A 72,089-nucleotide genomic window follows, 5' to 3' on the forward strand; every position below is an offset into this window, starting at 1 on the left:
AACTTATTTGAGTAGCAATGACCACTATCTATACGCAGAAACATAGTGAGCTGTTGCATGATAGGAAATAACATAGGTGCAAACCAGGGAAGAGTGTTTCAACATGATTTTTGGATGCACGCTAAGTGTTTGACGAATACCACAAAACAACTGTATAAAAACTGAAGTAAAAATTCCTGTCTGTGCAGTATTTTTTTACAGGACCTCTAATGGACTTAGACATGGATGTTAACCAATTCCTTGAAATCCTGTCAGAGCCCCCAACTTTGCTTGAACCCACAGTAACAATGGCTGAGGGTCAAGGGACACAACATGAAACAGAGGTCCATGAAAAGCCACGGGGTTGGATTTTTCATTCTGGACATCCCAGGTAAAACAAATGCTTCAGAAAATGGAATTTCTAGAAACTGAAAACAACAAGCTCCGTTCAGAAATACACACCCTCTCTGCTAGAGTTTCAGAGGTGGAAGGGGATAATTTATCCCTTAAGAAGATAGTACATGAAAACAAAGAGTAGGGAATTCTACATCCTCCAAATGATACGTTACATGCATAAATTATTGACCTGAAAAATAAGCAGGAAGAAATCTGATCTCAACAGGCCACCTTCAAACAAGAAACTGAGACACATATCAATTCTCGAGCATAGGTGGTTTGGGAAAAGGATAAAACTCCTACCCCTCTTGCAGCAGTTGCGGAGTTGGTACAAGAAAAACTTGTGGAATAATGCACTAGACAGGTAAGAGAATTTAATATCAAAGTGAGAGGTCTCCTCTTACCTCACCCCTCTCTGAATCCTATGGAAGTAGGGGATATGTTCCTTCGGGATACCCTTAGGCTCCCTGACATATCTCTAGATAGATCTTGGTTGGGCTATGACTCCACTCTCTTCCTCAGGTTATGGAATGCATTCGATCGACTCCATGCCCTTAGGGCTAAGTGGAAGTTTTTCCTCTTCCCAATAGGGTTTTCTTGGATGAGGGCCTCACTCAATCACATGTTATGGAACTTAAACAATCCAAAGAACAAGTTATGGCAGGGAAATGGGAAGTTATCAAGAACCTCGGGGCAGTCACTAGGGAATCCTCCCCACTTGGGTGTGAACCCCGAAATAGAGGTTCCAAATGACGAGCCCTCTTGGGGAGACAATAGGGTACAAGCATCTCTATCCGATGTTGGAATGGAAATGGATCTTTCTGGTCATCGCTGAGACTCTTGTATGACGCTCTCGAATCAGCGAACATCCTCTTCGTGACTGAGACTAATGTGATCCCTATTCAACCTCTCCCAGATATTGCAGGGTAATGTTGGTTCTCAGTTTGCAGGCAGGAGATGAGGAGCTTGAGAGGGGTCAGAGGATCAGGTGGAGTTGCTTGTTTGTGTTAAAATTGGCAACCAGGGCAAAAATTCATGTGGGTCATCTTATTCATGGCTGATAATATTTTTATTAGATTCCTCTCGTCGAGGGGTGTAGGATTGATATAAAGATCATCCGTTTCCGATAAGTATTCATGGAGATATGAATTTATTTTGATTATGGAATTATTATCAAGCCGACCTACAACTCATGTAGGCTCAGAAGCCCAACAGTCGCATCTATTCACCCACCAACGTTGTGTATAAATATAAGAGGACTTTTCCTCATTTGGACTCACTCATCTCATCACATCTCTCTCTCTCTACTGCGCAGATATGAGTCTCTTCTCTACTGCACTGAAATGGGTATCTCTCTCTCACACATGTGAAGCCGGAAGCTGTTGAATTTAAAGCTGCAACTGCAGAAGTAAAGATTGACTTGCGTGGTCTAGAAGATCTCCTCTTTGGAACTGCGCTGTAGGTTCATCTGAACCTCCTTTGAAAGCCGCAACTTTTGGTGGTGGAATGAAGTCAATCCGATGAACGGTTTGCAAGATATCGACTGCCCTAGTTTGAAGCCGGAAACTGCTGAAACTGAAGCTGCAACTGCAGAAGTAAAGATTGACTTGTGTGGCCTAGAAGATCTCCTCTTTGGAACTGCACTGTAGGTTCATTTGAACCTCCTTTGAAAGCCGCAACTTTTGGTGGTGGAATGAAGTCAATCCGACGAACGTTTTGTGAGATATGGTCTGCCCTAGTTTGATAATGAAGCCGCTAATGCTGATGCTACTGATCTAGGGTTTGCTACTGCTGATATGAATCAGATTTATTGTACTATTTCTCTCTGCTGAATTATTGAAGATAAAAGAAGATTTGATCAAAGGGTTTCCCCACACATTGTGGGGTTTGTCCCTGGCTAGCCGCCACATCTTATGTCTCTTGTCTTGGCTTGTTTTCTGTCGATCGTTTAATGTTCTATCTGCACTTTACTTTATGTACATGTGATTTCTAATCGGTGGAATATAATAAGAAAAAGAAGTAAATTGTTATAAGCATAGAACATACCATAACTTAACATGGTATCAGAGCTGAGGTGAAGACAAAGCCCGAGCAAGAGCAAGAGCAATCATTGAAGAGAAGATTGACAAGGCTATCCTAAAAGAACTATGGGGTCCTCAACACTCTTTCCTGCCGAAGACAAGCTCCGTGAGAAAGCTAACTATCACGGATGGAAGATGTCTATCGATCTAACCCTTGAAGATCAAGGAGTGCTGGACCATGTAAGAGGCAATATTGTTGAGCCTTCATCAAATGCATCCGCTGCTGCCTGGAACAAATGGAAAAATGGTGAAGTCAAAACAAAGAAGATCATCTGGGACTCTATCGACAAGCGCTTGGTGGCCTTCATCTCTGATCTAGACACCTCCAAGGAAATCTACGACAGACTGGTGAGTTTATTTAAAGTTAATGATGCAAATCAAGTTTTGTTTCTTAAAAATAAGTTGAGGGAAATCAAGAAGGGTAAAGATGAAAGTATGCAAGCATACTTCTTAAGAATCACTGAGATCAAGAACGATCTCCTATCTGTTGGGGAAACCATTACTGACAGAGAAATGGCACTCACAACTCTTGAAGGATTACCATTTGAATGGTATGTGTTCAGGACTACTCTTTTGAACTATAATGTAATTCCTGGTTTCGAGGAATTAATGGCTAGATGCATTCAAGAAGAAACAAGGGAAGAAGTGCAAGAAATGCCCATGCCTAAAGGTCCTCTTGCTGCCTTTTCTTCTCATGCAAAGAAAAGAAATAATTCCGGGACTAAATCAAAAGGAAAGGCTGGACCTAAGGCTAGAAGAAAATGACGATGTTACATTTGCGATAAAGCAAGTCACTATGTATGAGATCATGAGCATCATGATGAATGAGATCATGGACATAAAGGGCAACATGAGATCATGGACATATAGGATACAATGATGATGATGCACACTAGTTTGAGCAGCATTATGATGGATAAAATCATGGACATGGGCAGCATGATGATAATCATGATTAGAGAAGCATGGTACAATATACAGTGGTGCAACTCGAAATCCCTCTGATGGCAATCAAAGGAATGACAAATTCAACAACAAAGGTAAGAGAAGAGTTGGGAATCAAGGAAGAGGGCAAGCATTCAAGAAGGCTAGAAATTCTAGGATGTATTAAATGCACCTGACCTCAAAAGGGACCTAGTGTCCATCTTGGCAATGGAAGACAGAGGCTACAAGGTAACCTTCAGTAATGGCAAGGTATGTATATGGAAAAATAATGTTAAATATGCCTTTACTCTTGGGTTTAGTGTTGATTCATTATATCAGGTCGATGGAAGTCCGCTAGGTGTCATGTCTTGTGACACAACTCTTTAGTCCGAACTTTGGCATCGGAGGTTTGCCCACCTTCATTACAAAGCTCTACCCGATGTAAGACAGATGGTAATAGGGATGCCCGAATTCCAAGTAGAGAAAGAAGGTGTATGTCCGGGATGTGCCAAAGGAAAGCTCAAAAGGGGACCATTCCCCTCAAGCCAAAGCAAGACCTCCGATATATTACAATTGGTTTACTCAGGCATACCTGAGGTTGGCATTAAGAGGGAGACTACTACACCACATACTCCTGAGCAAAATGGTGTGGTGGGAAGGAAGAACCACACGATGATGGAAGCTGTCTGGGCCATGCTACATGATCAAAGACTTCCAAAGTTTCTATGGGCTGAAACTACAATCACCGCCGTATATGTACAAAATCGATGCCCTCATCAAGCATTGGGTTCCTAAACTCCTAAAGAAATGTTCACCACCAGTCAAAGGGAAGTCGTGATTAGTCATGATGTCACCTTTGACAAAGATATGGCTCTCAGCAAGGTGGACAATCTACTGACTTTGAGGAGCTCTCAAGAAGCCGACACCAGGGAACCGAAAGAAAAGGATGATGAATCAATGCCTGATGTAGAAGAACCCATGGATCCGATTGATCCTCCTCCATATGAGCCTTCCTTTTCTAGGAAGAGGCCTTCATGGCTTAAGGGGTTACTTGATGATGCTGAAGGACATGCTGCACCCCGAGGAACCTTTCGTGAAAGTAAGAAACCTAATAGGTATCAAGGATACCTGACCATCATGAGCACGATCATACAAAATGAGCCTTCGTCATTCTCAGATGCCGTCGAGCATCAAGTATGGAAGGATGCTATGACCGAAGAATATGAGTCTATCATAAAGAATGATGTTTGGGAAGTAGTTCCCAGACTCCAGGACAAGACTGTTGTTACTTCCAAATGGATTTACAAGATAAAGCATGCAGCAGATGGAAGCACGGAAAAGTATAAGGCTCGTTTTGTTGCTCGAGGTTTCTCCCAAACGGAAGGTATAGACTATGATGAGATATTTTCACCTGTTGCCAGATATACGACCATCGGCTCGATCATAGCCCTTGCTGCTTCGCAAGGATGGAACCTACATCAGATGGATGTCAAGACTGCGTTCTTGCATGGCTCGATCAAATAAGAGGTCTACGTGGAGCAACCTGAAGGATTTGAGATTTATGATCGAAAATCTCATGTATGCAGGTTGAAGAAAGCTCTCTATGGGCTGAAGCAAGCACCCCGATCATGGTATGAGAGGATCAATAGCTACTTGATGAAGCTGAGATTCACTAGGAGTGAAGCTGATCCTAACCTTTACTTTAAGGTTGAAGATGACAAGCCTCTCATACTGGTGTTGTATGTGGATGACCTCTTTCTAACAGGTGCAAACCCTCTCATTCACAAATGTAAGAGGGAGATGGCTTCTAAATTTGAAATGAAGGATCAAGGACTTGAAGTGTGGCAGAAGCCAAGGGAAATTTTCCTATCTCAAGGAAAATATGTGATAAATATATTGGAAAGATTCGGTATGATGGACTGCAAGCCTATGACTACCTCGAGGATCTTAACTTTTAGAAGTTATATGGTAGTGATGTCGGACCAGACTTGGGAAATGCCTCTGAGTTTCAAAAACTCATTCGCATTGATGTTCTTGGTGAACCTTCGTCCGAACATATGTTTTGCAGTTAGCATTGTGAGCTCATATTTGGTTGAGCCTCACTGGATTGATGCCAGGAATCTTCTGAGATGTCTTCAGGACACAATCTCTCTTGGATTAAGATACATTGCCGGAGATGTGAGACTACTTGGATATACTGATGTTGATTGGGCAGGCAGTGTGGTGGACCGTAAGAGCACTTCCGGGTACTGTTTCACCTTAGGATCTGCTTCGATATCCTGGATGAGCAGGAAGCAGAAGTCGGTGGCTTTGAGCACCGTCGAAGCAGGATATATTGTTGCTAGCATAACCTCATGTGAGGCAGTCTGGTTGCGAAAGCTCTTCAGTGAGCTGTTTGGATTTACATTGGATACCACTGTGATTCTCTGTAACAACCAGAGGTGGGATTCGATTATTGAGGAATCTCGTATTCATCAATTGCTCCAGCAGATAGACATCATTTGGGATATGGTAAGTTGATGAGCAAGGAAGCTCCATCACATTAAGATGAGGTACAGGTTGATACACCTTGTCAAAGCCCCGAGGAAAGATCTAATCTGTGATTTTCCCAAACGACTTGGAGTCGGCAAGAAACCCTTGTACAAGGGTCCTGCATGTTGCATACATTGCGCTCTGGGAGCTCTGAGGGCTTGCGGTTCCTACTAGAGCAACATATGACCACAGGGTGACTCACCCTCCCCTAGTGGTGCACGCTGGAATAAGATGATTCGCTCTCTTGTGGGACAAGATGATTCGCTCTCTTGTGGAACAGGATGATTCACTCTCCTGTGTAGCAGGATTGATGTGTTCTCCTGTGAGGCCTGGATTGATGTGTTCTCCATGGCAATTGTAGCAGGATTGATGTGTTCTCCTGTGAGGCCTGGATTGATGTGTTCTCCATGGTAATTGTAGCAGGATTGATGTGTTCTCCTGTGAGGCCTGGATTGATGTGTTCTCCATGGCAATTTTAGCAGGATTGATGTGTTCTCCTGTGAGGACAGGATTGATTAGTTTTCTTGTGGAGGAATCCTACCCATGCAGTCTGGGACTCATGGGAAGTACCTCTCATCTGATCAATGAGCAGGGAAATGAAGTTAGGGACCATAGTAGTACCGATGGATGGATCGTTGTAACTACCGTACTCCCTACGCTAGGATGACCTCCATTGATCTGAGATCAATGATACTGGTCTGGGACCAGTGGTAGGAGTTGTACCATACTATGACGCTGACTTCGGGTCGGTTGAGACTGGTTTGGGATCAGTGGTACATACTTTGAGACTGACTTTGAGTCAGTGGAGGATGATATTGGTCTGGGACCATTGGAGTTGTACTCACTGTGACGCTGACTTTGGGTTGGTTGAGACTGGTCTGGGACCAGTGGTACATACACTGAGATTGACTTTGAGTCAGTATGATACATCCTCGATCATTTCATCTTCTTCATAATTCAGACAAAAGCAGAGTAGAACAGAACAATGTAAGAGCAGAGCAGAACAGAACAAAACAGTACAGATTAGTGCAGGGCAGAACAAGACAAAGCAGAACAGGCAAAATAGAGCAGAGCAGGGCAAGGGTCAGGCTGTACAGGGCAGTGCATTTGATGGATGAATAGTAACGACTGATAGACAGATTGGAGATGAAGTTCTCCATGGTTGAGAGGGAGTGTTAAAATTGGCAACTAGGGCAAAACTTCATGTGGGTCATCTTATTCATAGCTGATAATATTTTTATTAGATTCCTCTCGTCAAGGGGTGTAGGATTGATATAAAGATCATCCGATTCTGATAAGTATTCATGGAGATATGAATTTATTTTGATTATGGAATTATTATCAAGCCGACCTACAACTCATGTAGGCTCAGAAGCCCAACAGTCGCATCTATTCACCCACCAACGTTGTGTATAAATATAAGAGGACTTTTCCTCGTTTGTACTCACTCATCTCATCACATCTCTCTCTCTCTACTGCGCAGATATGATTCTCTTCTCTACTGCACTGAAATGGGTCTCTCTCTCTCACACATGTGAAGCCGGAAGCTGTTGAATTTGAAGCTGCAACTGCAGAAGTAAAGATTGACTTGCATGGCCTAGAATATCTCCTCGTTGGAACTGCACTGTAGGTTCATCTGAACCTCCTTTGAAAGCTGCAACTTTTGGTAGTGGAATGAAGTCAATCCGACGAACGGTTTGCAAGATATCGACTGCCCTAGTTTGAAGCCGGAAACTGCTGAAATTGAAGCTGCAACTGCAGAAGTAAAGATTGACTTGCGTGGCCTAGAAGATCTCCTCTTTGGAACTGCACTGTAGGTTCATCTGAACCTCCTTTGAAAGCCGCAACTTTTGGTGGTGGAATGAAGTCAATCCGACGAACGGTTTGTGAGATATGGTCTGCCCTAGTTTGATAATGAAGCCGCTAATGCTGATGCTACTGATCTAGGGTTTGCTACTGCTGATATGAATCAGATTTATTGCACTATTTCGCTCTACTGAATTATTGAAGATAAAAGAATATTTGATCAAAGGGTTTCCCCACACATTGTGGGGTTTGTCCCTGGCTAGCCGCCACATCTTGTGTCTCTTGTCTTGGCTTGTTTTCTGTCGATCGTTTAATGTTCTATCTGCACTTTACTTTGATGTACATGTGATTGCGAATCGGTGGAATATAATAATAAAAAGAAGTAAACTGTTATAAGCATAGAACATACTATAACTTAACAGTTTGGCTAGTGACTCACTCCGGAATAGGGTATCTTTTGTAGCGGAAGATGAGTTTGCTAGGTTTATGTGGATTTAGATTAGTGTCGAGGTCTCTCCTCTAAGGGACATCTACATTGCAGTCTGTTACTTTCCCCCAGCCTCTTCACCATTTTCCATCCATAATGGTTCAAATGGGGACCCCTTTATAGACTTGTACACTAGCATCACCTAGTTCTATGCTGATGGGGAAGTCATCCTCCTAGGTGACTGTTGAGACCTGAACTTGCATCTTTCCTATACACCTTCATAAGACTTTTTCCATTTACCTGGATCTCCTAAGCTATCAACATCATTGCATATTCATCATAAAAGAGCACTTAAAGTGGTTTTTAACTATGTTTTGTGTCCGCTATTTGAATTAGATTTTTGCTCATTGAGTTGCGGAATCCTGTCACTTTTCGCAGCTGCTTCAACTTTCTGCAGCCATTTTTGTTAAAGTCCATATTGCAGGTATCTTCAGGCAAATCGAGCCACATGGGCAAGTTGAAAATGACGTGGACATGGACTGAGTCCTATTGGCTCAGTCGGATTCATCAGAGGAGGCCATGGTCAACGGTGGTCAAACATAAGAGTCCTACGGCAACAGGACTCTGTTTCCTAGCACGTGAAAGGTTTTCGTGGCCGGTTCTAGATTTCTGGAGGTACGCTGACACCTGTAGGCTGCCCACGATGTAAATCCAACAAGCCGCTTTCAATAGATTGCATCATCTCGGCATCCATGATGCTAGATCCCTGGGCATTGTCGTTCACGTGTCCTATGTCTGCGCAGTTTTTAGGAAATCAGTTATGTAGCCTTCTGTTATAAATAATGCATTTCCATACGCATAATAGTTAGTCTTTTGAATGTGTTGTTGACTGTTAAAGAGCCCACTGTGCCGTGACATTGTTTCGTTGTTATGATTGAGTTTTGAATATATGAGAAGACTCTGTTTCTGAGCATAATTCTTGGTTGATAGTTGTTGCCCGAGGTTGTGCAGAGGGCCTCTGCACACGCCGAGGTTTTGTTTCATATTGCTGTACAATTTCATGCTGTGTTTCTTTATGTTTATTATGCCATAGTTATTCACTTATGTATATTGCATTTCTTATGGTACTAACGTTTCATTTTTTTTCATAATTTACATGATTTACATTTCTGTAAACGCTGATCAGTGTGTATGTTCCAGATTACAGTAGGCAGCCCGGGCATTTGCATATAGTTTTCACAATGACTAATGACATGGAATCAATTTTTCTGCTGAGTTACTTTTCTTAGCCTTTAATTTTAGTTCAGTTTTGTTCATTGGCTTTATTAGTTAGCTTAGATATTAAATTTCTCATATCATTGTCAGTTACCTTCGAAAGCCATAGCGAGACTAATGGTGAGGGATTGAAGTATGAGTGTGTAATTTGATATTAGTTTTATTTTTCTGCAAATTGGATATTAGATTTCTCAAGTTGTTGATGATTACCTCCGAAAGTCATAGCGAGACTCATTGGCGAGGGGTCAGACTATGAATTGATGTGATTTGACTTTAAGTTTACTTTTCTGCAATTAGATATCAGATTGCTCAAGTTGTTGATGATTACCTTCGAAAGCCATAGCGAGACCAACTGGCGAGGGGTCAGACTATGAATTGATGTGATTTCATTTTAAGTTTACTTTTTTGCAATTAGATATCAGATTGCTCAAATTGTTGATGATTACCTCCGAAAGCCATAGCGAGACTAACTGGCAAGGGGTCAGAATATGAATTGGTGTAATTTGATTTTAGCTTTACTTTACTTGCAATTTTTTGGATTTCTTTGAGTACAGTAGTCTAATTCATTTCTTTTGTATTAAGACAACAGTAGGGATAATGGTTTCATGATCAATAGTTCACTATTTGTTTGATTAGAATAATGACACAATTTCATTTTCTTTTAGGAATTAATTTCATCATTGCATGTTCTAAGACCTTCTGAAGTTTGAAGTTTTGGAAATCATTTTAAAGGACATAATCGCCTTGAATATTTATATCCATACTTGTCTTTCAGAATTTCCATTTCTCATTAGGAGATAATGAAGATGAAAACCCCCAAAACAAATAAAAAAATCAAAAACGACAAAAAGTAAGAAATAGGTTATCTTGCACATATATTGCGCCACACTTGAACAGTTTACGACTCCCGGATTGAAAATTAATATATCAATTTAGGACACTCTAAATTGACCAAACATTTTGGTGCCGTTGCCAGGGAAGTGTAACTAGGTAGCCAATTTCTTAAAAAAAATATATTCAAAGAAGGGAAAAATTGATAACTTCTCAAAGTATGCTCTCCTCTTGCACCTAGTGTGATCTGGAGGATCAGAAAAGAGAGTTATTGGTTCAATAATTTCTTGAGTATGCTCTCTTCTTTCACCTAGTGTGATATGGAAGATCAGAAAGAGAATTATTAGCCCGACTTGAAGATTAAAAAAAAATGACATGCATAAAGAAAGAGATTCTAGGGGAAGGTTTATAGCTAGGGCCAAGAGTTCGATTTTTACAACTCCATCTACTTCAAGGCATAGACAAGATACATCTCCATCATCTCCAACTCACACTCCCAGCCTTAGGATTCCTGGAATTCAAGGAGCAGCAGCTGAATTAGGAGACTCTCCCACACTATCCATCAAATCTGACCAAGGGAAAGAACCTTTCTTTACTTCTACAGGGGAACATATTGTAATCAAAGAAGTAGAATCACCGGAAGAAGAAGAGGGAGAAATTCCTCCTCGTTCGCCATTAATAGAAGAACCAGAGGACTCTGAAAACTCTGAGGAAACTATCATGACAGAGGAAGTAGTAAATGGATTTGGAGGAGGAGGTAGAGGTAGAGGTAGAGGAGGAGGAAACAATGGAGGAGGTAGAGGTAACAATGGGGAAAATAGGGATGGAGATAACTCATTTGGATTTCCTATAGTTGATGAGGAATCTCAAACAACAATGAAAAACATCTCACCATCTGTCCTTCCAAACTTTTATGGGATGCGAGGTGAGGATCCTGAAACATTTCTATCGGAGTTTGAAGTCGTGTGCCGAACTTATGACTATATGCAAGATTCTCAAAAACTCAAATTGTTTCCTTCAACATTGAAGGGAGCTGCTTTGAAATGGTTCATGGGATTAGTCATTCAATCTATTAGGACTTGGAATGATATGAAACAAACATTTCTGGATAGATACCTGGACTATTGCATGCCCACCAACCATAAGGATGAGGTATTCAAAATGGTGCAAAAAGAAGATGAAAACTTGGAGGATTTACTTGAAAGATTTCAATACAACTGAAAAAGAGCAAAAATGAGTAACTTAGATGAGGAGACCTTGAAATCCCTTCTATTAAAATCCATTAGAGATGAATGGATAGATATTTTAAACATGATGGTGTTGAAGCCCCGAAAATCGGGTCGACAACAAGGGGGATACCCGCCCGGTCCGGACCTTGGTTGGCAACTCCTTATCCGTTTGGTATAGCGGGTCCGACTGGGGATAATGGGACCAGTTTCCCAATCTGTGGGTGTGTGTGTAGAATTGGATGTTGCTGATCTAACAATAACTATCTAAGCTATTCTAATTTAAACTTTAATCTAATTCTATGCTATGGTAATCTAATAAAAACAACACATCTAATCTATGCTAACCCGAGATGTAACTCTTCTATTATGCGATCTAAAGAGATTTCATATAACAACTGGTAATAAAGATCATTCAGCGATTATAAGAAAGGGAATCAATTAAGATGAACTATTTCGCATAAAAAGTTAGGCAAAACAGTTGTGAACAACATATCGCATAATAAGCCATTCATACATTAAACATAAATAAATAGTTCCATCGTACAAAAGTGCCAAATGGTAACTCAAGCATTCATGCAATAACATATAAACAACTAAAAACTGTATATCACTTTAACATATAAGCAGAAATGGTCAAGAGATAAAAGTACCATTTATGACTGGTCCTACTCATAAGATTCAAGCAATAATGATTTATTTTTCTTTGCTCTAACATCTACTAAGAGTACAGAAGTGCAACATCAGTAGCAGATATTAAATGAAAACATCAACAAATCTTGATCCATTCATTCACCAAAACCTCCTCTGAGGGTGCAAAAGTGCATGTTCTAAGGACAAGTTTTTGGTAAATTTCTAGACCTTCTCTAAATGCATGAGAAGGGTTTAAATACTACTAACTAAATAACTTAATTACACATATTCAAGATACGGTTTAAATGACCGCCCTTTTTCTAAGAAAAATTATTTCTAAAAATTAAATCTAATATCTAACTATTTCTGCATTTTCTCCTTAATATTGCGAGCATTCAATATTTGCCTGGGTAGAGTCGGCTGACTGTATTTCGCTTTTGGTTGAGCTAAGCAAACAGAAATGGCAAGTGTTGGCACCATTTTTTCCAGCAAAATAGCAGATATGCTTTAGAATCATCTTGTGGATTTACTGTATATGCTCAGTAATAACCCAAATTCCACTTGGTTAACCCTCAAATTGCCTCTGCCTTTGCTTTCTTGCGTTTCCGGGCTTACGAGTGACTAAGCAGTTAAGGACTTTGCTTTTTGAGCAATTTTCTCAGCGATGCGCGATTAGTTCTAGGCACTAATAATGCATCGAAAACTGCCTCCGTTCTTTGATCCAGGCCTTTCTGGTGCGTTTTTCGCCTTTAGCACCTTTCCTTCACCAGGTATAAGCTTTTTAAAATTTTACAAAAATACTGCTTTTGTGAACTTCTACCCTTGAGTGTTAAATCGCCTGTTGATATCAGTGTTGTTCAACCATTCATTGAACCATGGATCTGACTGATAGATCTGTAATGGATAGCTCAACAGCGCTCTGGAATTCGTGGCTTTGTTGCATGCGGTATCAGTTCATGAGGGCATTTCTTCTCTGCTTCCGAGCTTTGGAGCTTTATCATTTTTCCTTAATTGCTCCCTGCACATTGCTTCATATTGTTTTTGTTTTTTATTCCTGCAGTTCACACATAAGGAGAGAGTAATGATAATACAAATTGACAAGAAAGCTTTGAACTCTACGGATGTACAAAAACATGCCACTTGACGTGAACTAACTCTTTGAAGAACACAAAAATGTCTTTCATTAACACTTGGCGTACATTCATTAATTTTCATTAACGCGCGTATTCAATTTTTCTTGAATGTTGAGCCGGGGAAAATCTGCGATGGCCGATTTCTACGATTCGCATCGCAGCATCGCATCATCGCGTTATCGCATTTTATCAATATGTGTTATCGCAGGGTTAGCCGATCATGCCGATCACAGGATTGTAGGTTACTGTTTCATGCGATCGCAAGATCGCCGATCGCAAGATCGCAATTCGTTACAATTTGTTAAATAGTTATGTGCTGTTTTTTGCGATGTTGCGATATGCGATGTCGCATATCGGCCGTCGGCGATTTCTTAAAATTTTCGTTTATGAGCGTTTCTTAATGCATGCGATGCGATGGATTTCGCGTCGCATTCTTGCAATTTATCATTCTACTCACAAGGAAATGTCCTATCTTCTTCGCGCGATGCGATATTTTCTTAAGGAGTATAATACATGAGTTTTAATTAAATTTTTTGAATTTTTTACTAAGGGTCCCCACTTATCTAGTGTTATTTCTAATACTAAATAAGGAGGGGGGTTGTTGGTGGCCACAACAATTGGCGATTCACTTGGAAGAACCAGTTATCTCTGTTTTCTTATTGAATTTTTCAAACTTCCAAAACGGAATTTTTTTCAGAAAATTAAACTTTGTTATGGACAGATAGAGTGCATTATGCTTTAAACTGTCAATGATATTTTGTTTCCACCTCTTTTCATTCTAATTATTTGCTTCCTTAGGCTAGTCCTTGTATTTACATCAGTCATTACTTGGTCTTGTAAAGATAAAATAAAGTCTCCTCTGTAAACCAGTTTTTAAATATGCTCATTTGTCGTAGGTAGAGCCTCTGCTGCCAGTAGGAGTTTATAGTCTCGACAGGGTTACCTGTTACCCAACAATGATCCTGTATCCTACTTAAGGTGACCTATAACTTTCAAAGAAAAATCCATATTTACACTTATTGTTTTGACTTTCTTTTTATTTTTAAAGAATAATGTCTTGGTTTGGTAGCCAAATTATGACACAGTCACTCACTTGATTCATAACTTTGCCGAATAAGCTGGCTCATGATGAGACCCCTTGTCTTTTGATTGCAACAATATTGAGTCATTGCCCTGTTGTGGTAGACAGTATTGGCAAAGTCAGCAAGTTATGATATCTGTGATCATGATAAGCCGGCTAGTGATGAGACCTCTTATTCTTCAAGATATAGTGTATTCTTGGATTATCCCTCTGAAAGCTGCGATTTTCCTTAGTAGGGAGGAAGTCATTGTTTCCTTAAGATGGCTCTGGACGACAATAATAGAGTTTTTGGAAACAACTGTTCTACAGAGAATCTTCATTTTGTTATTGATACCTTTGATTGTGCTGATATAAAACAATTTCTTCACTAAAGGTTGCTTTCATCAAATTACTCGAAGTTGAAACTCATATCATATCTAAGCTAAAGTTTTTAACTGTATCTGTCAATAATAAAGATCAATTTTTCAAAAGATTTGCTATTTATACAAGCGAAAAGCTCAAAATCTGAAAGAGAATTGGTGTCTTTTTCGTAAATACCTAATGTAACCACTCACAACTAGTTTTATTATGAAAAGAAAAACTATTCTACAAAAAATAGAAGAGTAATCTTCTATGGAAAATATTTCTTGAGAATTTGTCCATTAACAGGCAAAGGATCCCTCCTTCCTGCTAAATCCTGTAACACAAATGTTGATGGACCTATGACTTCAAAAATCTGAAAAGGACCAAGCCACATCCTTTGAAATTTTGTGTGTTTACCCTTTTATTCATGAGCCTTATCCCACTTTAAAACTAAATCTCCCATCTGAAAATATTTTCTGGTCATTATGTTTGAATCAAAAGAAGATTTTACAAGTGCTTGATGATGAGCATGCGTTTTCTTAGCTTGTTCTCGTTGTTCTTCTAATTTAATTATTTCCATTTGTCTCAACTGTAAGGAGGAATTTGGTACTTCATCAATGTATTGTACTAAAGACAAAGATGGAATGGCTAAGTGAGTTGGAAGAACCACTTCTTTCCCATAAACTAAATTAAAGGGAGAAGTGCCGATTGAAGCTTTTTGCATTATCCAATCTGCCCATAAATCATATACCAAAGCTTTGTGCCAATTCTTTTGATTCTGGTCAACTGTTCTTTTAATAATCCTAATTAGGTTTTTATTTGTTGACTCAGCTAACCCATTACCTTGCAGATAGTAATTGGTCGAATATTTAAGTTTGAATCCTCTTTTAAGTGCAAAATCAGTCATTGCATTTCCAGAAAAATATGATGCATTGTCAAACATTAAAGCAAATGGCAATCCAAACCTAGTGATTATAAATTGATCTATGAATTCAATAATATTTTCAGAATTAGCTGTCTTGAGCGGAACTGCTTCTACCCATTTTGTGAAATAATCTGTTGCTGTGAGGATGTACCTATGCTGCTTAGAAGAGTGAGGAACGATCTCACCTATTATGTCCAAGCCCCACTGACTGAAAGGTTGCTCGATGTTTACCGGATATAGTGGCAGGGACGACTTCTTTTGTCTCCCAGCAGTAGTTTGGCAGACTTGACATCTTCTCACGTAACTGTGCGAGTCTTTGAACAACGTGGGCCAGTAATATCCTGCGCGTAAGATTTTATGTGCAGTAGCATCTCCAGCATAGTGTCCGCCTGCTGGCCCATCATGGAGTTCCTGCAAAATTTTTTCAGCTTCAGTTTTTTCAAGACACCTAAGAAGAACAGAATCATAATTTTTTCAGAAAAGAATATCATTTATGAGCTGATATTGTTTAGCTTTCATTCTTAGAGCTTTTTTTTTAGTATGATCAAGGTGTGAAGGAGCATACCCGTTCTTAAGATAATAAATGATATCAGCATAGAATGATTCTGCTTCGTTTAGGCTTACCTTACCCATTTGTACCTCTTCAGATGGAGTTTCAGAAATTTGCAATGCTCCGGCCAACATTTTGCAGAAGCCTTGACCTCTTACGATGTTTGCTGGTTTTATCTCAAGGTCGTATTCCTGTAAAGCAGTAACCCAATTGGCCCTTTTCTCACCCACATCCTTCTGCACTAGAAGATTCCTTACCACTGGAAATGGTACTATGATCTTAGTATGGGTTTTAAGTAAGAAAGGTCTGAAGTATTTAACCGCTTTGAAAACAGCATAAGCCTATTTCTCCACATCAGAATAATTGAGTTCAGCACCTTGTAAATTTGAACTAAAAAACGCAATTGGAGCTTCCGCTTTTTCTTGATTCGCTTGAGTTAGTATCGCGGCATATGACTTATCTGAGGCAAATGTGTATAGATAAAAGATTCTGAAAAATTCGGGGTTGCTAAAGATGGAGCATTAATAATAGCTTGCTTAATCAGGTTGAATGCTTCATGTTCATCTTGACTCCATTTAAAATTTGAATTCTTTTTAATCATGGTCTGCAAAGGAGACACGATTAGCGAAAAATCTGGAACGAATCTCTTTACAAAATTGATTTGACCAAGGAAAGATTGCATGGCTTTTTTGTTATGAGGTAGGGATATTTCAGAAATTTCTTTGATTCTATCGGGATCAATGTGAATACCGGACTTTGACACTATGAATCGTAGAAGTTTCCCTTCACTTAATGCGAAAAAAGATTTCTTTGGGTTAAGTGAAATTCCATACCTTAAACACCGTTGAAAGATTTGTTTCAAGTCTTTGAGATGGTCGCTTCGCTTCTTGGAGTACACTGTTATATCATCCAAATAAATTACTACAGATTTATTGACTAAACCTTTGAATGCATTGTCCATGGCTCTTTGAAATGTAGCACCAACATTAATCAAACCAAATGGCATCTTCCGATATGCATATGTGCCCCATTTGGTTCTGAATGTGGTTTTCAACTGATCATCAAGATGTACCAACACTTGATTGTACCCTGAAAATCCATCCAAGAAAGACATTAGTTCTGAGCCCGCCACTGCCTGCAGTATTTGCTCCATAGGTGGAAGAGGAAAGTTGTATTTTAGACAGGCTTTGTTAAGATTCCGAAAGTCAATGCAAATCCTAATGTCTCTGTTTTTCTTCTTAACGGGTACCATATTGGAGACCCATTTGGAATGTCTGACGGGGAAGATTATCCTGGCTTTCAGTAACTTGTTGAGATCGGTTTTATCTGATTTTCTAAATTGGGGTGGATTTTTCTTAGTTTTTGTTGGACAGTTTTTTCGTTATCAATCATAGGAATAGTATGCTGGATGATAGAAGTGTCATATGTTTTCAGCTCATTGTAATTCCAGGCAAAAACATCTTTATATTGTCTCAAAAGACGAATATACGCTAGTTTCTCTTCAGGGGCTAGGTCGAGGCCTAGATTAATGTTTTGTGGTTTAGCATCGGTCCCTAGGTTTACTAATTCATAGTTCAAAATTGAACTGTAGAGTTTTGAATTGGTAGACCTCTTAACCAATATTTCAAATCGTATAAGTCTTCTAACTTAACCACCGACTTTGGTATAGCATTATTAGTGCTATTTTGTTGCAATTGTCGATCGTGTTGGTCTTCGTCGATTATTTGATTGGAGTAGGATCCTTCAGATGTGAGGAAATTTACAATATCTGGATCATCATTGAATACTCTCCAATTTGTGATGTTGTCAGGAATGGACGGTCTAAAGATTAATTCTATTGAGAATCTATCTAGACTAAAATCTTCGGAGGGAATAAGCTTAGAAGCTACGTTAGCCAAAAGGTCCGCACTTGCATTTTGGAGTCTTGGGATTGAAGAAATATTAAACGCTATGAAATGCTCAGTTAGATCTTGTACTAAAGATTGATAGTGTTTTAAGTGACCTGATAGGCAATGCATAGTGTTACGTACTTGCTTAACCATAATCTCAGAGTCTCCAAAGACTTGAAGATACTTGACATCTAACCCGATTGCCTTGTACAGGCCTTGAACCAAAGCCTCGTATTCTGCTGTATTGTTTGTGCAATCAAATTCGAGTCTACATGTAAGCATGATCTTTTCTCCTTCTGGACTAATCAGAACGCATCCTGCTCCTGCTCCTTCGTTAGATCTAGAGCCATTAAAAATAATTTCCAAAACAAAGATGTATTTACAGGTTTATCTAAAGAATTAATACACTGTTTAGTAATCTTCGGCAAAATCACATAATCAATCTTTTGTCGACGCGTTTCGAACCAACCAGTGTGGTTCATCGTCAGGACAAATTAATACATTTCGAACTATCAGTTCGAGAAAAATTCTCAACTTGGGACAAAACAAAATTTTCTAAATAAGGTGACGCATGAGCATTGAAATTATCGAGGAAGGAATCTACCGAGTAATTGCCAATGATACTGCTGTTATACGCTACTGGTTCATTTTCTCCCTCTAACTCCGTTACTATGTACTTCTGGTGTAGCTCTCATTCAACTTTTATTTGATTCGGTTTATCGTTGTAGGGCAGCCACATGTGCAACGAATCCGTTGCGAAGTATCCATGGAGTTTCTCTGACCAATCTCTGCTAAGGATTAAGCCATAGAATTCTGGGATGTCAGCAACTAGAATGTCAATAACCTGACATACCTTCGGGTTGGATGACAATCTTATGGTTACTTGATTTAGTTCGCCGATGACTTCGACTTGAGATCGATCGAGCTGAACTATGCGCACTGCGGATTTCTGTGGTTGAACATTTAATTTGGCACATATAAATTTGGGTAAAATATTCGATGAAGCACCGGAATCTACTAAACAATTGTGCACATTTTTATTGAAGATTTCATAAGTAAGGAGAAATGGGGGAGTGTGAGATCTTGATCTTCCTCCAATCAAGGCGATGTCATTTGGGTCAATCTTAGTGATCGCCTTTGTTGGAGGCCTTCCCATGTTGTGGGAAGCTTGAGAAAGTACAATGACAGGCAAAGGTGCAACTGGCACGACATGTAATTCTTTCATCATTATATTCTGTTGATGTTTCAATTTGCTCAGTTCGTAAAGGGTGATATTAGCCCTAGTGTTTTTCATGTCATCAATAATATTGTACTCCATTTCATCCGACACTATCAATGTTTTTGATGGAGTTGTTTCATCTGCTTGGACTGGGCTAGTTTGAGTCGCTTTGGATGTTGTTTTCTTTGTTGCGACTTTATCTTTTGTTGGAGAGCTTGCGCTCTTTTGTTTAGGGGTAGTTTGGGGAGGATCAAGCTGATTTTTACTTCGTGTGCTAACTGGAAATACTTCTTGATCTTCCTCTTGTGGGAGGATGAAGTCCCACATTCCTTGTAATTCCACAACTTCTTCGTCATCGGTCTACCCTTCAGTGGCAATTTCCTCTTTCTCTTCCTCAGATTCAGCATTTGAAATGGCATTGGGTGGCTTTGCATCCGTTGAAGGACCTCTTTTAAAAGCTCTGTAGGGCTTTTTCGAAGAAGTTTCCGCTACTTGTTTTTTTATGTCGACCATCTCATTGGACATGGTCTTTAGAACGTTCTGCAATCTTTCTAAGTCAAACGGATCTTTTGGTTGTTTCTTCTTGGAGTCTTCCTTGAAGGTGACTTTTTTAGACTTACGTTCCTCTATCGCGGATCTCTTTTCCAGGGCTATTATTCGTTTTTCTACTGCTATCGCCTCTTTCATGTTTTCAGTTAAGGTCGTTTTATTTGCCCTGTCCACGAAGATGACTATGTTCGATGGCAGAGCGGTAATATACCATTCGCATCATACTTCTTCGCTGGGCTGAGAAGCAGTAGGAATTTTGTTGAAACGTAAATTGAAATCCTTAATAGGCTCTCTATCTTCGGCTTTAAGATTAGATAGGTCATTGATTAATGTTGCCGTTGATCTGTCATCACCAAACTTGGTTAGGAATTGGTCCTGGAAGATATCCCAACTTGTAATGGATCCGGAGGGTAAGGAAAAATACCATGATTCGGCTGTCCCTTGTAGTGTATAGGGAAAAAGCCGAACAACAACATCTTCATTAGTAACCCCATTGAGATTAATGGAAAGCATGAAGTTATTTATGTGCCCTTCTGCTAGCATACTTGCCTCGGGATTGAATTTGGGCAGCCATTTCTCAGGATGAGCGGTATTTGACTCAAGGGTGCAGGAATTAAGACTGCCCCAGGGTTGTTCCATGGAGACTGGGCCATTGTTGAACTGCTAACAGAGGAAAGTGCGGAAGATGATGCCTGTGGCTGGGAGGATGAGGATACTATGATCATAGATGATTGAAGAGGGGTTGTGGGAGTTCCAGTGGACGGATGGACAATGATCTGGAGTGGAGGTGTGGATGGCTGACTTTGCGGTGAAGTAGTCGAGATGGATGATGCGGACGAAAGAGTCTCACTGTCAGACTCTTGTGGTGATTCCTAGCTCTCAAACTTTTCACTCTTTAACCTGGTCAGGGGATGAGTAGGGTTGTACTGTGAAGTCACGCTGCCTTGAGATTTATCAGACCTCTGAGGGGAGATTGAGAATTGCTGAAGTTTGTGAATCAGGGATTCGACTTCAGGAGGTTCAATGGTAGATTGGTCTGAAATATCAGGGTGTGTAGCAGCAGTTGATACTTGAGCTACTTCTGACTCTGGATTTAAATGTAATGGGGAAGTCAGGGGAGATGATGAGGGTGATTTACTCTCAGAATGGTATTCAGATTTGGATTTACTTGCCATTCATAGTTCATGCCCTCCTTCTAGCGCCAAATATGTTGAAGCCCCGAAAATCGGGTCGACAACAAGGGGGATACCGCTCGGTCTGGACCTTGGTTGGTAGCTCCTTATCCATTTAGTATAGCGGGTCTGACTGGGGATAATGGGACCAGTTTCCCAATCTGTGGGTGTGTGTGTGTAGAATTGGATGTTGCTGATCTAACAATAACTATCTAAGCTATTATAATTTAAACTTTAATCTAATTCTGTGCTATGGTAATCTAGTAAAAACAACACATCTAATCTATGCTAACCCGGGATGTAACTCTTCTATTATGCGATCTAAAGAGATTTCATATAATAACTAATAATAAAGATCATTCAGCGATTATAAGAAAGGGAATCAATTAAGATGAACTATTTCGCATAAAGGGAGATATTTCTCAACTTCCACTTCATGACATAGCAGAACTATGTGTCCATCTCTCAAGGGGAAAATCTAAAACGAGAAAAGGGCCTAGAGATCCTTCTCTTGTTAGAGCAAACAAATCTGCAACTAGATCAGTAAGTAGGGCAGAGATTGGCAATATGCTTGATGAGTTCAAAACTGATATTCTAGGGAGCCTTAGTGAACAACTAGACACCCTTAAAATACAAAACAAGCAGAAAGCAGAAGCTGAAGCCTTGGTCATCTTTTGTCCAAAATGTAGGAAGAAACATGCTCTAAGGGAATGACCCTTGGATGCAAAAGTTGTAGAAACATGTATGATTTTCTCGAAAAGCCATGAGACCAAGGATTGTCCTTCGATTCCTGGGCTCAAAGCTGTCTTTCAAGAAGATCCAAATTCAGTAGAATCTCTCTGTTTTGTTTCAAGGAGACCTTGGCAGGGGCAACAAAATCAAGGGTTTAACAACCCCATGAACTTTCAACCCCCGCCAAATTGGAATCCTTGGCAACAACCTTGGTCCCAACCTCAAAATCCATATCAATCATGGGTACATGGTATGCAAAATCCTTATGGGAGATTTTCTCAATTTGCTCAATATCCTCCATCGTTTCAAAATCAACAAGCTCCACAACTTCCAAATCAAAACCCACAACTTTCATTGCCATTTCCACAACAACAACAACCTTCTCAACAAAATCAAAATTTTCAACTCTTGCTTCCATTCCAACAAAAGACAAATCAACTACCAGCCCAGCCATTGCCAAATCCTAATAACAAAAATCCTCAGAATTCTTATATGGTAGAAGGACAACAATTTCCTACCTATATGATTGTTCCTCTTAATGATGTACAACTCAGGTCTGGTAGAGTTTTAGAAAAACCTTCTATAGATGTTTCTGAGGAAGATTCTCTTCAAGTCAATAAAAGGTTTTGAAGCATCTCTTCAAAACCCAAACACTGAAAAAGAAAAAGGAAAAGAGTCAACCCGCACAACTCCTATAGTTGAGCAACCTGCATCTTCATCCACACCTCCTTTCCCTGAAAGAATACAAATTGAAAAAGGGGTGGAAAAACAAATCTTGTTGCCTGACTATGATTTCCTAGATGAATTAAATAATGTCTGTATCAAGATTTCCTTGCTACAAGACATTAGAGAGATTCCTATTCTAGCAAAAACAATAAAGGAGTTGAGTCTCAAAAGACCAGGAAGGAAACCAAGAGATACAAGAAGAATTCACCTGGTAGGAAAAATTGCAGATATCATGATGGGAAAAATTACCATGCAGAAGTATGTAGATCCCGGTAGTCCAATTGTCAAGACACATATAAATGCGGTAGAAATTCTAAATACTTTGATTGACTTAGGGGCTGCTATCAACATTATGAGTAGATAAACTATGGAATAGCTTAAACTTCCTAATCTTGTTTTTACACCTACCTTACTGCAACTTGCAGATAGATCAATAATCAAACCAGATGGTGTATTAGAAGATATTTCAGTCTCCTTAGATTCTTGGAATATCCAGTATATTTCATGATTTTGACTCCCAAGAGTAATTTAGGAGGGCACCCACTTATCTTAGGAAGACCCTGGCTAGCCATAACTGATGCTTTCATTAGTTGTAGATCTGGGGATATGTACATTTCTGATGGTAATTTGACAAAGAAGTTCAATTTTTATCCTCCAGCAAAAGCAATTACAGAAGTAGGAGATAATGAATGGGTCGATGATGAGGACACTATACAACCTGTCTTTACCATTTCTGAAATCAGTGAAGATAGTCAAATTCTGAACACATTAGAAAACTTTGAAACATCTTCAGAATATGACCACACACAATTTCAGTTAGATTCTGACATTGAGTATTTATCATCAAGACAAATGAATCTTTACTCTATGGAAGAGTTCGGTAGTTCCACCATTGAGATTTTTCCAGGTAAAACATTGAATATCAATAAAAATTTGGAAATTTCACAACAGGAAGAGCTAACCAAAATCTTGCAACAAAATTCTACTGCATTTGAATGGGAGTATACTGATATGAAAGGTATTGACCCTAAGACTTGCATTCATCACATCTACATTGAGGAAAATAGTAGACCAATCAAACAACCTCAGAGAAGGATGAATCCAAACCTTAGGGAGATAGTCAAAGAAGAGCTCCAAAAACTACTCAATGTAAACTTCATTTATCCAATTTCAGATAGCCGATGGGTTTCTCCTTTGGTTATAGTACCTAAAAAGAATGGTAAATGGAGGGTATGCATTGATTACAGGGAATTGAATAAATCAACTTTGAAGGATCACTTTCATTTTCCCTTTATAGATCAAGTATTAGATACATTAGCAGGCAAAAAGTACTTTTCATTTCTGGATGGTTTTAGTAGCTATAATCAAATTCAGGTAGCACTTGAAGATCAAGATAAGACCACATTTACCTGTCCATGGGGAACTTTTGCTTATCGAGTGCTTCCTTTTGGATTATGTAATGCACTTGCAACATTCCAAAGAGCAGTACTAGGAATCTTTTCTGATCTAATCCATGATTGTGTAGAGGTTTATATGGATGATTTTACAGTTTATGGTCATTAATTTGAAGAGGCATTAGAGAATTTGGAAAAAGTCCTTATAAGATGTAAAGAAACAAACCTTTCATTAAGTCATGAAAAATGCTTTATGATGTTTATTGAAGGTATTGTTTTGGGACATCACATTTCAGGGGATGGGATTAAAGTTGATAGATCAAAAGTTGAAGTCATCTCCAAGTTGCCTATTCCAAATTGTTAAAAAGATGTTAGAAGTTTTCTGGGATTTACTGGGTACTATAGAATATTTATAGAGAACTTCACTAAAATAGCATCTCCACTCTTCAAATTGCTTACAAAAGACTGTGAATTCAAATGGGATCTTGATTGTCAATCAACGTTTGAAACTTTGTAAATAAGAATATTTGAAGCACCCATCTTGAGAGGGCCAAATTGAAAACTTCCTTTCCATATTTCTACAGATGCTTCAGATACAACTCCAGGGGCTGTGTTGGGTCAAAAGGATTTAGTTCCTTATGCCATTTACTATACCAGTAAAAATTTGAATCCCACCGAGTTGAACTATACCGTAACTGAAAAAGAGTTCTTAGCTATTGTTCATGCAATCAATAAGTTTAGACATTATATAACAGGCTATGAAACTTTTATTCATACTAATCATTCTGCGATTAGATATCTAATGAAAAAACCTGTTACTAATGGCAGAGTTACAAGGTGGCTCTTACTTTTACAAGAATTCAATATTACTGTGTTGGATAGACCAGGGAAACAAAATACAGTAGTTTATTTCTTGTTTAGGATTCAGAATACTAAAGAAGATTCTCCTGTAGAGGACAAGTTTCCTGATGAATACTTATTTGCAGTAACTACTAAGACCCATTGGTATGCAGATATGGCTAACTATTTGGTTACAGGGAAACTGCATCCACATTTATTTCCTGGTGAAAGAAGAAAGATTATTCAAGAGAGTTCAAAATATTCATGGATTTCTAACGAATTGTTTAAAACAGGGCCAGATCTTGTGATCAGAAGATGTGTTAGGGAAGATGAAATGCTTGATATCCTCAAAGCATGTCATGATGAACCATGCGGCGGACACTTTGCTAACAAAAAGACAACCTATAAAATCCTATCTTTAGGATATTATTGGCTATCCCTTTTCAAAGATGCAAAACAGTATGTCAAAAGGTGTGACAGCTGCCAAAGAGTAGGGAAACCTACCCTTTCAAATGTAATGCCATTGCAGCCACATGTACTCATCGAACCCTTTGAAAAATGGGCTTTAGATTTCATTGGACCTATTAACCCACCATCTAAACAAAAAACGTATATATTGGTATGTACTAATTATGTCACTAAATGGGTAGAAGCCAAAGCATTATTTTCTGCTACTGAAAATTCAGTTGTTAATTTTCTTTATGAGGATATTTTTACTCGCTTTGGTGTTCCAAGGGAAATTGTGATAGATCAAGGAAGTCAATTCACATCCAACTTGGTGGAGAAGCTGATGGAAGAATAAAAAATCAAGCACAGAAAATATACTCTTTACCATCCGCAAGCAAATGGCCAAGTGGAGTCTACAAAAAAAGTTATTGAAGGCATCATCACTAGAACTGTTCATCTACACAAAAGATATTGGGCAGAAAGGCTTCCTGAAGCCTTATGGGCCTACAGAACTACATGGAGAAATACAACATGACATTCTCCCTATGAACTAGTTTATGGGAAAGAAGTCCTGTTCCCCATTGAGTTCCAAGTCAAAAATTTCAAGATGGAAGTTCAGTTGTGGATGGATCTATCAGGAGCCTAAAAACACAGAATGGAGCAGTTGAATGAGCTAGATGAGATCAGACAAGAGGCAATTCTAAGAACTGATCTAGTTTAATATCAAAGAGCTAAGTGGCATGACAAATAGATCAAAGAGAAAAAGTTTCAAGAAGGAGATTGGGCATTGCTATTTGATTCCAAGTTTAAAGATTTTAAAGGGAAATTTCAGACTCATTGGCTTGGGCCATATGAGATTGACAAAATCTTTAGCAATGGAGCAGTAAGAATCAAAACCATTGATGAATATCAAACTCTTCTTATTGTGAATGGCCACAGATTAAAGATCTATCATAAGCCACTCTCAAAAGAGGAATTTGTCAAAATGTTTCAAGATAATTCTGCAATAAGGCTGGTGAAGAAGAATCCTTCTTCTCCACCAGCCTAGCCTTTGTTCCTTTCTGAAAAAAAAAAAAAAAAAAAAAAAAAAAAAATAAAAAAAAAATAAAAAAAAAATAAAAATAAATAAATAAATGAATAAATTGTATAAGCCTGAAAACCAATCACTGATTGGCAGTCTTGTACAGAAAATATAGGGTGAAAATCAAGAACTCCTGACGCCCTATATTTTCCAAAAAAAAATTCTCTCTCTATTTCACAGTTTTGTGACACCCCACTTCATTTCATTCCACTTCATTTCATTCCACTCCATTTCATCCATTTCATTTCATTCCGCCAATAAAAGTTTTTTTTCATGACCATTTTCTTTCAGTCAGTTATCATCTATCCATTTCCATTCAGTCAAATGATTTCTGTGTCAGTTTCTGCAGCTCAAATTAGTTTCCGCAGCCAGAAGCAGTTTCCGCAGCGATCACTCTGTTTTTCAAAACTGACAGTCAGATGTTAGTTCAATAATCATGAAATCAATTGCAGGTATGACTGAGGACATATTATGAAGACATGAGGCACTTAAAGCATCAACGAGGAGTAGTTGATCAAAGATTAATGAAAAAAATGGCAAGAATTCCAAGGTATGAGTAGAAATTTATTTCAAATAGCGTCCAAAGCACATTTTTACATAGTTATAAAACCATAAGCTCCATTATATGCAATGATTGACATTGATAACTCCATAACCGTTCCACGATCTCTATACGATTCCCCCACAATCCTTGCATTTATGTTTAAACGGCCTCATGATCAAGCCTCCGGTTTTAACTCATGTTCGGCTGTACTTTGATACTCCACCTGTAATCATGGGACGTGGTTGATTTGATCACGGCTTCTCTCCGCCACACAAATTCCGCAGCCATTTCATAAACGTGTTTACGTCCACTTCGCAGTCATTCAGTTTAAAATTCTGTCGGGTTCACTTTACTTCCCTACTATTTTATTAAAGCCACAATTGCATTTCCACCTTGTTCATATCAGTCTCCGCTCCATTCCGTGAATTCACCTCCGCTACCTGTTCTCTGTTTTCCATTTACAGTCACTGTTTTCTTCTCCATAAACCATGTTCACCACCGTAACCCAGCCCTCTTACCTTCACTAAAACCCTTACTCACGTAGACGAATTTCAAGGACAGAAGGAAGGATGGGTCTGTTGTTGAGGGCAGAACCGGAAGGGCCCAAGTTTTTGGAAGGATACCCGCAAGTGAAAAACATATTGAAAAAGGCATGGTGGCTACGGTTTATTCAAAAATTCAAGGGCCACAACAAGGAGATTACAAAGAATTTTGCAAGGTCTTTTAATGACCTTGACGTGGAAGTGGGAGACCTCAAGTTTACAGTCACCGAGGCATCCATAGCAGCTGCTACAGAACTTCCGTAGGAGGGTGAACGCTGGTTCAAGAACAAGAGCTTTGACAAGAAGGCTTGGAGGGTTATCCTACGAAATCCAGGTATGGACGTAACTGTTTTTAAACGAGGAATCCCTGTCAATGTTTTAGAAGAGAAGTGGGCCAGTCTATTGCTGATTATTCAAAAGTTCATCACATGTGAGGGACGTTTTGGATCAATGTATATGTATCACACTCGGCTGTTGATGAATTTCCTAGAAAACCAAACCCTCAATCTGCCATACTTTTTACTGAACAGTTTGAAAAAGATGTCTGTAACCGTCCAAAAGAATCTAGGGGACGTAGAACCACACTTGTATCACCATGGCCTTGTGAAAATCTTGATAGAAAAACAATTGACAGAAAATAAAGACACATGGGAGCAATTTCTAGTCAGAAATTTCTTTTAAGATCCACAAGAGGCCCTTGAAAGCAGTACATCAAGAAGAAGCAGAAGAAAGAGAAAAAGTGATAAAATTGAAAGTGCTCCTACTAACACAGTTGAAGAAACTAGTAGAGAAGAAAGACTGTCTAAAAGGAGGAAGGAAAAGATTGAGGGTAAAAAGCCAACAAAATCAAAAGAGAAAAGAAGCATTGAGGCTGTGCATCAAACCCCAGAACCTTCCTTAGAAGAAGACCATCAAGTATTGTCTTAAAGAATAGTTCACCTTCAGGGACAATCAGATGTAACCAAAAAGAAAGGAAAAGAAAAACAGAGTAGGGAGGAAAAAGACACTAGTCCACAGCATGTGAGAAGAAGCTCCAGGGTAAAAGGGAAATTAAGGACAGTGCAAACCAAAGGACCCCATTTTATTGACTTGGGAGGGGAAACACCGAAGCAACCTCCAACAACCTCTCCTGACCGCAGCCCACACCATACTTCCATTCCACAGCCAGATTTTGCCATGAGTCCTTCTCGGCCATATTTGGAAATCAGTCATTCTCAACAGGATTTTGGGGTCAGCCCAAGGAAAACTACACCCGAGATAGACCTGAATCAGCAAGAGATGTATGATTATCTAGAATCATTAGAAAAGGTAGCCACAGGCCCAAGCACTTCATCCACTCAACCTCACACAACACAAGAAGCTCTAGTTTAATTGTTGAAACATGAAGTCTTTGAATTGGAGGTTTTAAATAGACATATTAAAAATTAAAATGAAGCATTAAAGGAACAAAGCAGATTGGACAATATCATTCATGACAACACTATGTGACATCTGGGGCTGTGACAGAAAAAGAACAGGAAATTGAAGAAGAAATGTAAGAGGTTGAGTAAAGCACTTATCAACCTCAAGTTTAGATGCTTGATGAGGAAGCCTAGAATGTTAGCAGCACCAAGGAAGAGGAGAAGAGGGCTGGATGTGCTGGTAGAGGTGTCAGAGCATATGGATTGAAGAGATAATGGTCAAAATTTTGGTTGCATGGGGACATGAAACACCTTCACAGTGGGGGTATGTTGAGCTCTGAACTTGCATCTTTCATATACACCTTCCTAAGACTTTTTCCATTTACCTGGACCTCCTAAGCTATCAACATCATTGCATATTCATCATAAAATAGCACTTAAAGTGGTTTTTGACTATGTTTTGTGTCCGCTGTTTGAATTAGATTTTTGCTCATTGAGCTGCGGAATCCTGCCACTTTCCGTAGCTGCTTCAACTTTCCGCAGTCGTTTTTGTTAAAGTCCATATTGCAGGTGCGTTTAAGTAAATCGAACCACATGGGCAAGTTGAAAATGACGTGGACATGGACTGAGTCCTATTGGCTCAGTCGGATTCATCAGAGGAGGCCATGGTCAACGATGGTCAAACAGAAGAGTCCTACGACAATAGGACTTTGTTTCCCAGTACGTGAAAGATTTTCGTGGTCGGTTCTAGATTTCTGGAGGCATGATGACACCTGTAGGCTGCCCACGAAGTAAATCAAACAAGCCGCTTTCAATAGATTGCATCATCTCAGCATCCATGATGTTAGATCCATGGACGTTGTCGTTCACGTGTCCTCTGTCAGCGCAGTTTTTAGGAAATCAGTTATGTAGCCTTCTGTTATAAATAATGCGTTTCCATACGCATAATAGTTAGTCTTTTGAATGTGTTGTTGACTGTTAAAGAGCCCACTGTGCCGTGAGATTGTTTCGTTGTTATGATTGCGTTCTGAATATATGAGAAGACTCTATTTCTGAGCATAATTCTTGGTTGATAGCTGTTGCCCGAGGTTGTGCAGAGGGCCCCTGCACACGCCAAGGTTTTGTTTCATATTGCTGTACAGTTTCATGCTGTGTTTCTTTATGTTTATTATGCCATAGTTATTCACTTATGTATATTGCATTTCTTATGGTACTAACGTTTCATTTTTGTTCATAATTTACATGCTTTACATTTCTGTTAACGCTGATCAGTGTGTATGTTCCAGATTACAATAGGCAGCTCGGGCATTTGCATATAGTTTTCACAATGACTAATGACATGGAATCAATTTTTCTGCTGACTTACTTTTCTTAGCCTTTAATTTCAGTTCTGTTTTGTTTATTTCAGTTTTGTTCATTGGCTTTATTAGTTAGCTTAGATATTAAATTGCTCATATCATTGTCAGTTACCTCTGAAAGCCATAGCGAGACTAATGGTGAGGGATTGAAGTATGAGTGTGTAATTTGATATTAGTTTTATTTTTCTGCAAATTAGATATCAGATTGCTCAAGTTGTTGATGATTACCTCCGAAAGCCATAGCGAGACTAACTGGCGAGGGGTCAGACTATGAATTGATGTGATTTGATTTTAAGTTTACTTTTCTGCAATTAGATATCAGATTGCTCAAGTTGTTAATGATTACCTCCGAAAGCCATAGCGAGACTAACTGGTGAGGGGTCAGACTATGAATTGAAGTTATTTGATTTTAAGTTTACTTTTCTGCAATTAGATATCAAATTTCTCAAATTGTTGATGATTACCTCCGAAATCCATAGCGAGACTAACTGGCGAGGGGTCAGAATATGAATTGATGTAATTTGATTTTAGCTTTACTTTACTTGCAATTTTTTGATTTCTTTGAGTACAATAGTCTAATTCATTTCTTTTGTATTTAGACAGCAGCAGGGATAATGGTTTCATGATCAATAATTCACTGTTTGTTTGATTAGAATAATGGCACATTTTCATTTTCTTTTATGAATTAATTTCATCATTGCATGTTCTAAGACCTTCTGAAGTTTGAAGTTTTGGAAATCATTTTAAAGGACATAATCGCCTTGAATATTTATATCCATACTTGTCTTTCAGAATTTCCATTTCTCATTAGGAGATAATGAAGATAAAAACCCCCAAAACAAATAAAAAATAAAAAACGACAAAAAGTAAGAAATAGGTTATCTTGCACATATAGTGCGTCACACTTCAACAGTTTATGACTCCCGGATTGACAATTAATATAGCAATTTAGGACACTCTAAATTGACCAAACAGCGACTTCAATGCTCATACTAGAGATCTCGAGATCCTTCCCCACGATCCAATAAGGATGTGTTTTGTACCCAAGGAATAGCTCTAGATTTAGTAGGGCTTCATCGGATGTCAGATGATGCTTCGGGACCCACCACAGTTTATGGTATGCATTTATTACAGTTTGGGGAATCAAAATAGTTGTTGATTTTAATTGGTCTTGATTTTTTCCTAGACACTTGCCTTTTCACATGCCAACCATATGGTAGGGGTACAAGTGTAGTTAATTACGTCCTCACTAGCCAGAAATTTCTCCCATTTATTCGCCATCTCTTGGTCTCCCCCATCCCCCTTGTTGATCATGCACTTATTTCCTTCTCTCTCTAGTTTGACCATCCCCTTCCACCCCATCCTTCCCCTTGGGGCCCACCCCAAACCACCTTTTGATTTACGAAGGTGACCCTCACATCTTCTCCTCTACCCTACATATGATGCTCCCATTAGAGACCCAATTCTCCTTTCTTGTTTTTTCTTCCACTAAATACACTTTTCTTTCATTTGTCATTTGGGAAGCAACACTTAAATCCTTCCCCCACTCCATTCATTCCACTTCCAGCTCCCCAAAACATGGATCTTGCCTCATGAACAAATGTTACAATAAAGAATGCAAGACTCTACATCAAGAACTTTGATATGCTTTCACCCATGCTTGACCCTTCTACCCCGACCTCAAATCTTCATACCATTGTCATAGAAGACGGGAACTTTCTACTCTCCTTTCCCACTCCCCTAAACAATTATGGTGTACCATCCTTCGCTAACACTCCCCTCTTCCATCTGACCTCGATCCTACATCCATGTTCTCACACACTTCCAACCTTTATGATATTCCAGGGAAGGCCCAAATTCATGTTACCTCCCCACCCTCTTCTTGTTACCTATTCTCAGACAAAGATATTAGAGAGTGTTACCTATTCTCAAACAAAGATATTAGAGAGTGTTATAGACATTTTTGTGCCTAACAGCATGAAGCATGAAATGTCAATAATCTAAGGGATCCAAAGTCCCTAAACATGTTGTTCCTACCCCTAGAGGAACAAGGTCAGCAAACCACAACACTAAATATCAGTTCTCCACCTGAAAACACTCAAAAACAGGCTAATTCTGGATCATGTCAACTGCTCCACTGAGCTCTGCGCTGAATGTCAAGAGCTACATTGTCTACCTGCGCTGAATGTCAACGGCAAGGAAGGCTACCTACGCTGGGCGAGTTGGGACAAGTGGCACAGTCATTCTTCAAGGTGTCAATGCCCAGGAAGCTTCCAAAATGACACTTGGATCAGAGAATTCGCCTTGTGATGAGTAAGAGGGTCTAGATCTCCAAGTGGAAGCAAGAACCTCCAAGTGGACTCAAGAACTGAAGAATAACTGAAGTGGGAGAGGACACTAGTCAGCTTCATGCCAGCTACAAGCTGACTCATCCTTTCTCCAAATCTCCTATATATAGAGCTCTCTCATGAGGTCTAGGGAGGCTGGAATCTTGTGAATGTAAGGAAGTGCTGTTGGTTTGAGTATAGAACTATTGGGTGATTTGCTTGAAGGAGGTGAAGAGGAGATTTCTTTCTGCTGGGAGGTGATGCTGGATTGGGCCTTTTATGGTTGTATCACTTCCTGAACTTTACTTCTTCCATTAATAAAGCATTTGAGGTTCTTCTATATGCATGTGTCTCAATAGTGTATTGTTATACTTGTGTATTTGATTTATTCTAATCCTTGAATCAATTATGAATGTATGCTTCTTGTAGTTTCCCTCTCTTGCCATTTTGCAGGATCTTGGTGTAGCTGGGCCAGTGAAAGAGCAAGGAGCTGGGAGCAAGAAACAAAGAGAGAAGATTGGATCAATCATTAGCGGAAGACAACGGTTAGTGGATTTCTTTCTCCCCTTTCTTACATCTCATAAAGAAGTAATCTCGAATAGCTTTGCTTTGATTGTTGCTGAGGTACTATCACCCTTAGAGTGGGATAGGGTCATTCCGTATTGGATACTTTTCCCAACAACAAATTGGCGACTCCACTGGGGATCGTATATTGTTGGTTGTTTGTGTTTTTGCTATTCATTTCATAAACAAAGGGAGTACCGAATCGAACTGCATTTGGATCTTTCAAATGCAAAGTAGAGGGCAGCTACTCTAGCTCAGTTTCTGGGCAAGTTTATGATTTGAAGAGCTGATCCACAAGGACTCTAAATAGCTCTTAGTGATAGCTTTTCATCCTCCTTTTCATCCCTTAGTGTGTACTTGACTGATAGCTTCTGATTTGGCCAAAAACTGTGAATTTTTGAGCAATCTGTGACCTGGAAACCGAGAAAAACGAAAGTTTGTCTCTTCAGTGCAGGTGCAGTGAAGGCAGTCTGCATTTCAGCACAGTTCCCGAAGGGGCTACCTGCGCTGAAGGTCAAACTGCCAGTGTACTACCTGCGCTGGACCAGTTTTGCCTAGTGCTACTGGGGTTCCCTCCTGTTTATTGCCCTGTTTTCACTCTTGTTTTTGCAGCCTGTTACCAGTCAATGTACCTATCTGAAACCAACTTTCCTTGCCACTATTCCGCCTCGGTTGTATAAAGAAACTGTGTTTGTTCTTTGTGTATTTCTTGTATCATTTACAGTTTCCCATAACGAAAAGCGAACTAGTCTTGCTGTGGCCTCTTAGATCTAGACCTGTGATAAGTGCCGTTTTGATCTTAAGAGTTAGTTTATTTGCTGTTCATAGCTGATTGAGCTTTTGCTTTCGTCATATGGTTTGAATTTATATATTTCTAGTGTCGAAACAAGTAAATATTAAGGTGTCTTTTGATTTTGGACAAGCTTGTTTGCTTTCACTTGAAATTGAATTCGAAGTTATACAACAGCTTTCTTTTTGTATTACACCAACATTAAGAAAGAGAAAAGAAATAACTGCATTGTGCATGTGCATTATGACAGTTTGTATGATGATTTAGGAAAAAGTGCATTAGTGTGTGCTCTATGATCTGTGTGAAAAGATGTTGTCTTTCTTTTCCCTCAGTAGTTAAGATTTTCAAAGTTGAAAGATTGAAAAGCTTGCTTATCATCTTAGACTTCATTTAGGAGTGTTACTATACATCTCGTGGTGATCCATAAAGGCAAACTGCTAAACAAGATCAACCTTAAAATAAATTGAATTTACATAACAACGCATTGAAACATAACGCAAACACATAGAGGTCTAAGCTAGAGACGTGTTCCGGCGTCGTTAAACGTAGTGACTATCGATCTCGAAGAAGGTGGGTGATTCCTCTTGAGAGTCGGTGGCACTAATACGGACTTGTGCTCCCACGTACCGTCGCGTATATATTGGGAGACCCCTATAGGAACAAAGCCTTTATCCATAGGAATCCGTGTCGGCCACCCTACTGATCGCAATGCAGTGAACACAGCATTCACGAAGATCGACCACTCGTACCGTAAAACGTATTCTGTGGTTTTGTGAAAAGTTTGGCACACCCTCTGCCTAGAACTCCAGAGCAGTTTCTTTTGGCCTTTTTCAAACTCTATAATTGAAAAAGTCCATCCGAGCATTTGTCACTTCGGGCTCGTTAAAACATCGAAGGAGACTAGAGTCATCTTTAACTTTTTCTCGACTCTTAAAAAGTGAAAAAGCAAGTTGTGTCTAAAGCGTCGTTATAAAATTTATTTTAAACAGAACATAATCACCTCCTATTCCTGCGTTGATCTTTAGGTTGAGAACATGGAACGCCCCAACCAAGGAATTCCACATGATGGAAATCCTAGTCCTTTCTCCTCTTGGGGAGAAGTTGGTGCGCCCCACATGGCCACATTGTCGCTTCCAGGACTGACGATTGGCCTGCCTATTTGGCTATTCTCAACCAATGTAGTTCAGAACACCATGGTTCCTAAGCAGTCGAGTCAACAGTTAGATCAGTCTAGAGCTGCCCACCAGCCTTCTACTTCCTATAACTCTTCCTCCAATCCTTCATCTTCGCAAGGTAGAGCCGGCAAAAGCCAAGCTCCCATGGAGAAGAAGGAGAAGAAGAAGAGAGAGAAGAAGAAGAAGGAGCCTAAGGCGACTGGGGGCAAGCAAAAGACATCTGACAAAAATCCACACACAGCACAGACCGGGCCTAAATCGCCATGTGTCATATGTAGAGGAGACCACTTCCATAGAGATTGTCCCTGTATTCCCCGGATACTAAGGGACTGGTCCCCTCGGTTGCACAATTCGGGAGCATCAACCTCTGATAGCCATGTTGAATGCTTACCGTCAACCAGCGAAAGTGAGTTCAAGACAAAGGGGGGGAACAAGATTCCCCTGCAGACTGTGTGAAGGCGATCACGCCATCCACTGTTGTCCCTTCTTAGACGAAGTGAAGAGAGTTTTGGAAGATCGCCCGGTTTCACCGTTGAGACTTCCTCCTGGATACAAAAAACTCGTGCCAAGTCCTTCGTTGGTTGAAAATATAGCTGGCCCACTCAAGTGGTCGGCTGAAGCGTCAGTCATTGAAAATGAACCTACTGAATCCAGACCAGACGAAAGTCTAAAGGTCGATACGGCAGTTGACCCGGTTCTTCCTTCAGAGGTTTCATCCTCAAATGACACCGTCACTGAAGATTCATCTTCGAATGACACCCTCACTGAAGAGAATAAGGATGACACCATCCAGATTCTTTTCATCAACACCGACTCTGATGAGCATCAGGGCAATGCGCCCATTCCTTTATCGCAGGAAGGAACATCGTCAGGGTCATATCCGGTCGTGTATTCGGTCCCACCGCCAAGCAACCTGGTTGTGTCCTTTGATTGGAACCAACTAGGCAGACCCCGGTTGCCAGCCAGTATACCATTCAGAATCATAGTCCAAATGTATAGAATGGTAATGGCTGCCACTATCATTGATGAAGGGGCATCTGTGAGTATCATTTCCTCTATTGCTTGGAAAGCACTGGGTTCCCCGGAGCTTTTGGATGAGATAAGAAATCTCTCGGGTTTTGATAAAGGAACCAGTCGACCATTAGGGATCCTCCCCAATGTACCTGTTACATTGAAAAGGAAGACCGTTCAAATGAACGTGATGGTCGTTCAAGGACCCTTGGATTATAACCTACTCCTTGGACGAGACTATATATATTGCATGGGAGCTATAGTCTCCTCACTCTTTAGAGTAATGTGTTTTCCACACGAAGGAAGAATGGTCAAGCTCGTAGACCAACTTTCATTTCCGGGATCACGCATCGCAAATAGTCACATACCAACCCTCAATGGTCTATTCACCCAAGAAATGTCTCCACCCCCAGTCCTCCTTCCTGATGAGTGCGAGTGATTCGGAAAGATGGGACTGGAACCTAGGGGGCATGCATCCTGGTCTGCTTCGGGCAGAAGAAACCTTGGGTATAAGGTAGAATTTCCGTGAAAGAATATGACTAGTCCGTACCCCATCCGTGGATGGAAGAGGGGTTGTTCTAGAACAGGATTCTTTTGTTAAGGTTACTTGTTTAACAAAGGTCATTCACCATTGTCTACTTCGGTAGACAGTGCCGAGGAAATGTTTTCGTTTGATGGTGTTAACAAAACAATCTTTGGGTAACCAGGAAGAGGCAAGCCTCACCCTTTAAAACAAATGTTTTATCGGATAAGTAGGGGCAGCCTTGAAATTATACCTTACACCTGGGGGCATGCAACCTTTTGAAGTGCAAGCGAGGGACGACTATTTATTTTTTAAATTTTTAGGTCCTCCCTTTAAACCTGTAGGTCTAACCCTTTAAACTCGTAGGATTAGCCGTTTCCAAACTTGCATAAAGAAAGGATATGAGGAGCATAGCTTCGTGAGATAAAGCTCCATAAAAAATAGCTATCTCACAGGAGACATTTCTTATCTTATGACTGGTATTATCGAGCAGTTTTACCGCGAAATTTATGCTCGTTAAAAAATAGAAAAGCGAAGATCCGAGCAGTTTTAGCACATAGTTCATGCTCGTTAAAAAATAAACATAAGATTGAGCAAGAGTTTCCTCCAGAGTTTAAGCTCATTAAAAAATGAACCTATTCCGGTAAATAACCATTGTGATCGTAAATTTATTAGCCATAAAAAGCCTTGGTCGTGTTTTGCACCTGCCACCTCCATTCCATTTGGCCGATCGTTCACCTCCATATGATTGTTTACCTATTTTGAGGAACAGCTGCGAAGAGTGATTTCACCTAGCCATCCTTGTGACACTGCCGTGATTGGAAAATTCCAACCTGTACCTGGAATCTGCTGCTGTCCCTGTTTATCACTCGTTCCTCAAAAGACGAGTCTTCTTTGAGCTCTTTTCATCTGACTCGTAAAATATGAAAAGTTTGCCGAGTTTTGGCCTTCCAACTTGTTAAAAGGACCGGAACAGCTATCCCTCCTCTAGATTTTAATCTTTTTGGACCTGAGGGATTATTACACAAAAAGGTCGAGCGCTTGTTTTATTCGGTTCGTTAAAGTTATCGAAAACTCATCCCTTCTGTATTGTTTTATACTTTTTCGGATTTAAGGGATTAGATGACGAAAAAGGAATTTTGGAGTTAACTTTCTGTACCTTTTCAGACTCTCTAAAAATGAAAAGGACCGCCTTTTCCTTGTCGTTAGACGCGTTAAAATGATTAAATAGCGACAAACTTGTCTTTAGACGAGAATGAGTTTCCCTATCGCTAAGCTCATTAAAACATAGTGATGGGCTTGCCCGAAGGGCAGGTTATAGAACAAGCATATGTTATCCTCCTCAAGCTTGACAAAAATAAAGAGGTACTGGTCATAAATGACTGGGGAAAAATTGGGAGAACCTCAAAGCTTTAATGGTAGCAAGTCGCTCTTGAACATGACACTTTTCCTCCGTATCACATCGGGTTGGGTTGTTTCATTCACCGGTCTCATCACCATGGTCTTCGCCAAACCATCCACATTTGGGGTAATGCTACCGATCCATCACATCAGTGTCGTTATATGTTCAAGAGATGTTGTTCAGAAAGAGTCAACCGTGTCACATCCACTGCCATACATTATCCTTCATCTACCCATGATCGCCACCTTGAATCATATCTCACAGATTGTTTTCACCTCCACTAAAATCATTAGCTCAGTTCTGTGTCACTGATGTGGGATTCATTAAGGCCCTCCTTTGACGGATCGCTTCTTGTCGACTTCAGCTCATTATCCAAGAAGTTGATCTAGGAACACCCCCCTCAGTACTTTGAAGCTTGCATGCCTCAATGGCAAGTTTCTCACTTCCGGCGACAGGTATACATCAATGACCTTCGACCAAAAGATTTTGCGTGGTGTTCGACGCCAAGTCCTTTATTCACACCACGTGAATTGTACTGCAGCACCTTGAGGGTCATTATCATTATCGGTGATTCCTCTCGCGCTTGTTAACGGTTTACATTATTGACCGGTAATCAAGCGATGTCTTTCCATGTTTGACTTCAGCGCAATTCTCGCATGGATCGACTTGTACTTAGAGTGAAGATCGAACGAGTTTGAAGACCCCGGATCTAGTTTCATCCATCCGGGCTGCGATATATATTCGGAAATATAAAGACATTTGATATGTACACTATTACAGCAGATGATCATCCTACTCAAAGGATGATAATTTCAGCAGAGAATTATCAGTCTATCATCAGACGATCGTCTGTTATATGTACCAAAATGAATTTATAAAGCTGAGCATGGGAATGCCTGCCTCAGCTAGATCATGAAAGCAGAATGAAAAATAATGTATTGTATTGTATTTTATTACAGGTCACCTCTCAGCGATTGAATGAACTTCAGATCCTCCTGATAAAGCATTTCACCCGATAAACGACCTCAGACTTTAGGGGGCAACTGTTATAGACATTTTTGTGCCTAACAGCATGAAGCATGAAATGTCAATAATCTAAGGGATCCAAAGTCCCTAAACATGTTGTTCCTACCCCTAGAGGAACAAGGTCAGCAAACCACAACACTAAATATCAGTTCTCCACCTGAAAACACTCAAAAACAGGCTAATTCTGGATCATGTCAACTGCTCCACTGAGCATCTGCGCTGAATGTCAAGAGCTACACTGTCTACCTGCGCTGAATGTCAACTGCAAGGAAGGCTACCTGCGCTGGGCGAGTTGGGACAAGTGGCACAGTCATTCTTCAAGGTGTCAATGCCCAGGAAGCTTCCAAAATGACACTTGGATCAGGGAATTCGCCTTGTGATGAGTAAGAGGGTCTAGATCTCCAAGTGGAAGCAAGAACCTCCAAGTGGACTCAAGAACTGAAGAATAACTGAAGTGGGAGAGGACACTAGTCAGCTTCATGCCAGCTACAAGCTGACTCATCCTTTCTCCAAATCTCCTATATATAGAGCTCTCTCATGAGGTCTAGGGAGGCTGGAATCTTGTGAATGTAAGGAAGTGCTGTTGGTTTGAGTATAGAACTATTGGGTGATTTGCTTGAAGGAGGTGAAGAGGAGATTTCTTTCTGTTGGGAGGTGATGCTGGATTGGGCCTTTTATGGTTGTATCACTTCCTGAACTTTACTTCTTCCATTAATAAAGCATTTGAGGTTCTTCTATATGCATGTGTCTAAATAGTGTATTGTTATACTTGTGTATTTGATTTATTCTAATCCTTGAATCAATTATGAATGTATGTTTCTTGTAGTTTCCCTCTCTTGCCATTTTGCAGGATCTTGGTGTAGCTGGGCCAGTGAAAGAGCAAGGAGCTGGGAGCAAGCAGCAAAGAGAGAAGATTGGATCAATCATTAGCGGAAGACAACGGTTAGTGGATTTCTTTCTCCCCTCTCTTACATCTCATAAAGAAGTAATCTCGAATAGCTTTGCTTTGATTGTTGCTGAGGTACTATCACCCTTAGAGTGGGATAGGGTCATTCCGTATTGGATACTTTTCCCAACAACAGAGAGTGTTGAGAAATTTAGGGCATTCAAAGTTAACTATTTCTCTACTTGATAATTGTTTCTGATGTACTTTTACTTCTTTATCTTATAATATATTCTTCATTATCTTATTAATGTGTTCTTTCATCAAGACAATTACCAATATGCATAAAATACAAGTGACAAAAAAGTAGGCTTCTCTATCCAGGGCCAAAACCACTCACCTCTTGAGAAGAAAACTCGATCAAAATTCTTCTTCTATATCTTCAATTGATAAGTACCAAGACCATGACACAGACCCTTGACTTTAGTATCCTCCCAAGAAACTTGTCACTAACCTTGATGCTCTGCCTCTTCCTTTCCTCTACTTTCTTCTTAACCTTGAGCTACCCTCCTCAGTCCTTCCTAGAGAAACTTAGTCTCTATTATTCTTACTGTTTCTTCTCGACTTTTCCTAGATAATCCCGGTCTCTAGGTCTTCACTATATTTCTCTAGAGAAACTTGATCTCTAGATATTTACTTCGACCCCTCAGAAGAATCCTTCTCTTGCTGCCCTAACTTCGCATTTCCCCAAAGAAACTTCATTGCCCTAACTTAGCACTACCCAGAGGAAACGTCGCTACACCTAGAATATAGTCTCCCAAAAGAAAATTCACACTTCCCTTTGCTGCTCCTTCTTCTCACTCATTTTCACTCTTTCTTCTCTCTTTTTCTAGATCGAATTCAGATCGAACTTCTTGCTTCGAACAGAGGCCAAGTTAGGCTATATATACACCTTTTCACTGGGTCTTGAGGCTGACTTGACAACTGGAGATAGGCCAAAATCATCTAGAGAGTTCCTTATTTTCTGTAGGTCGACTTAAAGGGGTTAAATGACATGTTCTTCGAGGATAATTTTACATAGAAAAGATGACCTTTTACAAAGTGTAACATGACTTTATTTACATGAAAATGACTCTTACATTTTATAACTAGATGATAAATAAATCCTTAAGACTCACAATGGGAGTCTTGACTCAAAAACAAAATCCCTTGCTCATTAAACCCATGAAGAAAGTCAATATAATAATTTCATTTTTCTTATTTACATCTCATAACATAAAATCATATTTACATGTCATTATGAAGACCGAACCTAGTTATACTTTTCAACACTCCCTCTTAACTAGGGAGGTATTCATAATCGTAGTTGGACTTTCTCAATCTGAAGAATCTCTCATAAGAAGAATGCAGATTTGTAACTCATTCGTATAGCATCATATCAACCAACTTTTTTATGTAGCAAGGACTTGATTAACAACTCTATCTCTCCACAAGATCAGAGCACAATGCTGGCGAGACGAATGATTTATAGACATACTCATCATTGTCTCTCTAGTAACATACCCCACACGGGTTCACTCAGGGTATGCTCCATAATGACTATTCTTTTCTTGGACTCCCCAGTCCCACAAAGAATATTAGTCCTCCACAACTACTCTTACTATTGGATTCCCTATCTCATACTCAAAGAGCATCATATGCCAAATGATTACACAATCCTCAATTCTATCTTCCCGGGTGAAGAACATAACAACATGTATATATCTCCCTTTCAAACTATGATTTTTTATTCCATTAAAGGAATGTACTCATTCCTATCACAGAGGAATGTACCTAAGATCCCTGCTTAGGAATTTCCAAGTTTCTTAAAAGTAAGAAACTTTTTCTCAGTCTCCCTCTTAACCAGGGACCTATCATGATTCCTTCATGTGGAGATCCTGTAACTACTAGCTGCTTGAAGCGATCCTTTTATCGATTTCATGAATTTCTTCTTTGTCAAGGAGTATTCATCTTTGGGAACTCCTATATAGGGCACATATCATTCATCAATTTTGTTCATGAGTCATTCATGCCCTCAAATCATCAGAAAGTGATCCATCAGATTTTCCATCCAGCTTTGCTTCATGTCATGCAATATATTCAGAATGACATTACATCCTTCTATATGGCCTGTTTGGAAGTCATTCACAAATGCTAGTTAAAAAATAATCAGTCATTTCAAATTAGAATTACCTGTGTGATGATCTTTCACCATGACATCTTCCTGTAAGTATTGATATCCTACATGCAGATTGACACATCTCCCACAGATATTTAGTGTCAAGGGTCTCTATCTTTTTGTGACTTCTATCAGAGTCTTCACATCCTTTCGGGAGATCTCTTAGTCAATTTTTCTTGGACTTCAGATGTTGAATGCATTCTACCTTTGTTGCATATTATCACGATCTCTTCCTATCTTTTCACAATTCATTCCTAGGAGCTTCCAATCATAGTTTCTTTATTGTAGTCAGCTTCCTCATGATTCATGTGAGAACATATTATGTTAGTGTGACTTATGTTTTGCTACAATCCCTCGGAGGAGGAGATACTTTCTTCTCTTGATCATATTTCCTAGGATGGAAATAGTGATCCATATTATCTGCAACCATATGACATGAATTTCATATTTATCTATGTAAGCATACATACTTCATTTTTCTTTCGGTCATCCAGACTTCCTATAGCAGCTTCATTTGAAAGGACTTTATCCTTTAGACCTGCTTTCCTATTATGCCATCATTCCTTGAATCCTCTGAGTTGGAATTCATAATGAAATTTTTTTCTTCATTTCTACATCAGTGAATCCTTTGATGAGAATTCAATCAGAGAAAATCGAGGATGGTTCATATCCTCATCCAGCGTATATTTTCTTCTATGATGATGACCTCTAACTATTTCTATAAGTATTACTGATGCTTTCTAAGACCTTCTTGTTCTTTGTAATTAGTAGGATTTGTACCAGGCATACTCTATTTCACAAGCTCTTACTTCTAATGCTTCTATCATGATGCTTATTTCTAATTTTATGCATCCTATCTTTTTTACATTATTCTACCTAATACAAGTGAAAAGTACTTTCTAAAGAAGATTATCTTTATCATCTTTTTTCTTCTTCCCTCTTATGCTTCTTTATCTTTAGTTCTTTCAATTTATCAACATAATAGTTTTCTTCCCAGTCCATCTTATGTTTAAGACAATATTTCCTGTAGTTCCCAAGATTATGACAACCATAACATCTTTCCTTATCCATGTACTTCTTTTTCTTCTTTGGATTACTAAACTTTCCAAATTTTTCCTTTCATATTGATAATAATTGTTCCCTTCTATCTGATTTTTCATCACTTTCATTCTTCATCCTGTCTTCCTCTGACTTGTAGAGGGATCATAATATGATGAATGGGATAGCTTCCTCTTCCCTTGTGGCAATGAGTTTTTCTTGTTCATCAGTTAATGCATTTAGAATAATGGAGATTATTTTGTTATCAGATGCCATCTCTCCTAGATATTTTAACTAATCTTTTATTTGAGATTCCTTAGAGAGACATGATGATATTCCTTCATCCTTTGATACCTTCAATTTATGAAGATAAAATCTAAGTGATAAGATCTTTTCTATCCTGCTTCTAGAGAAAATTTCGCCCAACTTATCATATATTTCTTTAGATGTCTCCAGCTTGGCTACAGAGGGAATAAATGAATCTTTGATCGACTCCTTGAGAATCTTTTAAGCCTTGAGATCCCTTTCCATGTTTTAAGACAATGCTTGTTCTTCAGATGGCTTGGAGACCTTCCCATGGACATGATCAATGACTTCATTTACTTCGAGGACAATGTCTATCCTTCTTTTCCATACAAGAAAGTTTAATATCCCAACCAAATTTTTGTCTTCCTTAAAACATGAAGTCATCTTTACGAGATTGTATTATAATAAGAGGTACTTACTTGTGAAGATCAAATCTTCAATTTGATGATGAACTTGCTGCTTCTTAATTCAGATCTTTTGGTGAGGGAGGACTGCCTTCTATAAGATCTCTGTTCTAAGAGAGGATTGACTTTTGATTCAATCTTCCTTAGATTTGAAGAGCTTTCACTTTCTTTGATGATGTGATGATATCTGAAGTGCTTCTAGGGTTTTGTTTTTTCTTCTCACTTCCTTATTTGATCTAGGGTTTCTATAATGTAGATACTGATATTGTCATTGACTTTCTTTGATGCCTTCTTTGATGATCGATTCTTGTGTGTTAGGTTTCTTTGACTGCCCATTCTTGTCTTCAACACCCGAGTTCTGAAACCATGTTGAGAAATCTAGGGCATTCAAAGTTAACAATTTCTCTACTTTATAATTTCTTGTGATGTACTTTTACTTCTTTATCTTATAGTATTTTCTTTGTTAGCTTATTAATGTGTTCTTTCATCAAGACAATTACCAATATGCATAAAGGACAAGTGACATAGAATGTAGGCTACTCCAACCAGGGCCAAAACCTCTCACCTCTTGAGAGGAAACCCTGATCAAAATTCTTCTTCTAGATCTTCAAGTGATAAGTACTAAGACCATGTCACAGACCCTTGACTCTAGTATCCTCCCAATAAACTTGTCACTAACCTTGATGCTCTGCCTCTTCATTTCCTCTAATTTCTTCTTGACCATGAACTGCTCTCCTCAGTCCTTCCTAGAGAAATTTGGTCTCTATTCTTTTTTCTGCTTCTTCTCGGCTTTTCCTAGAGAATTTCGGTCTCTATGTCTTCACTATATTTCTCTAAAGAAATTCGGTCTCTAGATATTTACCTTAATCCCTCAGAAGAATCCTTCTCTTGCTACCCTAACTTCGTACTGCCTAGAGGAAACTTCGTTGGCCTAGCTTTGCACTGCCCAGAAGAAACTTTGCACTACCGAGAAGAAAAATCACTATACCCATAATATAGTCTCCCAGAAGAAACTTTGCACTACCGAGAAGAAAAATCACTATACCCATAATATGGTCTCCCAGAAGAAACTTCACACTTCCCCTTGCTACTCCTTATTCACACTTCTTTTCACTCTTTCTTCTCTCTTCTTTCTAGACCGAATTCAGGTCAAACTTCTTGCTTCAAATGGAGGCCGAGTTAGCCTATTTATACACCTCTTCACTGGGTCTTGAGGTTGACTTGACAACTGGAGATAGGCTGACATCATCTAGAGAGTTCCTTATTGTTTGTAGGCCGAATTGAAGGGGTTAGGTGACAAGTTCTTGGAGGATACTTTTACATAGACAAGATGACCTTTTATAAAGTGTAACATGACTTCACTTACATGACAATGACTCTTACATTTTATGACTAGATGATGAATAAATCCGAAAGACTCCCAATGGAGTCTTGAATAAAAAAAAAATTCCTTGCTCATGAAACCCATGAAGCAAGCCAATATAATAATTTTATTTTTCTTATTTACATCTCATTACATAAAATCATATTTACATGGCATTATGAAGACCGAACCTAGTTACAATTTTCAACACTCCCTCTTAACTAGGGAGGTATTCATAATGGTACTTGGACTTTCTTAATATGAATAATATCTCATAAGAAGAATTCATATTTGTAACTCATTTTTATAGAATTATATCAACCAACATTGTTATATAGAAAGGCCTTGACTAATAACTCTATCTCTCCACAAGATCAAAGCACAATGCTGGCGAGACCAATGATTTACAAACATACTCATCATTGTCCCTCTAGGAACATATCCCCTCGCAAGTTCACTAAGGGTATGCTCCATAAGGACTATTCTTTTCTTGGACTCCCAAGCCCCAAAAATAATATCGGTCCTCCATGACTACTCTTACTGTTGGATGCCCAATCTCATCCTCAAATAGCATCAGATGCCAAATGATTACACAATCCTCCATTATATCTTCCTAGGTGAAGAACATAACAACATGTCTATCTCTTCCTTTTAAACCAGGAGGTTTCATTCCATTAAAGGAATGTACTCATTTCTATCACAGAGGAATGCACCTAAGATCTCTGCTTAGGAATTTCCAAGTTTCTTCCAAGTAAGAAACTTTTTCTCAGGCTCCCTCTTAACCAGGGACCTATCGCCACTCCTTCATGTGGAGATCCTGTAGCTACCAGCTGCTTGAAGAGATCCTTCCTTCAATGTCATGAGTTTCTTCTTTGTCAAGGAGTCTTCATCTTTGGGAAATCCTATGTAGGGCACATATCATTCATCACTTTTGTTCATGAGTCATTCATGTCCTCAACTCATCAGAAAGTGATCCATCATATTTTCCATCTGTCTTTTATTCATGTCATGCCATATGTTTAGAATGACACTACATCCTTCTATATGGTCTATTTGGAAGTCATTTAGATATCTTCCCTTCGATAGTTCTATATAAGCCCGACTAGATGTTAGTACAAAAATAATCAGTCATTTCAAATCAAAATTACCTTTGTGATGATCTTTCACCATGACATATTCTTGTAAATATCAACATCCTACATGCAGATTGACACATATCCCATAGATATTGAGTGTCAAGGGTCTCTATCTTTTTCTGACTTCTATAAGAGTCTTCACATCCTTCCGAGAGTTCTCTTAGTGAAATTAACTTGGACTTTGGATGTTGAATGCCTTCTACCTTTGTTGCATATTATCTCGATCTCTTCCTATCTTTTCACACTTCATTCCCAGGAGCTTCCAATCATAGTTCCTTGATTGTAGTAAGTTTCCTCATGATTCATGTGAGAACATATTATGTTAGTGTGACTTATGCATTTCTGCAATCCCTTGGAGAAGGAGATCCTTTTCTCTTGATCATATTTCCCAGGATGGAAATAGCGATCCATATTATCTGCAACCATATGACATGACTTTCATATTTATCTATGTAAGCATACATACCTCATTTTTCTTTTGGTCGTCCATACTTCGTGTAGCAGCTTCATTCGAAAGGACTTTATCCTTTAGACTTACTTTCCTGTTATGCCATCCTTCGTTGAATCCTACGAGTTGGAATTCCTGATCAAAACCTTTGATTCCTTTCTACATCGGTGAATCCTTTGATGAGAATTCAGTCATAGAAAATCGAGGATGGTTCATATCCTCATTCGACAGATGATTTCTTCTATGATGATGACCTCTAATTATTTCTATAAATATCACTGAGGCTTTCTAAGATCTTCCTATTCTTTGTAATCAGTAGGATTTGTACCAGACATACTCTATATCACGAGCTCTTACTTCTAATGCTTCTATCATGATGCTTCTTTATAATTTGATGCAGCCTATATTTTTTACACTATTATACCTAATATAAGTGAAGTGTGCTTTTTGAAGAATATTATCTATATCATCTTTTTTCTTCTTCCCTCTTATGCTTCTTTGTCTTTGGTTCTTTCACTTCATTAGTAGAATAGTCTTCTTCTCCATCCCTCTTACATTTAGGAAAATATTTCTTGTAGTGCCCAATATTATGACAACCATATCATCTTTCCTTAGCCATGTTCTTATTTTTCTTCTTTGGATTACTAAACTTTCCAAATTTTCCCTTTTGCCTTGACACTAATTGTTCCCTTCTATCTGATTTTTCATCACTTTCATCCTTCATCCTGTCTTCTTCTGCCTTGTGGAAATGAAGTTTCCTTGTTCATAAGTTAATGCATTTAGAATAGCAAGGATTATTTTGTTGTTATATAACATCTCTCCTACTTCCATCAATTTATCTTTTATTTGAGATGACTTGGAGAGACATGACAATATTCCTTTATCCTTTGATACCTTCAATTTATGAAGATCAAATCTAAGTCATAAGATATTTTTTGTAGTGCTTCCAGAGAAATGTTCTCCCAACTTATCATATATTTCTTTAGATGTCTCCAACTTGGCTACATAGAAAATGAGTGAATCTTTGATGAACTCCTTGAGAGTATTTTGAGCCTTGAGACCCCTTTCCATGTATTCAGACAATGCTTGTTCTTTGGATGGATAGGAGACATTCCCATTGACATGATCAATGACTTCATTTACCTCGAGGACAATATCTATCCTTCTTTTCCATACAATGAAGTTTGATATCCCAACCTAGATTGTATTATAATAAGAGGTACTTACTTGTGAAGATCAAATCTTCAATTTGATGATGAACTTGTTGCTTCTTACTTAAAATATTTTGGTGAGGGAGGATTTTCTTCTATGGGATATCTGTTCCAAAAGAGGATTGAATCTTGATTCAATATTCCTTAGATTTGAAGAGCTTTCACTTTCTTTGATGATGTGATGATATCTGAAGTGCTTCTAGGGTTTTGGTTTTTCTTCTTGCTTCCTTCTTTGATTTAGGGTTTCTATAATGTAGATCTTGATATTGTATTCAACTTGCTTTAATGTATTCTTTGAAGATTGATTCTTGTGTGTCAGCGTAATTTCACTGCCCCTTCTTGTCTTCAACACCTAAGCTCTAAAACCTTCTTAAGAAATCTAGGGAATTCAAAGTTAACAATTTCTCTACTTGATAATTTCTTGTGATGTACTTTTACTTCTTTATCTTATAGTATTTTATTTGTTAGCTTATTAATGTGTTCTTTAATTAAGAAAAATATCAAAACGCATAAAATACAAGTGACACAGAATGTAGGCTTCTCCAACTAGGGCCAAAACTTCTCACCTCTTGAGAGGAAAACTTGATCAAAAATTCTTCTTCTAGATCTTCAATCGATAAGTACCAAGACCATGACACAAACCCTTGACTCTAGTATCCTCCCAAGAAACTTGTCACTAACCTTGATGCTTTGCCTATTCCTTTCCTCTCCTTTCCTCTTGACCTTGAACTGCTCTCCTCAGTCCTTCCTAGAGAAACTCGGTCTCTATTCTTCTTACTGCTTCTTCTCGGCTTCTCCTAGAGAATCTTGTTGTTTAGGTCTTCACTAGGTTTCTCTAGAGAAACTCGGTCTCTAGATCTTTACTTCAACCCCTCATAATACATTAGGGGAATTTTTAGGTCTAAAATGGGCCTCCTAAGGAAATTATGAAATAATAGTGGAAATAATAAAATAAGATTAGATTACATCATCAAATTTTAGATGGAAAAAGGAAAAAATTATTTTTTCAACTTATCTCCTTATGGGTTTACTCAAATTTCTAGTGGAAACACTCATTGGATGAATAATTTGATTCCTCATCCAAGGAGTACCCACGTTGCATATCTTTGATGGACCCTGCTACATGAAAAATGTGAAATACATGAAAAACATGATTGCGATAACATTTTTTCATGTATTTCTCATTTTTCATGTAGCAGGGACCATCAAAAGTATACAACATGGGTACTCTTTGGATGATGAGTTAAATTTGGCATCCAACAAGTACTCCCGCTCGAAATTTGAGTAAAACCTTAGGGAGATAAGTTGAAAATAAGAGTTGAAAAAGTAGTTTTATTATTTTTTAATATTTGTACTTTTTTACTCCAAAAATGGTGAATCATCCCCCATGGTTGACATCATCATCTTGAATCCTATTGGTTCTTATAAATTTTATTTTTGGTTGTACATTTTTCTTAGGAGGCCCATTTCAGACCTCAAAATTCCCCTAATGATCCTTCTCTTGCTACCCTAACTTCAAACTGCCCAGAAGAAACTTCGTTGCCCTAACGTCGCACTTCTGAGAGGAAACTTCACTGCCCTAACTTTGAACTGTCTAGAAGAAGCTTTGTTATAACCAGAAAATAGTCTCCCAGAAGAAACTTCACAATTCCCTTTGATACTCATTCTTCACACTCCTTTTCAATATTTCTTCGCTCTTCTTTCTAGACCGAATTCAGATAGAACTTCTTGCTTTGAATGGAGGCTACGTTAGGCTATTTATACACCTCTTCACTGGGTCTTGAGACCAAATTGACCGCTGGAGATAGGCCGACATCATATATAGAGTTCCTTATTGTTTGTAGGCTGACTTGAAGGGGTTAGGTGACAAGTTCTTGGACGATACTTTTACATAGACAAGACAACCTTTTACAAAGTGTAACATGACTTCATTTACATTGCAATGAATCTTACATTTTATGATTAAATGATAAATAAATCCTAAAGACTCTCAATGAGAGTCTCGAATCAAAAACAAAATCCCTTGCTCATGAAACCCATGAAGCAAGTCAATATAATAATTTCATTTTGCTTATTTACATCTTATTACATAAAATCATATTTACATGTCATTATGAAGACCGAACCTAGTTACATTTTTCAACAGAGAGGTCATTTGGGTGATGAATAACAACAAAGTAGCTAATGAGGAAGGTTACCAAGAAGAGTTTCTGTGTTTTGGTTGGCTACTTGGTTGATCTCTTCAACCATGTAGTCTATGAAGGTTTTCCACTGGCATGGTCACACCACATCATCCATCTGATCCAAAAATTAGGTTCTAGCTCAAATCCCAATAAATATAGAACAATCATTGCAAGCCACATGTTCTCGAAGTTGTATGCTACTTTTCATCATAGGAAGTTCTCTAGTGACCTTGAGGAGAGACAAATCAGAGCTAGGGGACAGGCAGGTTTTTGACCGACTCATCAGACCATTGACCACATCTTCACCCTCCGTGCCATGATTGAAAAGGCACGACATAGCTCTTCAAAAGTCTACTATTGTTTCATAGATTTTCAGAAATATTTTGACTCTGTTATGAGGGAAGCCTTACTCTAGAGACTCAGAGATATTGGCATCTCAACGACCCTATTAACAACTATTATGAGCCTATATGAGTCCTTCCTTGTTCGTCTTCGCATAACTCATGGGATGTCTGATTTCCTTCATAGCACTATTGGGGTTAAGCAGGGTTGTCCATTGTCCCCTACCTTATTTGGGATATATATTGATGAGTTGGAGGCATTTCTACATGAGCATATCTAGGACACCGATGGTTTCCTTCTTCACCAAGTTATGATATCTATTTTACTCTTTGCTGACAACGTGGCCCTCCTCTCCTTAGCCCCAGAAAGATTACAGAGGAAGTTGGATGCCTTAGCTCTGTTCTACGATCTTCGACAGTTGACGATCAATCTGGGTAAAACCAAGGTTATGATCTTCAATGGGGTGAAGAAAAATTCATAGCTTCAATTCCTATTAAGAGGGGAGAAGGTTGAGATCACCAACACATATACTTCCTTGGGGGTGCAATTCTTAAGTCCCCGCTTAAGTTTGCGACCAATGCTTCAGCCTTACATCAAGAAAGGATATTGATCCTTAGCCCTTTTTGAGAGATAGTTCTTTCAACATCACTTCCAGGACATCTCGTCCAAGATGAGCCTCATGGACACCTTGATCCATCCCATTGTTTTATATGGCTTAGATATTTGGGAATCATCGTTACTTGAGTTGGATTGGGCTTCAGCTCTGATAGTCCATAATCCAGATTCTTCTTCTACACAACATCATTAGATGCAAACAAACAATACCTCAACACATCATCCTTGCAAAGTTTGGAGCTCACCCCTTTCAGCTTGAGATGGTCTTCAGATTGGTCTCATTCTTGCATCGTGTTCAAGGATTTGCAGACTTGATAAAGAGTAGAGACCGATATCCTTACTTGGCATATTTCTCTTCTGAGACTATTGCCCATTCTACTCCCTCGGGTTGAGCTAGATGTTAGTTTACAAGAGTTCCAAATCTCTTAGAGTTAGTGGGCATTCAGTTGGATCATCTCCCTCCTTTCTGATATTCCTTAGATGCCCCTAGTCACCTTTTACCTACTAGACAGGAGCTGAACAAGATGATCATAGAGGACATCTATAGGCATTTCATCCAGATCACCTGGGTCAATTCTCCGAGAGGGTTGCGCCCAAAGATGGCCTTCTACATTGAGCACTTCTTAGAGTTTAGGGACGTGCTCATTGTTCGACCCCATTATACATTTCACCACTGATGTGTGTTGTTCGCATTCCTCTAGGCTAGTTCAGAGTAGGTTCTCATAGAATTCGGTTGGAGATGGACCATCAGATTGATAAACTAGAGAATCTGCTAGGTATGTCATTTACAGGAAGTGGAGACTGAGGTGCACTTCCTTTTTGGATTCCCTATCTATTACAAGATTAGAGGAAGGTTTCATTGCTTATTCAGATATTTTCAGACCCTCACCGAATTTTTCAGATATCCCGATCAGAGACGATTGGCCCTATATATGTAGGAGGCTCTCAAGTTCCGAGTCCATATTCTTCAGCCTCCCATCAAACCAAACCCCAGATAAAGGATTACAACATTTTTTAGGCTACTACCCTCAGGTAGGGGCACCAAGAGATCGATTGATACTAGTTCATATCTAGACTCCAGATCAGTGAGGATCTGTGGGACCTCATCCCGCCACACAAGATTTCAACAACAAATCCATCTCAGATCTGTTCCTGGGAGACAGACTAGGTCCTCCAAACCTCAACAATGCACGAACTCCCCCAGGCAACGATTTAGTGGACAATCCACACTTTCCACTGACCATTCATCAGGCCAGCAGACTTTGTGGAGTTTTCTTTAGTGTTCTTCATCAACCTTGGATGTTAGGAGAGTTGTGTCTGATCCTTAGACCCATTAGCTCTTGGTTCTTCTCCGCCATGACATTCTATACATTGCATCTTTTGTGTTCTTGCATTGTAATTTTTTTTATAGGAGACCGTTTGGTTCTCCCACATTGTATGGACATCATTGTACTCAATAGTCCCTTTGACCTACTCTGTGGTCAATAGTTGGACATAAATATAATTATCTTATCTTATCTTATCTCCCCTTAATTGCACACATACGATAATGGATTTTGTATTGGGACCACACCAAAAGTGAGTTTGAATCGGTTGGATAAATCAAGTTTGACTGCAATTGTATGCGTTGTGGAGGTGGCATGGACTAAACAGAGAGTGGAGGATGTCGACGAATGGAGATGACTGCCAACAAGGGACCCACAGATAGAGTCAACCGACTACCAGAGAAAGAAGAAAAAATGGTTGTCAGGAAGTCTAATGGTAGCATAAGTTTATCGTTTGGTCTTAGATGAGATAAGATAAGATAGTTATATTTAAGTCCAACTAATGACCACGAAGTAGGTCAAAGGGACTGTTGAGTACAATGATGTCCATATAAAAATGAAGAACCAAACAGTCTCCTAAAAAAGATACAATGCATGAAGTAAATCAACATTTGTCCCTAGAAGAGAAGATCCAGGAGCTAATATGTCTGAGGATCAGACCCATCTCTCCTAGCATCCAAGGCTGAATGAAGAGCACTGAAGAAACTCAACAAAGTCTACTGGCCCGATGAAGATTTGATGGAAATTATTATTATCCAATTTTAAGGTCACGACCAAGCTAGACACCAAATTGGTGTATGAGACCCCCTTATTTGTGGGACAAGGGACCCACCTCCGTGCAACGATTTGAATGCTAAGTCTACGAATGCATACATACTCTACCCCCTTCTGGTTTTGAACATGTGATCTCTTAGGAGGAAACACATGCTCTTAACCATTAGGCCCACTCAAGTTGTCCACTAAATCATCACCTAGTGGGGTTCACGTGCTGCTGAGGTTTGGAGGACCTAGTCCGTCTCCTAGAAATGGATATGATATAGATCTGCTACTGAGATCTCATGTGGCGGGGTGAGGTCCGATGGATCCTCACTGATTTAGCGTCTAGATACGTACTGGTACCAATCAGTCTCTTGGTTCTCGTCTAAAGGTAGTGCCCTAAAAATTGTCATGATCCTTTGTGTGGGGTCTGGTCTAATGGGAGGCTAAAGAATATGTGCTTAGAACTTGAGAGCCTCCTGCATATATAGGGACAAACATCTCTACTCCGGATACCTGAAAAAGTCGGCAAGGGCCCGAGAATATCTAAACAAGCAATGAAACCTTCCTTTGATCTCGTATTAGATAGGGAATCCAAGAATGAAGTTCATCTTAGTCTCCACTTCCTATAAATGGCATACATGGAAGATTCTATCTGGTCTATCCACCTGGTGGTTCGTCTCTACCCAAAGTCTATGAGAACCTACTCTAAACTGGCCTAAAGGAATGCAAAGAGCATCCATCTAGTTGTGAAATGTAAATAGAGGTCGAAAAATGAGCCCGTCTCAACTCCAAGAAGTGCTCAGGGTAGAAGGCCATCTTTGGGTGCAACCCTCTCGGAGGATTGACCCAGGTGACCTAGACGAACTCCTTGATGATGTTGTTTAGCTCCCATCTAGTAGGTAAAAGGTGACTAGGAGCATCTAATGAATATTGGAAAGGAGGGAGAAGATCCAATTGAAGGTTTAGGATGAGGGCTTTAGATGGGACTCTGTCGTTCGGGGTGAGGGTTTAAGAGGGTTTGCTTTTGTTCTAATCACTGGAAAAAAAAATGAGGGGATAATTTGTGGGTCTGGTCTCTGTTTCATTAGGAAAAAAATGTTCTGGGATTTTTTCAATTGGAAAGATGCAATTTGCTTATTTATTTTTGTAAATTGTTTTGGTCTTATTGTGATTTCAGACCCTCTTAATCCATCACACCAGATAGAGTAATAAGGCAGTTAACCTTAAAACCTAAATTTATGGTTCTATTTTATGAGGAAGAAAATATTTTGTGCCTTTTTCAATTGCAAAGTCACAATTGGCTTAATTGGTCTTATTGTGCAGACCCTCTTAATCCATCCCAGTAGGTACAATGACTCGATAGTGTGAAGGAATGCTTACCCTGAGTATAAAAGCTTATGCATGCTATAAGTTTATGTTATACTGAACAATTTGTGTTGCACTAAATACATATAAAATGAGAGGGAAGTTTATGGAATGCTTAACATATGTTTGTATTCTCATCATTGCGTTTATGTTATAGAACATATTTAACATTGTATAAACAATGAAATAAAACAAGGGATATAGATGTAAAATAGTTAATCTTACTTTATAAACAAGGATACAACTGCAAAGTAAGTGGTGCTATTTTGGTGAATATTTTGGTATGTAAATATTCAAATATGTAAAATAATGTTTAAGTAGTGTTATTTTCATGAATATTTTGGTAGGTAAATATTCTAATAGGTAAGATAATGTTTTTAATTCATTTTGATGTTCTTGATTAACTCAAAATTTCAAAATTGTTACTTTAAATTATAGATAAAACCTGATAGTGCATTTTACTGACTTTGTATTTTGTTCATAATGATTATCACGGTGCCCATGGCAAATATCTTCAGTCCTGCTGGCGATTGAAAAAATTATTAAAAATAAATTGAAGTCTATTGTCTATGCTGTTCATTCTTATATTCTTTCTTGCATTTTGAACTGCGTCCGTTCAAGTATGATAATATAATTTATAACTTTAATTATAAATAGTTGATTAAAATGAAGTTGAAAATAGAAAAACTAAGTTAAAAAAGGATAATATAAGATTTTTAAATTGATTGTCAATTGAAAGGAAAATTTGCATAAGGGAAAAAATACATCGACAAATATAATCATGGGCTGAAAGTTTAATACAATCAACCTTTGTGTTTCATGTATATATACACGAACATGAAAGCAAAGTTCGGATTTTCTATTTATATAGAAACATGATTTATATATATATATATTTTTTTTTTGTGGAAATCTAAACGTTAAAATATATAATTTTTATTCTTGTAAAAAAATTGCATATTTAATATTTTATTAAAATCAAAATATATAAATCACTGTTAATATGCCATTTTATTAAAAGTAGAACATAAGACAAGTCAAATATATGTAAAGTCTAATAATTACAATATTTACAATTGAAAAAATATGGCTGGTATTCACCCTAAGAACAATAACAAATTATATATATATATACAAATACCAATGCAAGTTTGGATTATATGTAGGTTTATCCCTTTGCTAGAGATATTCGACTCCAAAAAAAAGCATGAGGATGGTTTATGATGGGTACATAGGAGCAGAGAGGAGCACAGACAAAACACAAGACTTGAAAAATTTAGAGATAGATGAATACATTATCAATGGAGAATGTAATCACACTTCATATTATAGGAAAGGCCTTGGCTTGACTTGGATTGCTTACGAAGAGGAGAGATTACAAATTAAAATATGAGGGAAGCCCTAGAATTCTCTAATTCTCTCATGTGGAATACATGACTGCGTAGTGAAGTCAATGGATGGTGTAGTACGTTGGGGGCGGTGGAGTGGGAGAGTCAGCGCCAGATCGTGTTGTCAGTGGCAGTCGATGTCGACGTCTTCATCGGGTTTCACATTTAACATTCTCCCACTTGAAACGAAATGAAAAATCATGAATCAAGTCACACCGAGTCCTACCATGCCTCTACATAACTCATGTTTATTTCTTGGTAGAGTCTTAGTGAGCATATCAGCAAGGTTCTTATCTATATGGATCTTTTCAAAGGATATTTGTCCTTCCTCCAACACACGTTGGATCCAATGGTACGTCAAGTCAATGTGCTTGGTTTTTGAGTGAAATGTTTGGTTTTTCGCCAAGTGAATGACACTTTGACTATCACAATATAGCACATACTTGTCTTGCTTTATTCCTATCTCTCCTAGGAATCGATGCATCCACAACATCTCTTTACAAGCCTCTGTTGGAGCTATGTACTCTTCCCCCGTTGTAGAGAGAGCTACTATTCTTTGTAGCTTTCATACCCAAGATACTGGTGCACCTGCAAATGTATACAAATAGCCTGTAGTGGAATTTCTAGTGTCCATATCTCCAACCATATCTGCATCTGTAAATCCTTCAAGCACAATCTCATTATGATCAAAACATAAACAATAATGACTAGTACCCTTGAGATACCGCAACATCCATTTTACTTCTTTCCAATGTTGTTTTCCTGGATTGGCAAGAAACCTGCTCACTACTCTCATTGAATATGCAATGTCTAGTCGTCTACATACCATGGCATACATCAAGATGCGAACTGCTGAAGCATAAGAAATATTACTCATTTATTCCTTCTCCTTGTCATCACTAGGACATAACCCAGTACTCAACTTGAAGTGGGTTGCAATGGGTGTATGCACTAGCTTTGCATCCTTCGTATTAAACCTATCAATAACTTTCTTGATATATTTTTCTTATGGCAACCACAACCTTCTATTTTTCCTGTCACGCATGATCCTCATGCCCAATATCTATTGTGCTGGACCCAAATCCTTGATTGCAAATTTGTTTCAGAAATCCTTCTTCAACCTATTGATCATATTCTTATCATGCCCAACAATTAACATGTCATCCACATATAACAATAATATGATATACTTTCCTTGATCACACCTATTGATATAGACACAATGATTAACTTCCAAATTGTGAAAACCATGTTCCAACATGAATGAATCAAATTTATTATGCCATTGCCGGGGTGCCTATTTCAGCCCATAAAGGCTCTTCTTCAACCTGCAAATTAGGTCTTCTTTGCCTTTTTCTATGAAGCCTTCTGGGGTCTCCATACAAATTTATTCGTCCAATTCACCATGAAGGAAAGTAATTTTTACGTCTAACTGTTCACATTCTAAGTCTAAGGCAACAACAAGATCAAGAATGACTTTTATGGATGACATTTTGACAACAGGTGAGAAAATTTCAGTGAAGTCAATACCTTCATTTTGGGAAATCCTTTCGACCAACATTACTTTATATCTCTCCTTTTCGTCACCTTCATGCTTAATCCCGTACACCCATTTGTTTTGTAAGGCTTTTCTACCTCGTGGGAGATTTACCAATTCCCAAGTTTTATTTTCCAGCAAAGAGTTCATCTCTTCCTCCATTCTTTACTGTGCTCAAATTTATAAGCCTCTTGAAAACAATTAAGCTCACCTTCATCAATCAATAAATTATAGTTTGAAGGAGGATACCTTTGTGAAGGCTTATGAGGCCTAGAAAATTTGTGAACCAATTGTGGTGGTGCATTATTAGGTTGAATCTCTTGTAAAGGTTCCTGCAAGATTCCTTCTTCTTGATGTTCATCACTTTCCACTTGTTTTCCTTCCCGCTCTTGAATCTGTTGTCCATTTTATTGCATTGGTGGGATGCTTTCTTGTTGCTCTTCAAACCCGCCAATAACTTTCTTGACCTCCAACTCACCTACGTTCCTCTTAAATATTTCTGACTCATTAAATATAACATCCCTGCTTCTAATAATTTTATGTTTTATTGGATCCCATAAAAGATAACCAAATTCTTCATCCGCATATCCCAAAAAAATGGATTTCATAGATTTATCATCTAGCTAGTTCTATTTTCTTTGGGAATATGTACAAATGCTTCACATTCAAAGATTTTAAAATGAGAATAATTCAACTTCTTACCAGTCCAAACTTCTTTAGGGATGCCACCATCCAAGGCTGTACTTGGAGATTGATTTATAAGATAACAATATTTCCTTATAGCTTCTGCCCAAAAATTCTTCTCCAAACTAGAATTGGACAACATACTCCTCACTTTCTCCTTAATGGTGCGATTCATCCTTTTTGCGACACCATTTTGCTGAGGAGTACCAGACAGAGTCTTCTCATGCTTCATGCCAAACCTATTACAATATTACTTGAATGAATTTGAGCAATATTCTCCACCATTATCTGTTCTGAAGCACTTGAGAAATTCGTAGTCTCTCTTTCAACAACAACATGAAATTTTTGAAATATTCCAAACACTTCACTTTTACTTTTCATAGGGTAGGCCCAAACCTTCCTAGATGCATCATCTATAAATGTTACAAAATATGATGATCCTCCTAATGACTTGATGTTAATAGGCCCAAACACATCTGAGTGTATCAATTCTAACAAATTTTTCTTTTTGTCATGGACACCTCTAAGGAATGAAACCCTTCTTTGTCTACAATATATACAGTTCTCACAAAGATCAATATTATAATATTTCAAACCTGGCAATAAATTTTTACCAAAAAGGATTATTAAGCTCTTCTCGCTCATGTGACCCAAGCACTTATGCCACAAATATGCTAAATTTCCTTCTTTTGTGACAACAACTAAATTTTATTTTCCTATCATTGCATTCAATGTATATAATGTTCCTATCTTGGGTCCTCTGGCCACGACCAATGATCCCTTGCTAATTTTCCAGCCTCCTTTTCGAAAGCTTGTGGAATAGCCTTCACCATCCAGTCGTCCCATAGAAATCAAACTCATGTGCATTTTTGGTACATGTCTCACCCATTTCAACAATATATCTTGTCCATCCTTCATCTTGATTTGGACATCTCCCACTCCAACAATACTGCAAAAATGATTATTCCCCCAATGTACTCTACCATAATCACCAAGATTATATGTAACAAAACTATCTTTGCATGGGTTTACATGATGAGATGCCCCAGAGTCAATGATCCAATCAAAGTTACTGCTAGATGTATATAAACATGCATATTCTTCTGAAACAGTAAATAATACATCACCATCTGTGACTACAACAGTAGTATCACCTTCATTTGTGTTGGAAGGCTTGCGATTTGTATTGAATGGTCTCTAATCCTTTTGTCCTTTCTTCTAGACTCGACATTCTTTCTTCATGTGCTGAGGCTTGCCACAATGAAAGTAGATGATTCCGCCCCTCCTTGATTTTGATCGACCTCTCGATCTTGATCACCCTTGTTAGCCTCAATCAATTCTCTTACCACGATCAACTACAGCTAGAGCTTCTCCTCCCTGGTTTTCCGCAATTGACTTGCGTCGCAACCCCTCATTCATTGAATTGCTGCTGACAACATCAAACTTCAGGGTCCTTGCAGGTGCTGAAGTGCTCATAGCTACAATTAAATTTTACCAGCTTTTTGGCATAGAACACATTAACAAAATAGCTCTAATTTCATCATCTAGAATGATTTTTATAGAGGGAAGTTGACTAGTAATACTATTGAATTCATTCAAGTGGTCGATAACTGAAGTACCCTCCTTCATCTTGAGATTGTAAATATTCTTCATCAAAAAAAATTGTTTGATGTCATGTTCTTCTCATATAGATCATGGAGCTTCTTCCATAATCCTTTTGTCGTTTTTTCTCTGCACACATTGAAATACAAATTCTTAGCTAGATATTGGCGGATTATTGCAATCGTCTTTTTATCTAACTTATTCTATTCTTCATCTGTCATCGATGAGGGTTTCTTTGCTACACCCTCAGTCGACAAATACTAATCTTTTAAAATAAGTATATCCTCCATCTATAATTCCATAAGGAAAAATTAACCCCATTCAACTTCTCCATATCAATAATTGTTGTCTCCATTTTTAATAAAAATTCATATCCCAAAAAATCAAAACTGCACTTATAATATAAAAATTTAGTTATCACACTTCACCAACTTTTAAATTGAAAAGCCAAGCTCAATCTCCTTTAAAAAAAAAATACGACCTTCCCCTTTTTCCCTTTTAAAGTGTCCAAACTTTAGCAAATTAACAATTATTATAAAACATATATATAATTATATATGTTTATAATAATTATAAATCATATATAATATTTAATCATAAAACAAATATCGAATTCATTTCACTTTTTTTTAATAAATGTTAAAGACAAAACCGTAAAGTGAAATATGAAAAACATTAAACCCCATTGCGGCATGGCTAAGTGTCACAGTTTAACACCTCGACGCTGTAACAAAAAAAATTAATGTGTGCTCAAATTTTTTGGAAAGGGTACGAGGCTTCTCTAGGGCCTGTTAATCAAGATGAACGATTATAAGTAGCCAAGCCTGACCAATATGGCCACGATACTTATTGTGTCCATGACTTCCATATTCCACACCACGCTGGTACTCTATAATCCTTGCCATTGCAAATTTCCTGCGGTGGAATCTTGGACATGACTTCCACAACTTGGCAAGTTTGTAACAAACGAGAATGACTTCCATAAATACGCAACAGCACGAACATGCAACTAGTGGTTTCAACAACAAGAGGCTTTTGGGCAAAGGTCATTATGGGAGCGTGTACAGAGCCATGGAGAAGTCCTAGGGATAAATAAAATCCCCGGCATGTTCAAGCAGAGAGCAGATAGATGACCTTAGCTCGGCTTTTGATGGGTTCATAAGAGTGCAGACAAAACATAAGACTTGAAAAATTTAGAGACAGATCAATACATTATCAATGGAGAACATAATACATTATCAATGGAGAATGAAATCACACTTCACATTACAAGGAAGCCCTTGGCTGGGCTTGGATTGGATTTCTCATGCAGAGGAGAGATTACAAATTTATAGATGAGGGAACCTCTAGAATTCTCTAATTCTGTCATGTGGATTACATCACTGCATGGTGAAGTCAATGCGCTGTGTAGTAGGTTGGAGGCGGTGGAGTATTGGAGAGTTTGCCCCAGATGATGTTGTTAGTGGAATTCATTGCCGACATCTTCATTGAGTTTTATATTTAACAGTTTAATCAAAATCTGTGATTTGAATTTTATGTTTTCACGCAGGAAAATAACAAAAAAAAATTGGGTTAATTTTTTCAACCTTCAAGATTTTGGGTGCCCTAATAATTCTTGATTCTTAATGGTGTTAAATCAATTCCAGCCATATAAAAAAAAGATTTAAATACTCCCATAATAAAATTTCATAAATATTGTTTTTTTTCAAATTTAACAAGAAATTATCCATCTGTGTGCCTCCTTAAAAAATAGAATTTTAAAATATTAGAAATTTTGAGAAATATTCTAAAGCATTTTGAATAATTGACATGTTTCTTTTAAATAACTAATCATTATAATTATTTATAAATTGTGGCACATGTTGAAGGAAATGTAACTAGGTTCGGTCTTCACAAATGTGCTTTTGATATTTGTATTTATTTAAGAAAAGTTTGTTTGTTTGTTTGTTTTTTTATAAAATATATGTCAATGAGTTCTTGCTCATTGAAATTGGTCTAATACATGTTAAAGTGTTATAGGTGAGTCAAATATTCAAAATAAAATGTTAAAGACCTTAAGGGCATGTTACACCATGTATTTTTATGTATTAGAGTCAAGATAATACCTCCAAGCAAAGTCAACAAGTTTCCTCCATGCAACGACACCTACAAAAGAAGCAATCCGAATTATAAATGACAAGTCGGCTTGCAGTCTTCTAATCGGCCTGAAAGGAGGGACAATCCTCTACATATAGAGGTTTTCCACTCCATTATAACGTCAAGAATCCACCTTTGAAATCAATGAAGAAAAGGTACGAGTAAAGGGTGATCAAGTGATAAGAAAGGGAGCCCCTAGTGCAATGTACAAGGTGATGTCTAGGCCAAAGTTAAGAGGACTGATTTCTAAGGTAGAAAATAGCCACACATGTGAGAAACAGAGCCTCTTCTTGCAGTCATTACAACATTATCATCACAGTCACATAACTTGGTTGGTTGGGCAATCTCAGTAGGCCTATAAGGCCCCTCACTCAAGTGTAGAAAGAGCTCTCTCAAGGGAAGAAGGAAGAGGTCAACATCACAAGGAAAATAGTCACATGTGTGAAGGTAAAGAGGTTGTCTTTGCTATCATAACAACCCTCTCATTACAGTCATACAAGTTCGTTGGTTGGAGAAGATAAGAAAGGGGTCATCATAAGGAAAGGGTCTCATCAAAGGCACCTCTTCTAGAGCAAGTGCAACAAGGTTTACCAATAGTTGAAAGAAGAATGAAGTGTCAGAGGGAGGAGGACGAAATGCCGGAGAATGAAGTGACGAAAGAAGGAAGTGTTGGGGAACAAAGTGTAGAAAGGAGAAGGGACTTGACTTGTGCTTGGAGGATATTCTTGTCAAGGTCTAGGGTTTGGCATTGATCATTAAGAAGCTTCAATAAGAGAAACTTACTAAAGGGTTTTCCTCTCAAGAGAAGAGATGTTTTGGCCTTGGCAGAGAGCCAACATCTTGTGTTCTTTTTCTTATGTTTTTGATAGCAATTTGATGAAGTACACACACATGCATTACTAATAAGAAGAAGAAGATTAAGCTAACAAGAAAAAGTATAAAGACTTCAAAAATTGTTATCAAGTCAAGAATAATCACACTACACCTAATTTCCCTTGATTCTTCAACATGGTATCAGAGTTATGGTGATACATCAAGGAAAGGGCATCTCAAGAACACTCATAAGGTGACTCATCAAGGAAGGACATCCACAAAGTTGAAGCATCAAGCCAATAAGTATCAATCACTTCAAGGACAAGAAGGCCTACTATCTATCTTTCATCAAGGAAGACCACAAAGCAAGAAGAAGAACCTTACATAAAGGCACCTACAAAGAATAGAAGATCAAAGAGGGACCTGCATCATCTATAAGTCAACAAGAAAATCTCATCATAAAGCAAGTCCACTTAGAGAAGGAAACTTGAAGAACATCAAGATCCTAGGAAGGTAATCCATCAAGTCTTCAAGGGGAAAGAAAATCCACTACATCTAAAAACATATCAAGTAAGTATATGTCCCCTTCTGAATATACATCAATGTCTTTTTGCAAGGAAAGAAACAATTTGGTAGGTACCAAGAACTTTCTTGCATGAAAGAACAAGATTGATTTATTTCTCAGGGAGAATGAACTTCTAGAACATATCAAAGAGAATAACACTATCCCTGCTAAGGAACAAACCTAAGCCTTAGCCAAGTACAATAAGGATGAGACAAGAGCTCAAAGGATTCTAATAGAATCTATCAAGGAATCTCTTATTCCTTATGTCTCCAAATTTGAAACATCAATATAAATCTATGATAAACTAGTAGAGCTATTCTTGGTAACCACAGCTAGAGAAGTGATATCTCTAAGAAATGAGTTGTACAAGATGAAGATATCAAAGGAAGGAATAACTCCCTACTTCATGAAGATCTCTGAGATGAAGGATCAACTTCAAGAGCTAGGGGAAGTCATGTCTGACAAAGAAATGACAACTATAGTACTCAATTCTCTACTTGAGTATTGGGGAAACTTCACATCAAGCATATATTCCAAGAAGGAAGCTACCACACTAAATGAAATGTGGTCTCTATGCAAGACAGAGGAAACCAGACTCAAAGCAAAGGAAGATGTGGGATCAAAGGAGAAAGTTTTTTCTACCATGGGCAAGAGAAAGGGAAAATTTGGAAAATTTGGTCCACGAAAAACAAACAACAAAGATATATCCAAAATCCAATGCTATGGATGCCAAGAATATGGATACTATAAAAGGAATTGTCCTAAAGTAAATAAGGACAACAACAACAAAATAAAAAGGGAAGAAGCTCACGTGACTCAAGAAATGAAAGAAGACAAAAAGCAAAAGAAGGAAGATCCTCCATATCTTTACTATGACTAAGTTTACTTCTTTACTTCTTTCAAAGTTTTGAGTAGTATAGGATCATGTAGAGATATAATAAAATTGCATGGCTAGAAACATCTTATAGAATCTAGAAGCATGATGTAAATAGAGTTCAAAATACTCATGTAGAAAGAGAATTTATAAATGAGAACAAAATGCATGGCTAGAAATATCTTCTAGAATATAGAAGCATGGTACATATAGTTTAAGATATTCATGTATAAGGAGCATACCTAGAATAGGACATTATCCACAATGAAAGAAAATTGATCATGGTTAAGAATCTTAGAAGACCTTCATCATAAAAAAGAAAGAAACATTTGCAGGGTAAGGGTCTTCAAGATCCTATCATGGAATCTTCAAAAGAAGATTCATAAACAAAAGCGGATGTCTCATTGGGAATCCCATTCATGGGATTCAAGAAAAAGATGATATGCAGGAAAGCTAATATGGAGCAAAAAGGGCCACACCAAGGCCAATCAAATGAAGCTAAGATGATCAAAGGAGAATCAAGATGAGGTTTGTATGCATCAAAGTTTAGTCATGTTATCATATGTATATTATTCATGATCGAGTAGGAAATAATCTCTTTCACCAATGACATGTTCGAAGGCATGTACTACAATACAATGAAGGTCAACAAAAGGAAATACTCACATAAGGAGTATAAGATTGCTGAAATAAGAAGCAAGAAGGAATGTTGACTAGTCCTAGAAGTAAGCAACAAAAAAGTTCTCCCACAAGAAGCATAAGGTGGTTGAATAATTTATCCAAGAAGAAGAAAATGAAGAAAGAGATCAAGCATGTGAAGAAAACCATGATCACAAAGAATCACTATCTGACAAAGATCCACTGAAGACATCTCCCAAAAGAAGGAAGGACAACTCTGACTAAGAAAGGAAAAGATCAAAGGACCCTTGACACCTATGAAGGCCTTGGAGATATGAAAGGTGTAGATAATTGATTCTACTCTATGAAGATGTCATGACGAATAAGTCATCCAATAAAAGCACCATTTAATGTAGAAGCAATATCAGGATGAAGTCATGAAGGGATACTAGATCAAAGCATGGGAACAAGAAAGTACAAAGCAACATCAATGTGAAGAGTAGTATGAAGCCTAGACAAGATGAAAAGAAAATAACTCAATGACAAGATAACTTGATATATGAAAAGAAGACCACTTTCCATGAAGGAATCTATGACATGAAAAACCAGGAAGGACAGTGATCAATAGATGGTGCCCCTACCAGGAAGAAGTTCAAACAAAGACTTCATGACATCAAAGGAAGGAAGGAGATCAAGCAGCTGAAGGACCCACACAGAAGAAGTTATTGATGAATGGACAAGTTCGTAGCTAAGAGGGAGTTATAACAAGTTCCCAATTACAAAGGAACTTGAACAAGTACCTTGTCAGAGGATACCTGGGCATGTCTTCCTCAATTGAGAGGAAGAGATAGACACAACATTCTTGTCTTCACTTGGGAAGAAATAATGGGAGGATTGGGTAATCATCTGGCATCTAATACTCTTTGAGGATGTGCTGGGAATCCATGACAAGAGTAGGCAAGAGGACCAATATTCTTTGAGGGTTGGGAACCCAAGATAAGAATAGTCCTAGAACGTCATACTCAGTGAACATCCGGGTGAGTATGTATCTTGAGAGACAATGACTAAGGTGTCTATGGTTGGGTGTGGAGCCTGATTATCTTCTATATTCAAAGGTATCAATGCATTGGCCCCAATTCGTAACCGCCCTTAAAATATTCGTTGCAGGGGGGGTCCAGGGGGGGCGGTTGTGACCTTTGGGAGCCCCTCCTGGTGGGGGATCACGGGCAGCACCCCTGAAGCTAAAAATAGATGTAAACTTGCCTTGTAAAATGTTGTAATTTCGTAGTCAATCTAGGTCGTTCATTAGGCGGAGATCTGACTGTAGAAGTTATGTTTAATTTAGGGGTTTTTTCCCTAGAAGGCAACCCCTCACTATATATGAGGGAATTGTATTGCGTCTATGTATATCTGTATTATAAGTGAGGAAGTGAGAGGAGATTGAGTGCAAACAGGGAATTACAGCGGATCTCCTGTAGGTTGTATCTCTTCAATTTGCTGGATAATATAAAAGGAAGGACTGGTTGTTTCTCCATGGACGTAGCCCAAATTGGGTGAACCAAATATATTTGTGTCTCTTGTTTTATGTGTTTTTTGTGTTTATATTTCTGCAATATATTTTATGTTTTCCATTGCTCTATAATATATAATTTTCTAACAATTGGTATAGAGCCAAAGGTTTATTTGGCTAATGAACTCGCAGGAGAGAAGGATTCTTGGTTCGAGTGGGAGAAATGGCGGAAGATGGTAGGTTTAGGGTCAAAAAATTTAACGGCCAAAACTACCAGCCATGGAAGATGCAGATGGAAGATTATTTGTATCAGAGAGATCTGTACAAACCATTGAGCGGAAAGGAAAAGAAGTTGACGAGTATGACAGATACGGAATGGGATATTCTCGACAGAAAGGCACTTGGAACAATACGACTGTGCCTAGCGACGTCGGTAGCGTTTAATATTTCAAAGGAAACGATGACAGAGGGTTTAATGTCGACATTGGCCAAACCATATGAAAAGCCCTTTGCCTCAAATAAAGTATTTCTTATGAAGCATTTATTTAATATGAAAATGTCAGAAGGTGGATCTATTGCTGATCATTTAAATGAATTTAATACAGTTACCAGTTAGTTAAGTTCTGTAGGGGTAAATTTTGATGATGAAGTTAGGGCTTTGTTATTTCTGTGCTCATTGCCAGAAAGTTGGAATGGTTTAGTTATGGCCATTAGTAACTCTGTCTTTAGATCTAGTACTTTAAAGTTTGATGATGTTATCGGTGCAATCCTTAGCAAGGAAATGCGACGGAAAAGCTCCGGTGAGACATTAGGTAATGCTTTGACTTCAGAGACTAGGGGAAGAAAAATGGAAAGAGGAAGGAGCCCTGGATATCGCAGTAAGTTAAGAAAAGTCATATCCAAGTCCAGATCGGGGATAGTGTGCTGAAAATGTGGGAAGAAATGACACCTGAAGAAAGATTGCAAGTCTCGGAAGGAAAAAGAAGGAGACACGCAACAAGAAAATAATCATGAAGAGAATATAACAGGTGATGTGTTGCAATATGCTTTGATTATTTCATTGGAAAATATTATTTATGCCTGGGTGGTAGATTCAAGGGTCTCATTCCATGCCACACCTAATAGGAAACATTTTCATGATTATGTTCAAGGAGATTTTGGACAGGTTCGATTGGGTGATGATAAACCCTGTAAAATCATTGGAGTGGGTACAATTTTCATAAAACAATAGAATGGAAATCAATGGCTATTGAAGGAGGTAAGGCATGTTCCAGATATGAAGAAAAATCTTATTTAAATAGGGAAGTTGGGAGGTGAAGGTTGTGTGATTATTTTTACAGATAAAACCTGGAAGGTCACTAAGGGATCCATGGTAATAGAAAAAGGAGAAAATGTTGGTACATTGTATTTATGCAATGGTATTTCTAATTCTATTAATGCTTTAACCTCTACAGGAGAAGATATGACATTGTGGCATCATAGGCTTGTGCACATGAGTGAAAAGGGGATGCAGGTTCTTCATTCAAGAAATTTGTTGCCAGGTTTGAAGCATGTTGATTTAAAATTCTGTGAGAATTGTGTTTATGGAGAACAGAAGAGAGTCAGATTCCTTAGAGTTGGGAAAGAAAAGAAGAGTGAAAAATTAGAGCTTGTGCATACAGATGTATGGGGACCTGCTCAGGTATCATCTCTTGGTGGCTCTCGTTATTATGTTACTTTTATTGATGATGCAACTAGAAAAACTTGGATTTATTGTATTCGAAATAAATCTGATGTATTTGATACTTTCAAGAAATGGAAAGATTTGGTTGAAAGTGAGACAGAAAAAAGGTTGAATTGTCTTAGATTAGATAATGGAGGTGAATATTGCAACAAAGAGTTTGATAGGTACTGTTCAGAGAATGGAATTCGCAGAGAGAAGACAGTTCCAAGAACACCACAAGAAAATGGTGTGTCAGAAAGGATGAATAGGACAATTATGGAGTGTGAAAGGTGCATGAGATTGCATGCAAGATTGCATTTACAATTTTGGGCAAATGCTGTAGATACTTTTGTTTAACTAATAAACAGAGGGCCTTCAAGTTCCTTGGATGGTGGTACTTTAGAGGAGGCATGGATAGGTAAAAGGTAAACTACTCTTTTTTAAAGACTTTTGGTTGTGAATCCTTTGTCCACATTAATAAAGAAAATAGAACAAAGCTTGAGGCAAAATAAAAAAAATGTACCTTTATTGGATATGGTGTTAATGATTTTGGTTATCGCTTTTATGATTATGAAAACACAAAATCATTAGGAGCAGAGATGTCATATTCAATAAAAAGGTTTTGTATAAGGATCAACTGTAGGAAAAGAAATAGGAAACAGAAAACAGAGAATACACAGTGCTTGAAGAGATCACATAAAAAGTGACGGTGCCTGAAAATCATAATGATCAACAGCTAGAATAACAACCACAACAGGAACAAGCACCTCAAATACCTGAAAGTGGCGTTAGAAGATCTACCAGGATAAGTAGACCCCCTAAATGATACTCTCCTTCATTATATTATGTATTATTGACTGATTCTGGTGAACCAGAATGTTATGAAGAAGCAGTGCAGGTGGAAACTAGGACGAAGTGGGAGCAAGCCATGAAAGAAGAGATGGACTCGTTAGAACATAACTAGACTTGGGACTTAGTCAGGTTGCTTGCAGGTAAAACTATAAGTCATTGGTCTCACCAACATTGTGCTCTAATCTATTAAGAGATAGAGATGTCAGTCAAGGCCTTGCTGTGGAAACAATGTTCATTATTTTAATGCTATAGCAGTTGGATTGCAATCCAATTCCTCTTATGTAAATTCTTCAAGATTGAAACATAGCCAAACACCTTGTAATGTTGTATGAATACCTCCCTAGTTAAGAGGGAGTGTTGAAAGAAATATAACTAGGTTGAGTCTTCATAAATGTACTTTTGATATTCATATTTATTCAAGAAAATAAATATTATTTTTATAATAGATGTCAATAAGTTTCTTGCTCATTGAAATAGGTCTAGCATATGTTAAAGTGCTATAGGTTAGTCAAATAGTAAAAATAAAATGTTGAAGACCTTAAGGGCATGTTACACCATGTATGTTTATGTATTAGAGCTAAGAGAATACCTCCAAGCAAAGTCAACAAGTCTCCTGCATGCACAACACCTACAAAAGAAGAAATCCAAATTATAAATGACAAGTCAGCTTGTAGTCTTGTAGTCGGCCTTCAAGTCGACCTAAAAGGAGGGACAATCCTCTATATATAGAGGTTGTCTACTCCATTATAACATCACGAATCCACCTCTGAAATCATCGAAGAAAAGGTATGAGTAAAGGGTGATAAAGTGACAAGAAAGGGAGCCTCTAGTGCAGCGTATAAGGTGAAGTCTAGGCCAAAGTTAAGAGGACTATTTTCTAGGGTAGAAAATAGTCACACGTGCGAGAAACAAAGCCTCTTCTTGTGGTCATTACAACACTATAATCACAGTCACATAAATTCGTTGGTTGGGAAATCTAAGTAGGCCTATAAGGCACCTTACTCAAGCGTAGAAGGAACTCTCTCAAGCAAAGAAGGAAGAGGTCAACATCACAAGGAAAACAATCACACGTGCGAAGGTAAAGAGGCTGTCTCTAGTGTAATAAAAACCCTCCCATTACAGTGATACAAGTTCATTGGTTGGAGAAGAGAAGAAAGGGATCATCATAAGGAAATGGTATTATCAAAGGTACCTCTTCTAGAGAAAGTGCAACAAGGTTTACCAATATTTGAAAGAAGAACGAAGTGCCAGAAGGAGGAGAACAAAGTGCTAGGGAACAAAGTGATGGAAGAAGGAAGTGCCGTGGAAAAAGGTGTAGAAAGGAGAAAGGACTTGACTTGTGCTTGGAGGACATTCTTGTCAAGGGTTTAGGGCCTAGCATTGATTAATAAGAAACTTCAATAAGAGAAACTTCCTGAAGGGTTTTCCTCTCAAGAGAAGAGAGGTTTTGACCCTGGCAGAGAGCCAACATCTTGTGTTCTTATTCTTATGTTTTTGGTAGTAGTTTTATGAAGTAAACACACATGCATTACTAATAATAAGAAGAATATTAGGCTAACAAGAAAAGGTATAAATACTTCACAAATCGTTATCAAGTCAAGAAGAATTTCACTACACCTAATTTCCCTTAATTCTTCAACATGGTATTGGAGCTAAGGTGACACATCAAGGAAAGGGTATCTCAAGAACACTCATAAGGTGCCACATTAAGGAAGGAAATCTACAAAATTGAAGCATCAAGCCAAGAAGTTTCAATCACTTAAAGGACAAGAAGGCCTACCATCCATCATTCATCAAGAAGAAGAGCCTTACATAAAGGCACCTACAAAGAAGAGCAGATCAAAGAGGGACCTACATCGTCTACAAGTCATCAAGAAAATTTCGTCATAAAGAAAGTCCACTTGGAGAAGGCAACTTGAAGAACATCAAGATCCTAGGATGGCAAGCCATCAAGTGGAACCTCGACAACACTTGGAACTTTTCTTTAACTAGCTTCACTGAATCTGGAATTTGGGTTGAACAAGGAAACACTTTACCTTAGGAAACTCCCCCCGGTTAGTTGAATACTTCAAAACCTTTTAGCTTTGAAATCGGATCCATGATTTTCCACGTCACTTTCTATATCACCTACCACTTCACTTGCTAAGTCACCTTCTGTGACTAACTCAAGTTTTCCACGTGTCTTGATGTTGAATTGTACATGCCATGTGTCACCTTCCATTCATCTAGTTGGGTGGCAAAAAATGCCATTTCTTCCTACCATTTTTTATATGCTACTACCGCCACATCATCACCTCTGCCACCTATTTTCTAGACATCACACTGCCACTTGTCCACTATCTAGGGTCCACTCTTTGAGAAAGACAAAGTTCTAGAATCCGGGTACCTTGTTAAGTGTTATTTTGGATCACCACTAGATGGTTGGATGGATGGATGAGAAAATGAACTATATTCAATTTGGATGCCATGATGTTGAGATGCATGCAAAGCCCAAAACCTAGGTAAGTGTTTTAGACTGTTGAGTTGTCAAATATCTGAATACTCAGACACAAACAAAGTTTTAAATATAAGTTGTAATTCACCAAAAATTTCTTCTAATCATGTTTTGATTAGTGTTAATGATGATTTAGTGGCCTAGATTAAGAAAGAGCCAAGTTCAGTGTGAAAATCCAAATTTCATTCAAGGAAGAATAAAAAAATTCCATTCATGGCCTCTATTGAAAACTCCCCTTGACTTTGACAGTCATGTGTCCATTGAAAACTCCTTTGAACTTGACATCAATGAAAACACACTAAAAAATATCCCTTCTTTCATTGATGGCAACACCACTAGACACAATTCTATCATTGACGCAAACTTTTGACAAAAATCCCTCTAATTGCTAGTTTACTCTTCTTTTATTTGCCACTTTCTCCTTAAGACTATGGATTCTCATTATGTTTTCTTATCTCTCCCCCTTTTGACATCAATGGAAAAGAGGCAAAGTTGGTTGTAATTTCAATACATTTTCTTTCGACCGAAGACTCCCCCTATTTATAATATCTCCTTGCATTTGGTTTCCACTGCATCTAGAATCCCCCTATCAAGGTTGTGTTCTTCTATAAGCAATATTTCTTATTTTGTGCATCTACAATTTCTCCCCATTATGATTATGTTGTCTATGTACAAAACTTTCTCCTTTTATAGTGCGCCTTGCGAACTGAAGTTGGATACTTCTCCTTTTATTGCGAAAAAGGAGGAGAGGTCACTCCTAACCTCTCTCTAAGATACTCAAAATCTTCTCCAAGAAGTGGTTTGGTAAAGATATCTACAACCTTATTATTTTGAAGAAATTTATTCTAAATTTACATTTTCGTTTG

Source organism: Pinus tabuliformis, chromosome 1_2 (genome assembly GCF_031772625.1).
Source record: "Pinus tabuliformis cultivar Carrire ecotype Pingquan chromosome 1_2, CPIR1, whole genome shotgun sequence".
Lineage (NCBI taxonomy): Eukaryota > Viridiplantae > Streptophyta > Pinopsida > Pinales > Pinaceae > Pinus > Pinus tabuliformis.